Source organism: Vigna angularis, chromosome 7, assembly GCF_016808095.1.
Source record: "Vigna angularis cultivar LongXiaoDou No.4 chromosome 7, ASM1680809v1, whole genome shotgun sequence".
Taxonomy (NCBI): Eukaryota; Viridiplantae; Streptophyta; class Magnoliopsida; order Fabales; family Fabaceae; genus Vigna; species Vigna angularis.
Genome location: NC_068976.1, coordinates 13,731,064 through 13,785,970, shown reverse-complemented (window position 1 = coordinate 13,785,970; position 54,907 = coordinate 13,731,064). Strand labels below are relative to the sequence as shown.

The following is a 54,907-nucleotide window of genomic DNA, read 5'->3' as shown; positions in this document are numbered from 1 at the left end:
GGTTTTGTATGATACGTATGTTGAAATTACCTTGTGTGTTTGATTGTTGGAATGTATGTTTATGCATGAATTAAATTATATAAGCTTACCCTGTGTTTTCCTGTCTTGTCTGTTTTGTACGTTCGTCTTTTTCATTGCAATGATCATCCGTGTGGATGTGAGCAGAAGGAGACGAGCTGCTGGAAGAGGCGCTGGAGGAAGAAAACCTAGTTGAGGTTGAAGTTAAGACCGAACAGTAGGACGTTCGGTCAGTAGTTTAGTTTTATAGTAAGGTGGTCGTTCGATCACCTTCCCTTTTTATTTTTGTATGATTGTTCGGTAGTTCCTTTTGTAAACCGTTCGGTCAGAAGTGTACCTTTGTATAGTTTTACTTTCTCATTTTGCTTTGTAAGGCCGTTCGGCCATAAGCGTACGTACTCTTTAGTGTAAAACTGATCTAAATTATTATTAAATATTAATATTCTATTATATAATTTTAGAATGTATTTTTCGGATGTTACATCAATGATGATATTTTTACAAAACTCTTGATGAAAGAAAGATTGATACATTTACGAAAGGCTATTGATTAGAAATTTATTAAAGAATTATTAATTATGATATGTCATCCCATGCATCATTATATAACATAGAGGGTCTAAGTGTAGACCATGTGGGAATGTATCATAATGATTGTCTTATAAAGAAGGTGGAAATTTTGTGAGCATTGAGATGCAATTTATAAAAGAATGAGATTATTAAATAGAAGAAGGTCAACTACAAAAAAAGTTACATATCAAGGTCGAGATTTTGAAACAAATATGAACCTTTTTCTATTATTGACAAAATGGGGAAGAATTTTAAAACTTTTGAATTTACTTTGATTCTACTTGTAGAAAACACACATTTCTCAAGAATACGACTAGATGATCTAAAGATTTATGACATAATTAAAGAAAAATGTTGAAAATTATTAATTGTATGTCTTGTAAAATTAATCATTAATGAAAACGGCATTACTTAATTAAACAATTCATTTTGAGTACAATATGTCCAAAATGCAAATATTTTCAAAATAAACTAATTATATTTAAATTAATATTTTTAACTACTATATTCACACGCATATGAAAATAATATATCTTATTAAATAGAATGTATACATCGCAAGAAGTAATAAAGAAAACGTACTATTTTAACTTATATTTTGTTTCCAATTTTTTTGTTGACAACAAGTATAAAAGAAATCTTTCCATAGTAATATCTAATTTTCTTTAATTGGATATGGAGCTGTAAATGAATATATATATATATATATATATATATATATATATATATATATATATATATATATATATATATATATATATATATATATATATATATATATATATATATATATATATGTTTCGGTAGATATTTTGTGTGATCGAGACACTAACCTTTCTGACGTGATTTTGTCGCTTTTGGATAACTTTGCCGCTCGCTCTCCCGCAATATAGACTGCATGCTCGTCCTTCGATGGGTCGCTCGCGCTCCTTCGGTTCACACCGTTCGATCTCCTTCACCAGCAGAGGGGGGAGTTACCTGCAAAAGGCACTCCGACGTCCAAGTTAGGCGTGTGATTGAAGAGCTTTGACTCTTAATTGAATGTTTAGTGAATGATTATCACTATTTGAGTATTTGAGAATATAGAGTGTGAGTAAAGCGTAAGTGGAACGTACCTGGCCTTTGGTCTTGTCAGTGTATTTATAAGTGTTTCATAGATCAAATAAAAACAACCTTACCTGGAGATTCGGTTAGTTACTCATAAACGACTTTATCAATACCTTCAACCAAATATTTTAGATTTAGTTTATCAAATATCTCTAACCAGATATCCTTCTTTATTCTATTATCTGCTGCATTATTAGTTCAACAACTTAAATGTTGGCCCAATTGTGGCCCAACACTTTTTAACCTGGTTTGACCTAGTTGACGAGCGTTGTGGCCCAACATCATTTAACCTGGTTTGTTGACGAGCTCTGCTATAGTAGAGTTGACGAGCGCTGCTACAGTAGAGTTGACGAGCGCTGCTATAGTAGATAGACCGATCGGTCATAAGTAGATGGATCGAACAGTGGATAGATCGATCGGCCTTATTCCATGATCGCTCGGTCTACATTACATACGATACATTATGCCCCCCAAGCCTGAGTTAAGCGTTCTGCTTTAGCCGTGATTAACTATAGGACTTATGAGTTTGAGGGAGGTTGTTTTTAGTCGTTGCTCACTGCTGCCGAAATGGTGGACTTTATAACTTCTCTTTTGAACTTTTCAATAGGCCGAGCGGCCATATTAAATTTCGCAAGGAGCGTTTGTCTCCATTCGGCTTTAACCTAGGAGTTCTTGGAAAACTTCCTAGTGAGAGGGCTTTACATCTCAGCTTTGAGCTAGGAGTTCTTCCTAGTGAACGGGCTTTACTGATCAGCTTTGTTACTTTGACCTAGGAGTTCTTCCTAGGAAAAGGCTTAACCGTTCGGCCGAGAGGGATATACCTCTCGCTCGAAAGGGATTTACCTCTCGCCCGAAAGAGATTTACCTCTCGATCTTTGTCTTCAACGAGAGGGATTTACCTCTCAGCCGTGAGGGATTTAACTCTCAGTTTTTGTCTTCAACGAGAGGGATTTACCTCTCGGTCTTTGTCTTCAACGAGAGGGATTTACCTCTCGATCTTTGCCTTCAACGAGAGGGTTTTACCTCTCGGTCGAGAGGGATTTACCTCTCGGTTCTTGCACTCCTCTTGGACGAGTGGTCTGCATGGTTCTGTCACCTGTACTGTGAAGGCCGAATGGCCGAGCTGTTGCATGGTTGAACACTTGATGCCAATTTTGGCTAAGTGGTGAGTGCATTAATAAATCTTGAACAATATTATAATATTGAATTAAGATATTTAAATTAAATCATATAAATTAAATAATAAAATGAATCTATACCAAAATAATTATCTGTAGAGTCGTAGAAGCTTGTTGACATTGATGGTGAGACTACATCCTTGTCCGGTTCCTTGTGGTTATAAGGGATGCCCCACGGTGGGCGCCAAAATGTTTCGGTAGATTTTTACGGGACCGAGAGACTAACCTGTTCCGACGTGTCTTCCTCGCCTCCGAACGCTTGGATCGCCTGAGTCGCTCGCCTTTCTTCAGTTTGGACCGCTCGCTCCTTTATGACTGCTCGGTCTCCTGCTTGACAGAGGGGGGAGGTACCTGCAAAAGATACTCCAACGCTCAAGTTAGGCATGTGATTTGAAGAGTCTCGGCTCTTGGTTGAGTATTTAGTGAATGGTTATTACTATTTGAGTATTTGAGAATATAAAGTGTGAGTAAAGCGTAAGTGGAACGTACCTGGCCTTTGACCCTGTCAGTGTATTTATAAGTGTTTCATAGATCAAATAAAAACAACCTTACCTGGAGATCCAGTTAGTTACTCACAAATGGCTTTATCAATATCTTCAACCAAATATTTTAGATTTAGTTTATCAAATATCTCTAACCAGATATCCTTCATTATTCTATTATCTGCTGGATTATTAGTCCAACAACTTAAATGATGGTCCAATTGTGACACAACACCTTTTAACCTGGTTTGACCTGGTTGACGAGCGTTGTGACCCAACATCATTTAACCTGGTTTGTTGACGAACGCTGCTACAGTAGAGTTGACGAGCGCTGTTATAGTAGATAGACCGATCGATCATAAGTAAATAGATCGAACAGTGGATAGACCGATCAACCTTATTCCATGACCGCCTCGATCTACATTAGATACAATACAATATATAAATTTGTTTTGTCCCATCTCTCTTTGTACCATCTCTCTTTGTACCAAATACCTCTTCTCGCACTCATTTCCATTTTCATTTAAATCACTAAAATATTAGGTATCCTTATTTAAAAAAAGAAACCAGATAAATATAAAATGAGGACTAAACCATTACTAATGTAAATTGTATATTAAAATCAATTAATTAAATAGGTAGCGATTATTTAACCCACACTAGCAATATTTTTTAAGAAAATAAAATATATACAAGCAGTAAACCGATGCTAGTGTAATATAAATTCATCATGTAAATATGTCGCAAGGACCTAGCTTACACAAATTATAATATTTTTTTTAAAATAAAACTTTAATGAGACTTAACCCTTGCAAGTAACTATTTTAAAAAAAGACCCTATATCTTAACAACTATTTTTAACAATTTTTTGACAATATATTATATGTCACTATTTCATTGGTTCGTATATTTAAAACGGACCAATAACAAACTATCACATAAATTGTTGTAAAAAAATTATAAAAAAAATTGTTAAAATAATATTTTCCTTAAAAAGAAATAAAACATTGGGAAGGACTTAACCCATTCAAGTAACAATCTTTCTTAAAAAATAGAACTTTAGCAACGACTTAACCCACACTACTATTGATATTTTTTAAAAGGAAAATATCTTTTTAACATATTTTTTTGAAAACTTTTTTACAACAGTTAATGTGGTAGCTTGTGATTGGTCTGTTTTAAATATACGGACCAAAAAAATAGTAACACATAGTCTATTGTCAAAAAATTGTTAAAAGAATTTGTTAACATATTATGGTATTTTTAAGAAACAAAAGACACTGGTGAATGTAGCCTGGGTCAAGTCGATACTAGGTGAGATTTTAGGACGAAATTTCTTGCAACATCTTTTTAACATTTTTTATTAATTTTTTATATGAAAATATTTAACTTTCAATTTAATAAAATCTTCATTTAATAAGTAATATAAGAAAAATTATTTTATTATTCTATATTTTTGTTTTATTTTAAAAACTCTATTATTTTGATAAAATAATTTTGAGTATATATAAAATGTTAGACTAATTTAATATCTCAAAATATTTTTTAGATTCTTAAAATATTTTTCATCTTATCACACTCTTAGTTATATTTGATTTTATTTATGTTATTTCATTTAATTATATATCAAATTGTTTTTAAGACACACAATTTATTATTTTTAATACTTTAATTTGTTGTTTGTTTTTATCACCCAGAATACTATTTTTATATTTTTTATATAACTATTTTTATTTTCTAATTCATTATCTTAAGTTTAATTTTATCAGTGTAATTATATAAAGAAATTTTATTTACTATAATATAATGATTTAATATTATTATCATGAAATTTGTTTATTATTATCCAACATATATTAAAGATCAAAAAATTTATCTTAAATTTAAATTTCAATTATTATTAGTTTAATCTTTCTTCTATATTGTTCAAATTGTGTATTTTAATTTTATTAGTGTATAAAAATTTTCATTTAAGAGTTTAAAGAATAAAACTAAAAAGATATTTAAAATATTTAAAAATTTGAATATCTCTTTTCTTGTTATAATTTTATAAATATAGTTTTAAATTTTATCAACTTTAATAAATGCTTTGGTTTTCATAAAAAAATATTTGGTGCTCTAATTTAAAATGTATATAATTACAAACATTTTTTTAAAAAAAATATTCTTTAACATCAAAAGACCAATTTACAACTCACTTTTAGGGATAAAATAATTAATAAAAAGATAAACTTTTGTATTTCAAAAGAAAGAGAAATTTAAAGGTAGAATAGTGTGTCAAGTGAGTGTAAAAAATTTATGAGTGTTAAGTAGGTACAAGCACGAATACGTTTATGTATACCTATTATTTGGTAGGGATGGAAATGAGACAAAAATTTTATACTGGTTAGATTTGGATACGGAGATGATTTTTTTTTATATATATTTTATAAATAAAGTCTTTCTGAGTATTGCAAAACCTATTTAAACAAACACGGTTCATCACCTTTGCAAATGTATTCCAGATTTTTCTTCGTAAGACTTGGAAACACTGTATCGAAAGCTTGATATCGAAAGCTTGGAACTCAATAATATTCTAAATATTAGTTAAGTTTAAACAAATAAGCTTATTCATCGTATTTACTTCGACACTAATTGGTGCACCATATATGATATAAGAGAAACAATGTTATATAAATATATATATATATATATATATATATATATATATATATATATTCTATGCTATCTAAATTTATTAAAAAAATTACCGGAATAAACTAAAAAAAATTATTAGCGATAAACACAATAAGTTATTTATATAAAAATTAATAATATTATTTTAATATAAAATCTTAAAACTTAATATTTATGTGTATTTGTGTAAGACTTGAATTTATATTTGAATTATGGAGAAACCATATTCTTATTTAGTTAGTAATGAAGAAGTGATGTTTTTGGAGGCATGGTAGAGACGAAGATTGTGCAGATCTAAAGAGATAGGTACTCTCGTATATATGCAACATATTGTGCAACAAAACATTCAACGTTGGCACTAAGCCACGTCTGTGACACCTTTGTCATCTATGTTTACCTGTCCCACCTTTTCACAATTTATCAACAACAAAACACCTAGATTTTTCCCACATTTATGTAGATTTTTAGTTAATTCCTCTCAACTTCCTTCGGTTACAACTTGTTCTCCCAGATTTTGACACCTTTTAATGTTGTGGATTATTCACATAATAAAGACATGGAACACTTGCAAGTAGTTCAACAAACACTCTTGTAATTAACTAGATTATAGTATTCAACAGTTTGCTTTCCTGCTGAATCGACTCAAATATAAAGTTAAACTTTTGGTCTCCAAAACCTAAAGTAGGATAATCAAGCATGCACTAAAATGAAAAGAAAAGTAAAAATAAGTGAAACAAATAAAACAAACAAAATCCATTATATATCATAAATCATGTCATTATAAGTTTATCTTGAATATTATTAAGTTATTTATCATATCATTGGCAAATGATCTAGTCTCGCCAGTAATGTTGAAATTGTTTTGATTTATTAAAAGAAAAATTGTATTGATTGATACGGTATAGATATGAATAAAATACACTTAAAACTGGAATTAAATGTTTTCATAAAACAAAAATAAATAATAAATAAAAATATTATAAAAAATAAAGATAATCAAATATGTCACTTAGTTTAATTTCATAAAATTAATAATATTCATTTAAACATAACAAAAGAATGTGTAATTAAGAAGAAAAAGTGAACAATAAATAAAAATATTATGAAAGAATTAAAACAATCAGTGTGACTTAAAAATTATTTGATAAAACAAAATTAAGAACACCTATTTGACCTAAAAATAATTTGACAAAATAAAATTAAGAACACGTATTTAAACATGATAAAAAAAAGCGTGTAATAAAATTGTGATAAGAAGAGAAAAAGTACTTGAAGAACAATTCAGAAAATATATAACTAAAGAAATAAAAAAAATTTACAAAACTAAAGACTACAAAAACATTATATATATATATATATATATATATATATATATATATATATATATATATATATATATATTAAATTATCTAATAAATTATAAATATTAATTTAAATGGGGACGAAAATAGATATTTAGGCAGATATGAAAATAAAAACGTATGATATATAAATATCAATTCCCATACTCAATTGAAAATATAGGATATTATTTATACTCATACTTATACTTAATTAATATGAAGATTTTTTATAAAAAAAAATTGAAAATATAGGATATTATTTATATCGATACTTGTACTTAATAAATACGAAGATTTAACGAGTTTAAATAAACCTACAAAGGGTTTTATTTGTTATCCTTACCCTGATAGCTTAGCAAAACAGTTGGTTTTTTGTTTGCGTTTTTTAAAACGTCTATATTGTCTTTTCTTTTCGATTAACAACATAAAATATTTAAAAAACGAAATGAATTATTTATTACAGGATTTGTTTGTCATTTCTATTTTATTATATAATTTTAATGTAGTTATATTTATTCTTTTATGTCAAACAACACCCAGAAGTGTATACGATAGACTAGTCATGAAGAAGCAATGATTACATTCTTCTTACCAAAAACACTGAAAATGACCTTCAATCTTATGCCCTACTCATCTCTTCAAATGTCTTAATTGATTGCAATACTCTAACAGATATATTTTCAAGTATCATCACATCAAAAAATTATGTTTTGTATATATACATTAATGTAAATTTTACTATAATTCATAAAAGAAAAAACAAAATAAAACTTTATAATTATGTTTAAGCTTGCAATCGCAAATAACTATAGACAAAATTATTAATAATAACAATATATATATATATATATATATATATATATATATATATATATATATATATAAAAGAAACGAATATTAAATAACAATAAAAAATAGGAAAGGTATATATTGTATATTTGATAATTATTATAATTAGGGAGATATTTTACTTGATGTTTCGGTTGTAGGGGCTGAGTCGTCCAATGCCTCCACGTCCTCCTCTTCTCTCGGCCGTCCGGTTCTCGCTCCTTACTCCCCGATTTCCTCTTCTCCGATGCCAAAGTCAGTTTGAGAGCAATGACGTTTTTTGATAGAATAGTAATAAATGTGTAGTAAATGCAACCTATCTACCACTCACGCTGGATTTGTATTTATAGTTTTTGCTATGGGCTTGGGATTAGTGAAAAGTTAATCACGGCCCAAATTCAACCCAATAGCTTTTAGCAACTGCTTACCTTAATCTGAATCCTAACCTGGTTAATTAGCGATGTGGCCGGCCGGTCTCCCGAAGTTTGGTCTTACGACCGGCCGGCCCATACAGGCAATCTGGTTAATTGAAGATATGACCGACCGGCCTCATATGAGTTGTTGTTCATCCGGATGACAAGCAGCAAGGTTGGGTAATTGGATAATCATGGACATACGGACGTCCGACCTATCACGTCCGATCCCTCCTGATGGGCGAGCGGCAAGGTAACATGATTGGACCATTATGGTTATGCGGACGTCCGGTCTGTTTGATGCCCAGTCCCTACTGGTACACTTGATATATTTTGTTTTTCTTTTTTTAAGACTGAGAACGATACCGAATAAAGGATATAAAGCATATTGTAGAGTTTATATTTATAGAAAAAGGACTCTTTAAGTTTGAAATTATTTCTATCTCATTAAAAATAAAGGAGATCATATATATACCCCTGAATAGTATAGAAGTTTTGAAACAGTTGGTTTTTAAACTAAATTTATTAACTTCCAACCACATCACCATTTTATTATTTAAAACAGCAGAGTTATTCTTCGTTTTAATTTAATTTTTAACTAATATAAAATGCTTTTGTTTAAAAATTTGTAAGTGTTTTAATCAAATTAATAGTAAAGCCATGTATTGTTTTAAAATTACCAAATGAAAACCAAACACGTATAAGAGAATATATCTCCTTATAATTACACACAAAAAATTAAAGTGAAACAAATATCTTAAGATTATTTTTTTAATATACTATATATTGTAAAATAAACAATACCATATAAATGTTGAATTGAATAATAAATAATAAGAGATAAGTCTCTTATATCCATAAAACAGAAATGGTGATTAAGGATTAGATTTTGGTAGCTTGAAATAAACCCACATGAACACTTTGAATCTTGTTTTCCTTCATTCATAGATTAATATTGTCATTTTGCAGAATATATGATAAGAGTGCCACTTTGCATTATCACCTCTTATCTCTTACACTCAGACAAACCCTTCACCATCATCACTTACAGATATATCTAATCTCAGTGACTCTTATCTCTCATACGTAGCTTCCTTCTTCATCATATATATTATATATCTTATGTTTATGTCTCCACATTACCCTCTATGCTCTTCATTTTTTCCCCAAATTTATAACCATTATCAACATCTTCAATCCCTAATCACTCCATTAAACAACAACCATACCTTCCTATTCTTCTTAGCTACATATCTCATCATATAATAAAAAACCCTCTTTATCTTTTACTCCTTCATTAATCATATATACTTCTTTTAGGAACTATAACTTTATTTTAAAAATATATTAATTTGGTTATAGTAGGTTTTAAATTTAGGACAAAACTTGTCTACAATACTTGTACACATGGTATTTATTATGTTGTTTTCAAATTATTTTAAAAATATATTAATCTTAATTGATTATCAACATCAACAATATTCTATTATACTTGAATGTAGGTTTTCCTTAATTATTTTGAATAAAATTTCTTTTTCTTTTTTAAAATTCATTTCATCCGTAAACTAAATTACAAAGTAGTTTATCTCTACGTTTTATAATTTTATAAAAGTAATATAAATCACTCTTTTTTCAAATATGTTATACTATTGGTTAATATAGAACTCTGTTTGTCACATAATACTCCATATATTGTCAGGGAAGATGTATTATATTACTTAAGATTAAATATTTAATATAATTTAAAGATAAAACATGTTTTTTTTATAATAATTTAAAGACGAAAAATATATTTAATTTTTTTATTTCCAATACTAAAATTATTTTTTTTTTCAACTTTGACTTAGTTTTTGATATATTGAGGAAATTTATGATTGATGAGAAACATTGGTGATAAGTGAGAGATGTATTGCTTCTTTGGCTTTATACGGCTTCGTCTTTCTTCATTGGTTTGAAAGAGTAGAAAGGAGAATACAAAGAAGCGTGTTAAGACCGTATACCTTTAAGACTGAAAACAATAATAAAGATAAAATCAGAAATAAAAAAGTAATACAGAAAGGAAAATTTGTGATTAATGATGTGAGTTTGTGATTCCAAATTAAAAAAAAAAATTATTCTTATATTATGTATCTGTATTTTCAACCCCTTTATACAGGTTAATAAATTATCTTAAATCAAATTAATTATAATAAAATGAAATCATGATGGATATTATAGAAAGATAACGGCGCTCGAATATTTTAACTGAAAAAGTGTAAATAGAAAAAAAAAAGTTTATGTAAACAAAATAGTATTTTGCATGTGTGTTCGTGTATAAATGTTTATGGTATGGTGAATTATTAAAAGTATCATTTGAATACACCTTCTAAATGAATTGGAATTAAGTATATTGTATATTAAATTAAATGAGTTAGATTTCTAAGATGGTATATGTCGAACTAGTTTATAATTTGTATATTAAACAGAAGTATATATTAAGTATAAGAATGCATTATTGAAAAAAGATATTGTTGGAACAATCGGTACCGTTATAGAGTCGCGCAGCGGAATTAAAACTTGAAAGAGAGCGGAAAGCGTGTTCGGTCACCTTTTTAAAATAAATTGGTCCGTTTTTAGAAAATCAATTTTCTTTCAGAAAATTTATCGAACAGTTGATATGCGTAAAAAATAAAGAGTATAGGGAATAGAAAATCACACGAGTAATTTTTATACTGGTTCGATTCAACAGAATCTACATCCAGTCATTAATCACTATAAAAAGTGATTAACAATTCCACTAAAAAGATGTTTCACAGATTACAACAAATAGTTAATAAAACAGATAAATAAACCTTCCTTCGACGAACGAACCGGAAGAAGAACACTCTACCAACTCAAAGAGAACCGCTCCGACTATCGACAAACGAAACGCGAGCTTCTCCTATTCACGAGACCAGGCAGAGCACCTTGCTAACTCGAAGAGAGCTTGCTCCGACAATCGACACACGACACACGAGCCTCTCCTGTTCACGAGACCAAGCAAGGGAACTTGAACTATAGCTTCTGAGAACTTCCTTTGACAAACAGTATTCTGCAAGAGCTTCTGTTCAACAACGTTGCATTGATCTTCACATAAACCCAATATATAGCTAGCTGTTCTAAATATCTAAGGTTAAGTCTCAACTGCCACGAATAATCGATTATTGTAAGTGATAATCGATTATTCAAGTCCGTTACAGGTTTTCAAAAATGTGATAATCGATTATATGAGGTGATAATCGATTATTCCTGAATGACTTGTGATAATCGATTATTGCCATTCCATAATCGATTATGGCAGTTAAAAATGCAAGTTTTACAAAGTTTACAAGACTTTCCTACTATATTTAATTTCTACAAATTGCTTTTAAATAATTCTAATATCTTCTTCAACTAAAACTTCTTGCAGCATCATCAAAACAATTTTCTTCAAGTACCAATACTCCTTATTGGTAACAATCTCCCCCTTTTTGATGATGATCAAAAAATTCAATTTTAAAAGCAATTTTGGCTAACCTGCAAAACATACAAGCTAACAGACAACAACAAAGATTCTTCTCCCCCTTTTTGATCAGAAGCAAAAAGATTTGATGTTAAAGGCTCCCCCTAAATATGATCTCCCCCTCAATTAAACAAAGTATGCATAAATTTGTAACAGTCAGTTCAAACTAGGCTTTGTAATTCCAAAAGAGTTTAACATGAAAGCATTACAGCTAGCACAATTAGTTTAAAACTAACTTTGACAGCACAATTTACAACTTCCTAGACAACAACTGTCATACATGCATTCTCATATCACAATCTGCTCAATCCCATAAATTTAGCTATGCATATCAAAACAACATATACAAAAATTCAACCACAAGAGCTGATTCAGGTTTTATCTTTCGACAGTTTTAAACAAAATAATTTACATCAAAATTATGCAAATTTGATCAATTCATTTTCTGCATCCAGGCTCTCAATGTATATTATCATAGCTCATTCGTTATGCATTTGAACTTAAAAACAAATCTCCACATAACCAACTTTGAAATAGAAATGACAATTTAATTTTCACATGTCTTAATCATCAAAAATTGCTAATGAAAATCTGTCAGCCAACTCATTTAAATGACTTTTTCATAGTTTTTGATGTTTGACAGAGATTACACCAAAGGTAACTTCAAAGTACTCATAAAATTGAATACTAAGCCAGTTAAACACAAATTCAATAGATAATTATCAACAAAGCACTGAAATAACAATGCACATGGCTTTACATGACATGAATGAAATTCAACACATGAATATCTTAAATAGATGAATTTCACTTGATCAAAATGTGTAAACAGACAAGAACACACCACAGGATGAATGAAATAGTGATGAACATATCATTTGTCTAACCAGAAATGAATATAACAGTAATTAAATAATGGAAGATCAAGTAAAAAAAAACAAGATGCAACATCACAGTTTAAACAACACTTAGCTCAAATACTTGGTGCTTGAACGAAGGCTTTTGGATACCACTTGATGGAGTTACATCCTGGCTTGTAGAATCAATTCAAAGAGCAGAATACCATAGAGCTCTCTTATCATTTTGAAAACTTAACCTGCAAAGTAAAAACAGTATAGTTTTTGTACCCATAATCTCATTTGGGTCCTTTGAGGTTAGAGACATATTACTTTATAACAGGAATCCAAGCATATTTCCCATTTGGAACATCAAAATGTTTAATTCTACATTTGTTTGAAGTATGTCCCTTTTTCATGCAATAAAAACAACAAACATCATGCACCTTGTTTTTCACAAAAGTCCCTTTCTCAACCCAAACTCTACGAGTTCTCTTAACTTTAGACTTTTTATGATGATGCATGTTTATATTTCTAACATTGCTCTTTCTAAAAACATTTTGAACATGTGAGATAGGCTTGATTCCTTTAGAAAGTAAATTTTCCAGTATGTCAATGTCAAACATGTGACTTTTACAAGATAAACACTCAACAGATTTTTCATTTGGATTAGATTCAAACAATTTTGTTTCAAGATTACTAACTTTGTTTCTTAATATGACTTCCTCATCTAATGCATTTTCATATTTCCATTTCAATTCTTTAAATTCCTTTTTCATATTTTTATGAGCAGCATTCAATGTTTCAGATTCATCAAGTAATTCAAGAAACGCCTTTTGTAAATCAAATTCACTAGATTCATAGCTAGAATTACTTACTTGGCTTCCAGCATCATCAAAATTAGTCGTCAAACACAAGTTTACTTCTTCAACAGAATCACTTGAACTAGAGGTGGTTGATGCATTATCCTCCCAAGCAATGTGAACCTTCTTCTTCTTGTGAATTTTCTTTTCTTTTCTTTCTTTACTTCTTTTGTTGCTTGAACAATAAGCTTTCACATGGCCTCTTTCACCACATCCATAACATTTGAAGCTTGAAGAGGAACCTTGATAGTCCTTCTTTTCCTTCAAGATTTTACTTTAAGATGATTTATCGTTGGCCATCAAGCACAGATTTTCTTCCTCATTAGAATCGCTTGAGCTTGAGGAGTTTGATGTAGAGCATGAGTTCGAACAAGTCAACTTAGCCACATTCGATACTTCATCATGAGTGACTCTTAAAAATTTCCACATTTCCTGAGCACTTTTATAAACACATACTTTGAAAAAATCATCAATGGTTAGTGCAGATAAAGTTATATTTCGAGCCTTAATATCAAATTGGGCTCTTCTATTTTCCTCAACAGTCCAATCAAAATATGATTTTTCTACTTCCACACCATCAACTGTATTTTTAGGAATATATGGACCATTTTGTACGGCTTCCCAGATGCCTCTGTCAATTGACTCTAAAAATATTTGCATTCTTATTTTCCAAAACGCATAATTTTCCCCCGTAAACAAAGGAGGTCTATCAATAGAAGCACCCTCAGCATAAACTTGATTTTGATGACCGGCCATTTTCGAAAAATTTGAAAAAATATCAAAGCAAGCTCTGATACCAATTGTTGGAACAATCGGTACCGTTATAGAGTCGCGCAGCGGAATTAAAACTTGAAAGAGAGCGGAAAGCGTGTTCGGTCACCTTTTTAAAATAAATTGGTCCGTTTTTAGAAAATCAATTTTCTTTCAGAAAATTTATCGAACAGTTGATATGCGTAAAAAATAAAGAGTATAGGGAATAGAAAATCACACGAGTAATTTTTATACTGGTTCGATTCAACAGAATCTACGTCCAGTCGTTAATCACTATAAAAAGTGATTAACAATTCCACTAAAAAGATGTTTCACAGATTACAACAAATAGTTAATAAAGCAGATAAATAAACCTTCCTTCGACGAACGAACCGGAAGAAGAACACTCTGCCAACTCGAAGAGAACCGCTCCAACTATCGACAAACGAAACGCGAACTTCTCCTATTCACGAGACCAGGCAGAACACCTTGCTAACTCGAAGAGAGCTTGCTCCGACAATCAACACACGACACGCGAGCCTCTCCTGTTCACGAGACCAAGCAAGGGAACTTGAACTATAGCTTCTGAGAACTTCCTCTGACAAACAGTATTCTGCAAGAGCTTCTGTTCAACAACGTTGCATTGATCTTCACATAAACCCAATATATAGCTAGCTGTTCTAAATATCTAAGGTTAAGTCTCAACTGCCACGAATAATCGATTATTGTAAGTGATAATCGATTATTCAAGTCCGTTACAGGTTTTCAAAAATGTGATAATCGATTATATGAGGTGATAATCGATTATTCCTGAATGACTTGTGATAATCGATTATTGCCATTCCATAATCGATTATGGCAGTTAAAAATGCAAGTTTTACAAAGTTTACAAGACTTTCCTACTATATTTAATTTCTACAAATTGCTTTTAAATAATTCTAATATCTTCTTCAACTAAAACTTCTTGCAGCATCATCAAAACAATTTTCTTCAAGTACCAATACTCCTTATTGGTAACAGATACCCTTGTTTTATTAATAATCAAAATCATATAAATTAAGACAACAAGATTTCTAATATTTCTCATTGTTACATATTTTTTGTGCAATCATTTGTGTAACAAAATTACCTTAAATTATGGAGTTGGGGTTTACATGTAAAATAAAAATACTTAGAATAAATTAAGTATTAGTATTTGGTAATACATATTTAATAAAAAGATCTAACATACTTGTATTTATTATGTATTGATTAGAGGTGCAGTAGCCATTTTGAGAATGCAGGAAGCAAACTTCGAAATAGATTACGCTATTAAGATACAGAAGGTTCTTCCTGCACCCCCATTTTTTCCAATTCTTTCTTCAATCTCTCTTTAAGGCTTCTTCTTCCGTTGACTAGAGAAGTCGTCAGTGACCAAGAGTATTCCCGTATTGTTGATCTCTTATATGTAATTCTACCGTTTACCTATCCTTTATTTTCGTTCCAATTCATGATTTCCTGTTCTCCTATTGATTTTTATTTTTCCTTTCTGCTTCTTCTTCTTGTATTAGTGTTGAAAGTTGAATACAAATGGAGGAACAAGTTGATCATGGAGGTTGTAGTGTTTTGTGTGTTTTATGCATCAAGTGAGTTGGAGGATGGAGAGGACTAAGGTGTAGGTGTTGTGTGTGTGAACAAGATTTATGTGAAAATATTCTTACTTGAATTGTTATTCATGTTATTATAGTTGAATAAGGTGACGATTAAAAACAAATAAATTGATTCACTACATATTAAATTATTATATAAGTGACTAATATTTAGCTACTCTCTTCTAAAGACTCGATACAATAATTGATTATTTATTTAAAAAACATTAAATATCTACTAACATTTTCTTTCTTAAATTAGATGTTGAAAGACATTTAGTTTACTTTTGATACTTTAATTATCCCTAACTTGCTCTTGAGATGTAGAAACTACTCAAATTTCAATGGTTTGGTCATGATATATGCAACTTGAGACTGTGAGTTGCAGTGCTTCAGTTCAATGTACCCATCTTCAATAAGATCTCTTAAAAAAATGAAACTTTACATTTATATGTTTATTTCTTCCATAGAAAATTGGATTTTTTGATAATTTGATGGTTGAATTGTTGTCACATAACACTAACATATGATCTTGATTATTAAAACCAAGATTCTCCATAATTCTCTTTATCCAAATGCATTGACATGCACCAGAGGCAACAACTATGTATTCAACTTATGTTGAAAATAGTGCTACTACTTGTTGTTTTTTAGATGAACATGGTATTGCACCATTTCCTAAGAAAAACACAAAGCCTGAAGTACTTTTCTTATCATCAATATCCCCTATAGCAAGTTTTATTGTTCCTTTTAAATATCTTAATATTCATTTGGTTGCAAACCAGTGTGTAGCCATAAATCTGCTAATTAAACTGACTCCATACATTAAATTTGGTCGTGTTATGGTCAAGTACATGAGGCTCTCAACAACTTGTTTGAATCGTGTGACATCCACTTTGGCCCCTACATCATCTCTTGATAAAAATTAGATTTTTTTATTGCATTTCAATCCTTCATACCAACCCGAGACAAAACATTCTTAGCATATTTCCTTTGACACATAAAGATTCCATGTGAATTCTGCAAGATTTCTATTCTAAGGAAATACTTCATCTACCTTAAATCTGACACATCAAATTCTAACATCATAGAGGTTTTAAAATCATCACACATGCTTTCATCATTTCTAGTGTATATTAAGTCATCAACATACAACCTCACAATTAGAATTTTACCTCCCTTTAATTTTGAAAACAATATGTGTTCACAAAAACATCTCTCAAAGCCATTGTGTAGAAAATATGTCCCTATTTTGTTATGTCATGCTCTTAGTGCTTGTTTGAGCTCAAACAATATCTTTTTTAATTTTGTAAACCTTTTCTTCTTCACCTATCTTCACAAAACCAATTGGTTGTTGTACATATACTTCCTCCTTGAGTTCACCATGCAGAAATGCAATTTTCACATCAAGTTGATAAATACTCCAACCGTGTCGAGCAAATATGGAGAGCAAAGTGCGTATAATGTCCATCTTAGCAATTGGTGCAAACACCTCAATATAGTCCACTCCATAGTGTTGTGCATATCCTTTTGCGACTAGTATTGCTTTAAATTTATCAATTTCTCCATTTTCTTTGAGTTTGGTTTTGTATATCCATTTGACTCCAACTGGTTTCATTCTTATTGGAAAACCTGTTAGCTCCCAAGTTTTGTTCTTCTCTATGGCTTTTATCTCCTTCTTCATTTATCTCTCCATGTCTTACTCTTGACAGCTTCCTCATAAGTCACAGGATCATTTCCTGTCACCATCATCACATTGTCTTCATTATATGGTTCCCTCCTGTACCTCTTAAGCCTTTCATTTATAGTAGCATGAGATGGAAGATAAGGCTCATTAGTATTGCCTACACTCAGAAAGTTTTTGAAATTGCTTTACAGCTTGTTGTTCCAAATTTTCTGCAGCATTTTGCTCATCTTCTGTGGCATCATGCTCATGTGCTTCATTGTCACCCTGGATCAAATTCTCCTGGTCACTTATTCCTTCAATTTTCTCCTCCAACATTTTCCTTCTTCATAAACGACATCTTTGCTAACAATTATCTAACTTTTAATAGGATCAAATAATCTATATGCCTTTGACTTATCACTAACTTCAAGGAGAACACACCTTTTGCTCTTATCATCTAGTTTCACTCATAATTGATTTAGTGTATGGACATAGGTACTTCACTCCATGCTTCTTTAGGAGTTTTATCCTACATTGTTGTTGTGGGACTTCTGTTAAGAATATGAACGCATTACCAGGTTGCTTCTGGTTAAAAGATTTTTGGAATGCATCTTCCTATCAACATGGACAGGACCATATTCATAATGGTTATGTTTTTCCTCTCAACAACTCCATTATGTTGAGGAGTGTAAGTTGTCGTCAATTGGCTTTGTATGCCATGGGTCTTACAAAGCTCTTCAAATGAATTGGAATTAAATTCTCCACCTATGTATGTAGTTAGATAGATGATACTTACTCATGTCTCCTTTTCCACGAGTGATTTGAAGTTTTTAAATATGGAAAAAGTCATTGCCTTGTCATATAGAGAGTATACCCAAGTTTTACTTGAAAAGTCATCAATAAAGCTTAGGAAATACTTCTTATTATCATTTGATGGAGGTTGAGTTGGTTCACACAAATCAGCATGAACAAGTTGTAGTTTTTCTGATGCTCTCCAAAGATTCTTCTTTGACATGGCATTTTGATGTTGTTTTCTAGCCAAGCAGTGTGCACACAAGTCTTGTGGAACTAAAATAGTAGGCAACCCATTTACCATTTGTTTATAAGGAAGTGTTTTAAGCCATTATAGCTTAAATGTCCTAAGCGATTATGTCATAGTTGCAAATCCTTCTCCAATTCAGCTTGGAAGCATTACAGGTCTAGTGGTTGTTAGGATAGACCATGTTGTACTTGTTATTTTGAAGTGTAATGATTAAGCCCTTTTCCTAAAGTTGTCATATACTCAAGAGATTATTTTAGTTCAAAAGAAAAATACACTTAGGGTATCACATGTGTGACACCATTTATCACCATTCGAACTCCCTTTTCCCAGAACAACAATGCGAGTATCATTTCCTAATTTCACCTTGTGATTAAAATTCTCATCCAAATATGAGAATCAATCTTTGTTACCACTCATGTGGTTGTTGCACCCAGAGTCTAAAAATCACTTGTCTTTTTCTTCGTTGAGATCTATGGATGCCATTAACAAGAGTTCACCCTCTTATTCCTCCTTAACTTCAACATAATTTGCATTATTCTCCCACATGGGACACTCATATTGAAAGTTCCCAAGCTTGTGACATTTATAACATTCAACTTCAGCTTTGTTGAATTATTGTCTTCATCTACCTCTACATTAGAAGGATTATCTACCCCTTCCTCTTCCTCTCTCACTTTTCTCATATGTCATGGTTTGCAAAATCTATTATTCCTCTACAACCATCAATATCCTTTGTTAGTGAACTAGTATACTACTATGGAGTTCATCTATGGTCATGACTTCCATGTTGTTAGATTCTTCAATTGAGCATACTACACAATTGAACTTTGTTGTCATAGACCGAAATTTGCAATAATGACATTTTCTAGCATGTTTTCACCATAAGCCTTCATCATACTTTTGGCTATCTTCAAGGTTCAAGCAAAATAGGAATTCATTGATTCTCCCATCTTTATTTGTAGTAATTCAAAGTCTTTGTGCAATGCTTATAGTTGTGTACGTTTAACTCGAGTTGATCCTTGGAATTTCTGCTTTATTGAGTTCCAAATATTTTTTGATGTATCATCATTCAGAATTGTATCTAAAATTTCTCTATCGATAACTTGATAGAGATAATTCTTTATTTTCATATCCCTTAACTTTTGATCTTCCATTAATTTGATTTATACTTTCGATACATTAACCTTTGTGGAAATGTCATGAATGTCGTGCTCCACCAAGTGTCAAAACTTCCTAGATCGAAGAAAGTTTTCCATTAGTTTTGTCCAATAGTCATAATGCCTATAGAATATGAGAATTGTTAGTTGCGTTTACTTACTAGTATTTGTCATGATTGTAGGGTAATTTCTTTGTACTCTCACTTACACTCTATACATGTTTATCTCTTACACACGTTGGTGTATGTCTGTTCTTAGTAGAGTCACTCTCACTTAATTTTCTAATGAGTGTTTTTTGTTAGACCACCTCTAGAGTAATATGTTATTATAAACCATTTATTGAAAAACAATAAATATCTACTAACTGTATGTTCTCACATTAGAAAAAGTGTGTGAAGACAAAATTTGAATGATAAATGAATAAATAAATAGAACAAAAAGTAAAAAAAAATGCTCACTATATTTAATCCGAAATTCCCGAATTACCAAATTCAATTTGAATTACCACATCCCGAAAAACTAACCAAATTACAAAATCTGGTACGAACAATTTTGGGATGTAGCTAAAAGAATATGCAGTGAACAATTTTGGAAGTGTAATTACTATATTTCAAAATTTGGTGTACATTTTTAGATTCGAAAAAACTTACTAAATTTCAAAATCTAGTTACATTTTCCCATATCCAAAAACTGGATTTTAAATTTTAAAATTCAGTAATTACACTCTCTAAGGTATTAGCTGGATTTTATGATCTATTTCACACTACATCTTCAGGATTTGAGTGTTCTTCCGAATTAGAAAATTTAGTTTATTATATGAATATGGTAAGCCAAACCAAATTATGTAATCTAGTAAACCAAAAATGTTACCTAAATTAAGTAATCCGGTTCATTTGCAACCAAAACCCATTTGGTTATTCAACGACAAAGGTTACGGTGAAAGAAGGAGGGTTACTCTTTACACCACCCCACAATACTCCCTGCATCACCATATTTTTTTTAAATTCCAAAACTATCCTTTATATTTTAAAATATCCTACACTCTCACCTCTTTTCTTCAATAGATGTCAACATCCGTTGAAGAAAAAATTCTTCAACGGATGTGTCACATTTGAGTTTTTTTTTTTAGTTTTTTAATTTATTGTATTTTAAATTAATATATAAATATTATTTAATTTTTTTAAAATTATTACTTAATTATCTATAAATTTATTTTATTTTATTTAATAAAACAATTATTATTAATTTAATTTATGTATTATTATTTAAATAATAATTAAAATGTTTTTTATAAATAAATGCATTAAAACGGATGGATGTGGCGACATCCGTTTAAGTTTTTTTTTTAGTTTTTAGTTTTTAGTTTTTTTATTTTAAATTAATATATAAATATTATTTAATTATTTTAAAATTATTACTTAATTATTTATGAATTAATTTTATTTTATTTAATAAAATAATTATTAATTTAATTTATGTATTATTATTTAAATAATAATTAAAATATTTTTATAAATCTATTAAAATGGATGTGTTACATCGGATGTGGCGACATCTGTTGAAGTTTTTTTTTTCTTTTAGTTTTTAATTTTTTAATTTTTTATATTTTAAATTAATATATAAATATTATTTAATATTTTTAAAATTATTAATTAATTATTTATAAATTAATTTTATTTTATTTAATAAAATAATTATTAATTTAATTTATGTATTATTATTTAAATAATAAATAAAATATTTTTTAAAATCCTATTAAATGGATGTACCACATCTGTTGAAATTTTTTTTTTTTTTAAATAAAAACAATAAACTAAAATATAAAATATGTAAAACGGATGTTGACATCTGTTTTATAGTAAAAGCAAATTATGTATGAGGTGATGCAGATAACAGTTGGTGGTGGTGGAGGGAGTAACTCTCTAATAGAAGAAGCGTTTGAGTTTCGGGGGATGAAGGAAGTTCAGTTTGGGAGAGAGAGGAAGAAAAAGACAGTTTTATTTAATATAATAAGAGGAGGGTAAAATGGAAATCACATGAAAAATTTGAAGGTGCAGGAAGAAACCCCATTGTTAGAAAACTTAAGCCCAATAACTACTACAGATTAAAAATACGAAAATTGGGTCATGAACCTTGGATCTACATAAGCGTCAAATAAATTGGTGTTACCCTATTTTAAAAAGTAAACAAATAATAGTTTTAAATTAATATATATATATATATATATATACATTTTAATTTAATTAATTTTAATTTTAGGTATAATTATTTCATATATAAATTATAATATATATTTAAAAAATATTTAAAAATATAATTATTACTTTATAAATAGATTAAATCTTAATCTTATTTATATATCGATTTTACTTAAATCTATTTAAAGCACAAATCAAACTATGATGGTCCCAGTTAAATTAAATCATAATCTATTTTCACCTATTTTGTTAACTTTTTAAAATCCAATTTAACTGTTATAAACTCTTTATAATTAAACTATGCAAATTTCTGAATTAACAAGTCTATATTTAATCAATATGGCGTGAATGAATGCACCTTGCGTGATTAAAGCATGATTTATCATCATATATCAATTTCTTTCCTCTCCATTGGCACTGCTTTTAATGGAGAATACTCCAAACTCTACACAAGAAGAAGTTAAAGCCAGAAAGCTTCAAGAGATTTCAGATGAACTTGACAAGGAAGAAGAACCTGAGAAGTTTTGTTTGGAAGAAGAGAAGGTAGAAGAGATGATGCAAGAGTTGTACAAAGAGATAACATTCAATCATGAAGCCAAGAATGAGAGCTGTGGAGAGTTGATTTCGGATTCAAAATCATCTACCATGGCAGGGATGAAGGTGGTTAGTTCCAGTAGAAAGTTTGCAGAAACAAGAAACAGGTTGGCTACAGTGGCTATGACTGAGAAAGGAGATAGCATCAAAACATTATTTAGAATTAGAGAAGAGAAGAATGAGAGGAGAAAAAAGTTGTTTAATGATGAGGATCATTTAGATTGTGAATGGGTAGGAAGAATCCTTCAAAACTGGTGGTTTTGATTGAATCTTGGGTTTAAGTATACAAAGTAATTTTTCTTCCTTCTCATATTTTATGAATAATGATAATACATTTTAATTAAGAAGAGAAATATTATAAATAATTTTTTTTTATCACTGTTATTAGGTGAAATTTAGTGAGTGCAATTGAAAATGATTAATTGATTTGTTTAGTGTGTAATTGAGGTCCAAAAGTAACTCGGAAGTTGAAGTTGATCGTGCAAATAAGTGAATAAAGACACTAATTATTTTTTAGACAAAGAAATTAAGGAATTGATTTCTTTTGTCAAATACATCCAACATTGACAATGTACGGGTAATCAACTGATTTGTAGTGAATTATTAGATTTTGGAAAGAAAAAAATTTTGAATTTTAAGGATTATTTTTTTTATACATATTGTTAATCAATTAAAGTCTAATATGGATATGACTTTTAAAATATTTTTATGTAAATTACAAATTTATCCATGATTTTTTTTACATTTTGCTAAAAAAGTCTTCAGATATTAAATATTTAGAATTCTGGGCCAATCCTTAAATTGCATATGATTTATTTCTTAATTGTACTACCGATGAATATGTTTAATTTAATTACAATAAAAGAAATAGTACGCATACAAAACCGAGAATTAGAACAGAATAATGAATTTTCTAAACTCTAGAGATTAAATGGTATAAAAAAATAAGACGACTAAAATCACAAAAAAACAAATTGAAAGTACCATGATTGCATTTAAATTTTGTTAATGTTCTATAAGAGATTATGAAACAAAAATATATATGAAAAGAATATTAACAATTTTTAGACAAGAAAGTAAACATATATCTTTGATGAATTTTGTTATGGTACACTCACGCATTGTTGGTGAGTGACACAAGAATAACTTTTTACAAGAACTTTTACCTTGCATCGGAACACTACTATAATTATTGCCTGCTAATACACTTTGCCAGAAGCAAAAAGGACATCAAACGAGATTAAGAAATAAATTTTAATTAATTAGTTAATGTAACAATACTATTTGATAAAATGGCATTAAATAAAATCGTAAATACTGACGTTCCAAATGTGAACTTAAAGCAAACAACTTTCATATTAAATAAATAGTATTGACCATACCTTATTCTGATGGAGGCCTGACATCAGTATTAAATAAGTGCAGTTGCATGCTTTAAATTAAAATTGTGACATACATTTTGAGTGGGGTCACAATTAGAACAACACATGATGTAATGTTACAATTGTCAACACACCCTTTTTAGCAATCTATATATTTTTCTTGAGATATAATTAGTTATAGATAGGTATATGAGAACAATAAAAACAATAAAGCTATACAAGGATATTACCTGAAAGATAATTTACAAGATTGAAAAGTATCAGATCATGCCCAAATTGCGAGGGAAGACATCAAGCCAGCTCCAAGGAAAAGCAAGCAGTAACATGTAATCTGAAGCCTAAAGTTGCAATGCATCTTCTTGCTAAGAAAATCTGCGGCTATTAAGTCCACTAAAGCCATGTACATTAAAATCCCAGCTGAGAAAGAGTCCAAGATGCCTTCAGTGATGAGTGCTCCTGGACTGTAAGGGTTAAAAACTGAAGCAATACTAGCCCCAATGGCAACACCTAGGGGCGTTGTTAGTGCAAAAAAACATGACATAATTGTTGCTGACAAGGTCTTGAATTGGGCTTGGGCGATGCATCCACCAAGTGCAAATCCTTCGAAGAACTGATGGAACGATAATGCAACAATTAGGGGTCTCATGGTACAAGGGCTTTGCGAAACTCCTAGAGATAGCCCAATTATCATCGAATGAGATACAATCCCAAGCTCCAATACCTAGATACAAGCTGGACGTCAGAAATTTGAATAATTTGTTAATTCTTATTATTATTAATCAACATCAAACTTAAGCAATTTTCATGCACCCTTTATTCCAGAAGTTTTAGAAAAACCATAGTATTTTACTAGCAGACACTACTACTTCTTTACATCGTTACAAACTACAAAACTTTTAAGTCAGGGTCATTAAATAAAAATAAAAAGTAAACCACAAAATTTTGTTGGGGTATTTTTTTAACAATTGAAGTTAATGATAGTGGGTATTAAGATAAAGTGAACATCGAGTATCTCTCATAATAAATTAAAAAGAATTAATGAAAATATAATTTATACTCTACATCCTACCATATTAGATAAAATTGTTTAATTTTGTAATAGTTATCTGAAAAGCCATATATTGGTTATTATTATTGTCTAATTGACAGCTTAAAAATTAAACTTTAGAGAAAAAATATTTTTTCAATTCTTTTTGATGTAAGGTTGGAGGTGGTAGGGAAGAGAGAACAATGGCATATGCAATGGGTGATACGAGAAAGAAAAGGATCATATAAAGAGAAGTGTTAGATGATTTCATAAGTGTAAAGAGTAAGGTATAAAAAAAAATATTATACTAAAAATATGAGCAGACATTATAAAGGGAAGTGTAAAACGGTTTAGACATCATAGTAAAACGGAGTGAAAAGGTAGATGAATGAGTTTATTTCAAACCTTCAAACCAAATTAGTTCAGCTAAACAATAATTGATTCCATTGTCAGGTCCACTCATCCATCCATTTTTGTACTCAAAAAGTAAACAAAAACTGGTGGACGTACTTTAGGACTCGATACACTTATAGACCAAGCAACCCAAAATGATTCTTCTACGCAATGTCCAACGAATGATTTGTAACCATTGAATTACTGTGCTTCAATTTTATTTTATTTTTGACGAAAATGTACGGAATATATTCTTTAAAACATTTTTAAGATATATTTTATTAGTTAAAATTTATTAAACTTACAACTTTTCTTTAGTCTAACTTTACTAAATATTCTTCAATTTTATAACAATAATCTTAACCAATAATAAATATTTCCTGGAAAAGTGTGTTTCTAGAACCTTATTTATAATTAAAAATAATTTCATGTGGTTTCACGGTGAATTTTTGGGTGAGTTTGTTTGATTTTTTTTATAAAATACAATTTTTTTTAATAGCAAAATCACTATTATATATTTAATATGTTTGTTTCAATTAAGAAAAAAATAGAAACAAAATATATTAAAAACATTTATTACATCACTTGAAGATATATTCAGATACACTAAAAGGAAAATTTAATTACAAAAACGTCTTTTATAATTGTAACCATACATAATAATCACTTATTAATAATAATTTCTTCTTAAAAAAAAATATTTTTAAGCTTAAAAGTGCCTGCGTTAACTGAAAATAAAAATCTAATTTCCTACCAGTGTGAAAATAAATTCTTAATATACAAATTTTAATTTATCACAAAAAGTATTTTATTTTTTCACTCCTTTCAAGTTTCTTTTTTACCAAAAACAATCAATTTAAAATTAAAACTTTTAAATCTAATTAAATCACATTGATAACATACTTTTTAATGAGTAGTATTAGCATCAATATTCTATAGCAGAGATTCATGACAGTGGCACACTCCTCTACAAAACAAATTTAATTTAAAATGATAAAATCAGGTGTAAGAACTACTAAATAAGAAGTTGTACTTACAATTTTAGTGATTCTCAATATATTTTTTCTGATAATAAATAGGGAAAAAGAAGGTATATAATATCTAATACTTATCTTTTTCTTAATCGTATTCAATTATATATAGTATGATGTATAAAAATATTATTAATACTATAATACTTAGTTGAGAGTGTTATCTAATATTTGTTCCGCTTTAAATATCTTTAAATTCGTAAAATAAATTTATTCAAAATCACGTTTACCATCCCCTAATTTAATTTTGAAGTACCAAGCTATTTTTGTGCTATAATAGTAATGAAGGAAAGCAAGTAAATTTCCAAAAGAAAAACAATTTGAAACAACAGTACATCATATGATCGGACAAGTAACAAATATTCAGAAAAAAACAAAACTGAAACACGACCAGTTAGTATTTTTAATTTTCCTGAAATCACACAAATTTAAAAGGCAAAACGTTACCACCATATTTTATAACACACGGCTTTTAAAATATACCCTCTATTACTACTTAAAATTTAATAAAAAATACATTTCTTTTGTAAATTGTATTTCTTATTTAAGAAATTTCTCATTATATTTAAGTTTTAGTAAATTTTAACCAATATTACTTAAGCAAACAAACAAGGAATACTAAATTACCTGTGAGACCACGACGTGCCGAACCGTACTTTCCACATCATCACGGTGATGCGAGTGGGAGTGTGTTCGCTGCACCGCGTGACTTCCCTCTCCTCCAACATCCTTAACCTCCACTATTCCCGTTTCCAACAGCGCCTCCTCGTAACTCCCACACTCAACAACCTTCGCACACTCCACGCGCCCACGTCGCTCCTTCCGCTCATAGTACGCAGTCGCCATAAAGTCAACGAGGAGAGTGCAGAGCGCGGAAACCATGGCGAAGAAACCGGTGAAAGGAAACTTCGCCCACGCGCTCCAGTACGTTCTCAGACACGGGTCTCCTAGCGCCTCCCACGAATCCCTTAGCATGTGCACAAACCCCGTGGCCAGAATCACCCCCGCCGCGAACGCCCTCGCCGCCGCGAAGACATCTCCATCCGGCCGAAGCAACCGCCGCGACTTCCCCGCCAGCGGAATCGCGACCCCTCCAAATCCGGCCAACAAAATCGACGCCATCGCCACGAATTTCAACACCAACGCCGCTGACTCGTCGCGACATTGCTCCAACTCCGTGCTTTTGCAACTGGAACTCGTAACCGACTCGCCTAGAGACTGCAAAACCGATTCTGCTTCAAGAAAAACAACACAAACAAATAGCCGAATTACAACCGCTAATTAGACTCGTTTTTTCTTTCAAAATCATATACATCTCCGCATAAGACAATAAAGTTCAAACGGATCAAAATTACAAAATAAGAGTATTCATCACACCATCCAACAATAAAAACAATATTTAACACACGTATACAAACAAAGTTCAAATTCAATTCAAAACTAAATTTACATCACAAAAATATTATTTATACGAACTAGTTCACTTTCAATTCAAAATTGAGAACAGTAATTAAATTAGAATAATCTCATATTATATATATACACACATATATATGCACTGGTTGATATGTGATATGTTCCTGCTTAATTCAGTCGTTAGTATCAGCGCATGAATCCATTTAATTTGTGAAATGAAGTAGCGGTTGATTTAATTGAGGCATTAGCAAGTAAAATCAGAGACGGTTATAGTTTTAGGTTAATTTATTAAAGATTTTGGTGCATTAAGAGGAGGAAAGTGTAATTTGTGGTTTTAATTGCAGGAATTGAAGCAGAATGAGCTGTGGTGAAAATTAAGGCGTGAAGAAGATGAAAATAGGTTGGAAGATTGACGGAAGAGGAATACCTGAGATGACGTGGTGGAGGCGCGGGAGGGAGAAGAGATCCTGAAAAAGAAGAAGGGAAGGACGATGGATAAGAAAAAAAAAACTGTTAGAAGTCGAAAAGAGAGAATGAAGAAGAAACCTGAATCAGAAACATGGAGAAAGGATAGCTTCTGTGAAATTTAATCTGTTATGTGAGTTTTCTTTTGGGGAAATTAGAAATAAGAAGATGATGACTTTGTTGGAGCCAGCGGGCACGTGCGGTGCGTGCGAACTGTGGTGGGAATACTGAAATTAAATGAAGTGAGAGTGAACGTCGTCGGCGTTGGGAAGAAACAGACTTCTCAACTGACTATCGTGCTAGCATTTCAACGGAATAAAGACATTCCTTTTAAACTCGAAATACAATTAACAAATTATAATAGGTATAATTTTATTTATATTTTAGTTTATAACTACTTTTTTTTACTTTATTTTGCTGTTACGTTAGTTTTGAACTTTTGACAGGGAATTTGGTTTTATTGAATTATTTAGGTAAAATTTGAATCTTAAGGAGTTATAATTTATTAATTAAATTCCAACATTAATTAAATCAAGATGATCTTATGTCCAGCCTTTTCAACTGTTTTGGATAATTAATTAAGAATAAAATAAATGGACCACAGTTTTGTAAACATTTTATACCTTTATAGAAGGGTTTTGTAGGCATGCATAATTTGTAGGCCCACAGGCTATGTAGGCATATTAATATGTAGCTTTAGGTTATACTTATATTATGTACCTGCTTGTCAAACCAACCGATATTATCACGTACGTGATATACTGGGATTTAAAAAAAAGTAGAATATATTTATAAAATAAATTTATATTAATAAAATAATAATTAAAATTTAATATAAATATTTTATTTTATAAATTTAAATAATAATATGTTTATTGTGAAATATATTTAAGTTGTTTATATATTCTTTTAATAAAAAATATTTTATCATATAACTGTTTTAGATAATAAATGATAACTGAATTAATAAAATATTTAGGTAAATTTAAATAAAGGGAAAATTCATAATTTGACATATTATTAAATATTTTATTTCAACACATAAAGATAAATTTGTTTTGCAAATTTAATAATAAATTAAAAAAGTGTAATTGTAACAGTTAAATGACTCTAATTGTGAGACCAAAAATAAAGTATTAGATGTAATTTAAATAATATTTCATTATTTTAATTTTAAAATATCAAAATAATATAAATGAATTTTCTATTAAAGAGTTTTATTATCTAAAATACTTCGTCTTTCTAAAACTCTTTTCTTTTCAAGATTATTTTTGTTTTATCTTCAAAAATTATAATTTCCTAGATAAGATTTTCAATTTTAGCCCATCAATTTAAGCTAAGTTTCTATTATTCTTTTTAAAATTAGGTGTTTTGCATGTAAGAGTTTTCTCTAGTTTGAGTTTTCTCTGTTAATCTGAAGTTTGAGTCTTCTTTGTTAATATGATGTTTGAGTCTTCTCTAAGATTATATGTTGATCAATAATATTAAGGTATGTTTGGATCAAATTGATGTGATTTGTAGAAGCAAATAGAGATTTGGGAGCTGTAAAAGAGATTCTAGAGTTGTATATGTCGAAGGTCAAACAAGTAAGGGAAACTAGTATTATTAATTTTTAACTAATAGACAAGTCTAAAATAATATTTGTATGATGGTATGGTAGTTGATTTGGTGAAATTTAATTGAATTGTGAAATTGGGTATGTTGGGTTGCTTGTATATGTGATATGTTAAACTAAAACTCATGAATGTTTGTGTGTAGATGGTTTGCTGATGTGAGAATTGATTTCTGATGAATTTGAGAATGTCTGATTGGTTATTCTGAGTTATAAATTTGTTGTAGAACCTTGATGTGATAAGAAAATAGAAAAATGGTGTGTTTTTTGTCTAAAGTGGGGGTTTTGATAGGTCAAATTCTAGAGAAATGGTTTTTGAGGTAAGTTCAAAGTTTGGAGACTGTTTTTAAGTCATTTAGGAGTTGGTTGACTTCTAAGTTTGTAGAAAAATTTAGCTTGCATATAGTGAAAATTGTTATATGAGTTTTTGGATAGTTGGTTTGGTTTAATGAACTCAATTCATGTTCAAATGAGCAAAATTCTATTCAATATGAGTTATAAACGTGTGTTACTAATCAATTTTGGTGCTAAGAATACCAATTTGGTTATTTGAACAGGTATAGAAGGCATCCAAATCAAGTTTTAGAGTTGTTGTCATTCGATATAGGGCCTTGTAGGGTGTTGAGCGCTATAAAATGTGAGAGCTACTGAGTCTTAAGACATTGAGCACCAAGAAGTTAGAGAGCTCTCTAACTGTATACGATGAGCGGTGGAATTGGGCTCTGAGCGCCACTTTTCCACTATAGCCCTGGACCTCTTTTTCCTTTTAATTCGCTAGGCGAGAGACCCTCTTGCTGAACGCAAAAGCTAGGTCGTTGGGCGCCAGAACATAGCGCTAGGCACTAACATTCTTCTGGTTTGTCATTTCATTTTAAAAGCTTCCTAATATATGTATTGTTTGAATTGGTTTAAAGTACATATATTTTGATATCTACTAATGCTTCTGAAATGGTATAATTATGTTATGAGAATGAAAGATATGTGTTATGAGAAGAATCTCAAGGAGAGAATCTATATTTAGGTAAGTTGTGATGAATGCTTGATAGTGAGATTTTTAAAAGGAGGTATCCTGATATTCTACTAATCATTCAACTCATGTAGAGATGAATGAGGTGACAGAATAATGGCAGGAGGTTTTTACCCTAAACTTTTGAATCTTAGGAGTAGAAGATTAACCTCATGAGTAGTAGATCAAGTTACCCTTGTTTATAACTCGCAAAGTATAAATACTACCTTGGGTGCACACATTCATTGAAGTCTATGTCAAAGCATCATATCTGAATAATTGAGTCTATAGATAAATATTGTATAATTATATGTTTCTATAAAATGGTGTGTATGTTGATTTAAGATTTGATATGTTAAGTTATAAGATGTTAATTTCTTTGTATATTTGTTTACCTTGCTTTGTTTTTTTTGTGTGTGTTTTATTTAAATCTTTTATAATGATCACCATTTGATGTAAACAGAGAATATTATAGGAGACAACATAACTTTGATAGAGCCATAAGATACAATTGAGTGACATACGAAACAACATTATTTTTATATATATTATATATATATATATATAAATTATATTATATTGATATAATTATTATTTTGGATAACTACAATAATATTTTATATATTTTTTCTTATCTATATCCGTTCTGTTTTATCATATTATATAATATTTTATTTAGTAAATTTATTTTATTATTAATTGTTATATTTTAAGGTTTTTTTAGAAAAAAAGAAAAATCTTAAATTATAATTGAATGGAGTACACATATTTTATGAAATTAATTTAATCTCGTTGCATTAATTAGAACCGATTAAAACAACTTGTGTATTTCACTTTGAAACATTAACAAAAATGTATATAAAATAAAAGTGATGTATCTTTTTTACTTTTACTTAAGAAATAGCTATAGGTGACCATGTGTGAAAAAAGAGAAAAGATAAAGTTTAATTTTAGAAAGTGATTGAAGTTAGATTTTATTCATTCTTATTGTAAAACACAAATACATAGAGATGTCTTATTTAAATCCTAAATAGGAAAGAATGAAATATATTTTTAGTTTACATATTTTGTCATTAGTGTCTTGCTTCTAATGATGATAGTATGAAAATAACATTTTTATTCAAATCATTGATTTTTTGTTCCATTACAAAAATCATTTCTTTTATCAATGTTGTGAAACATAATCTCAACTATTCACCTTAACTTTATTAACAATGTGTGTTTATTGAACTATAATCGATAATCTGGTGAAATATCATGTATAAAAAATTTATGAGAAAAAATTTATTGATATAATTATTTAATAAGATGTAATTATTTAATAATTTACTGATTATTACATCTATTTTCTAGGAAACATATGAACTTTGAAATTTTATAGTTTGTGTTTTTGGGAAAATATAATGTAGAAAAATACAGGTATTTTAATGATAATAATAGAAATAATATTTGAACAAAATACAATTAAATAAAATAAAGTAATGAAACTGATTCAAGTTATTTGATAAAATTAATTGATTAATTGATGAATTTTTAATAATTCATATAATTAATAGTTGTAAATGTGTGAACTTATTTTGTTTTAAATAATTTAAATTCATAAACTCCAATTGAAATTAAAAACGCATGGACTAAAAATATTCATTTATATTAAAGAAATTCAAAATAATTAATAGAATTAATTGATTAATAGATAAAATATCTTAAAAAAACAATTGATATGATTATTGATTAATCAACTTAAAAAACTTTAAACGATTTCAGTTAGAAAAGTTTAACAAAAAAATTTCCTATGCATGCAAACCCAACATACTTGAAATATTTTAAAGATTCTTTTTTTCCATAATTCATAAAAAAATCACATACAAATGTAAAGTTTCACCTTACATAATTTTAATAAGCTAAATCTTATAACATTTATCATTTAAAGCAAAACATTTTTTTGCACTATAAAGGTGTTACTTAATGAATAATATAGTGAGTTTTATAAAATATTAAGCATTGCTAAACATCACCATTGTTAAAATAAAGAATTTTAATTTTTCTTTCTAATTTATTTAGTACCTCAAAATTATATAATAAAGTGGCTTCTAATTAGACTACTTAACATTGGTAATAACAACATATCACATATCCATACTTCTGAAATAATTAAAGAAAAAATACCACATATTGTAATAGTTAAAGAAAAAATACCACATATTTTATAAAAAGATAAAAACATAACACTTAACTTAAAAAAAAATCACAAATATATCATTTACCAACGAAAGTACTATGTCTAAAAATAGCAATCATATTACACTAAAAATTAACTTTGTAATCTTCTTCTACAATAAAAAAGTAACTATGTGATACTTTTTTTAAAATTCAAAAACATGAAAAACTCAGTTTAAAAAAATTCATAGTACATGCGTTTGTTTTCTAATATAAAAGATTTTTTTATTAATATAGACATGAACTTTAATACTAGACTCCATAAACTAATAGTTTGAATTAAAAAACCAAAATCTAAAAGCCAATGTAATAATTTTCAAAATGTTTGTTTGATGTTAAACTAAAAACATGTTTAGACAAATTTCTCTAAAAAAAATTAAAAGATAAAAAAATCTCTATAAATTAAACTTGATTTTCATAAAAATTAATATATAAAAGTTTTTTCATATAATCTTTATTACATTTTAACTTTTAATTGGTACATAAACTAAAATTAATTTACAATAAAAAAAAATCAATTCATACTTTTATAGAAATTCTTATAAATCAGTTTGTCCACTCAACTTGGCATTATTCAAATGCAACTCAAACAACGACTAATCGATTGCATAGCTATAAAATCCAATGTATTTAAGAAATATACTCTAAAAAATCAATAACAAAAAAATAAAAAACATTGCATACAGACTATAACTTACGAGGTCAATACAAACGTGAAAACTTATTTCATTGTAATATTATCTGTTACTACATTAAGCCCAGAAAGCCTATACTTCACATCCCAAAACGTCTCAAACACAAATCATATAAGCTTTTACATTCCTTAAAATATCAAGGAATGTTTTCTGTGCTAAGAGTTCATAGATAAAATTAGATTTTGATTTACAAAGATCACCATAAATCAATATCTCCTAAGCTCCATTACTCAATAACATTAACCATCCATTATTTTCAATCAACTCCTCTATAATCTTCTTTAATGCCGGAGCACTAACAACACAATCTTTATTAGCAAAGCAGGATGTACCTTCTTCAGCTGCCTTACAAAGCTGTGGATCTAAAGGAACTTTACCAAGAAAGGGTACCCCCATTTCATTGCACATTTTCACTGCTCCCCCGCCCCTGCTATCAAATACTTCAGTGCAAGCAATCAAATTCAGCATTTCTGGTGCTTTTTCTTTCATATATTCCCAAACCCACTGTGTAACATCTTTCTGCTCCCCGTTATCAGACATTCTCATAAACTTGAAATCTGTGATGGGCTGGCACAGACTACTCATATTCTCTACAACCCCAAGAACTTTCACGCCAACTTTCTTGCAAAAATTCACTTCTTTTCTCACATCAATTAGAGAGACTTGTTGAGGTGTTGTCACTATGATTGCTCCATCTACTCCAGTGGCATCAAGGCATTGAACAATGGAAATGTGCTCATCTGAGGTTCCTGGTGGAGCATCCACGATTAGGAAATCAAGTTCACCCCAGTACACATCTTTTAGAAACTGCTTGATAAGTCCATTTTTGCGTGGGCCTCTCCATATAACAGCTTCATCGGGGTTGGGAAGCATGAACCCAATTGACATGACCCCAAGGTTGGACTCCACATACACAGGAGACCAGCCAAGGTTGCTCTGGTGTATCTCTTGACCTTCTAGGCCAAGCATCTTCGGAATACTTGGACCACAAATATCAACATCAAGAAGACCCACTTGAAAATCCCTTGCTGCTAAAGCAAATGCCAGCTGGGCAGAGAACGTGCTCTTACCAACTCCTCCCTTTCCCGACAAGACCAATATCTTGTGTTTCACAGTAGCCATTCTTTCTGCAATGGCAACCAGATCTGCAAAAACAGTGGTAGAAGGACCATTTTTTTCAAAAATGAAGGCAATTCAATTCCAAAACATTTTTAGTTATAAAATGTTTTTAAATGCCCTATCCAAACACAACCCAAGAGTACTACAGAAAATACAAAACAGCAAGGGAGCACATGTTCTAGCCATTAAGAAAAAATGCTTTATCACTGTAAACCATCAAATGAAGGGAAAATAAGAGCGAGAAAAAAATGCGGTATATAAAACCTGTTCAGCACTTTTTTTCTGTCCAGTCCGCTCAAGTTAATATCTTGTGAGGACCCAATGATATCAAAACCTGTTAAGCACTTTTTTTCTTCTCTGTTTGTGTTGCATTGTAAATTTTATTATTTTGCTTTTTAACTGTGACAGGCCTAATTGTGTTTGCTAAATAGCTAGCTTAACCATTTTGGTAGGGGTCTCGCATTCCATATGAAGCTTATTATCATGTCAATTAGTGTCCTTAATTAAGAATAATTTATGCCTAAACTTAAATGATATTCAACACATAAGGTTGATCAGAATATATGTTTTAGACTTCTACAAGATTATATGAAGGAACTGACTACTTAGTGCTATGTTAGCTTTTACAGTATAAAAAGTTACAGCTACAACAAGACACAACACTAAGAACTACAAATCCAGAAATTGAAAAATTGAATATGAAAAGGTTGGCACTGAAGCTCAAAAAGCATTTTATGTTGATAGGTCACATTGAAATAACAAACACTAACGCAGGTTTTAAAACGGACAAGACTGAACAAAGAGAATGAGATATCAACAAATTTCAGGAAACAATATTCTAAAATCCCTATGCATCAGAATCAAATCAATATTACGGAATGGACTCTATTAATTTGAATAAGACAATCAGAAAAGAAGTTTATTTGAAGCTAAACTATACTTAATTACTCCTAACTACATCCATAATTCGCATTTAAAACCTACAAAGAGTATAACCACAATCAATAGTCCACAGAGTTAACAACCAGTTAGATTAAACAATAAGTAAACTAAGCAAAACAATGACACCTCGAATGTTTCCCCAGTCCTTGTTTAAAATTTCTTCACATAACAATGGCATCCAAAAAAATCCTACATCCCTGACAAGGGTATGACTGAAGGAAGAGATTCAATCCATAAAGCAGTGATAACAAAGCCTAGGGGAAAATCATCTACTAGCCATGTAAACTAAACAAGATGAGTGATAACAAAACCTAGGGGGAAATCATATACAAGCAATGTATATACTAAAGAACCTAGAACATGCTTCCATAAATAAATCATGTCGTTGTTTAGAAATTGATAGTCGCTGGAAAGAAGTATAAAAGAATAAGATAAAGAAGAGTACCAGGGTCAGGTCCTTTGGGAGCAGTGGCACAAATTTGCTGATTTGGGCACCCTTCACATGCATCAGATTTTCCAGCAGATTCAGACTGAGGGCCTGGACAATCTGTAAATGACACAATACAAAATACAAAATAATGATGTTCATATGTATATATAAAATTACAAAAGTGAAAATCAAGAAACAAAAAGGAAATGCATATACATACGCTCGTTGGCATTCTCAGGGATGTCTCCGTTCTCCATTGAAACTCTTCACGTTAGTTGAAGAAAAAGGTATAACTATTTAAAGGAAGGAAAGTATGTCACAATTAAGATAAGTTCATGGTGTATGTGTTTTGTTGCAAACAACAAACTTGCAGTGAGGCAAAGAATAAGGTTGTAAAATAAAAAGGCAGATCAAAGTCAAACAAAACAAGTTTGTCAAACCAGAGTTTTGAAATAGTGAAACTGCCTCTGAATTAATTTGGCATTCTAGTCAAGTCAGGGGACCTTTTCGACTGTAGAGGCAATTCAGATGAGTTAGGACTAAGATTAGTCATCCCCAAAGCAGCAGAAAGGATGGGCTCTAGGATGATGTGATATTTCAATGCCATGTGCCTGTGCTTTAGGGTTATTCATTTGAAAATTCCGAGGAATTTAAAATACCAGCAAGCTGAATTGTTAAGAGATGAATACCTCTATTTGTAAGAAAATTCATTCACATAAATTATTTAGATTTATTTCATTACAAAATTTAACAAAGTAGCAAAGCTTCTATATGGATAGAAAATTTCAAAATTCCAAGGAATTTAAAATGCAGAAAAAAAGATAACATCTAGAAATGCAAGGGGCGAACACTATCCCCCAAGGCAAACGCCTAACAATGTTGTCACCTAATTTCCATTGACCCCTTTGCTACTCTCTCCCATGTCCTGTAAACACGTCCTCCATGGACAATGATCACAGTACATCTCCTCTCGGTTGAGATATATACTAAACGCACACGTATTTCGCAATTATTAGGTTTATGTTTATCCCAATGAAAGAAAACCCTAAAAACTACTGTTAAAGTGCATAAGGTTGCACCAACTGACTCCTGAATTAAACACAGTTTTCCGGTACTATTAGGGAAGGGGTGTCAGTGAAAGAACATTTTCTACAATGAATCTAGTAGTCCAATCAGTTGAAGAAACATTCTCTGGAAAGCTAAAGCAGAAACAGAGTGAAAAGGTATACAGTGAAATTGATAGATAAAACGGCGCACAAAGCAAAAAAACAAACATTCTGAGAAGTCTAGATTGGAAAACCTGATATCGCGGCACGTCGGGGGCGACAAAGAGTACGGCGGTGGAATATATTTGATTGCAAGTCTTCGGAAGGGTTTGGGATCGCAAGTTCCCTTTCGTAACAACACCAATATTTCTTGTTAGATTGGTTTAAAATATATTTGATTTTTTGTTCAATTCAAACTCAACTTGGAATCAAACACCACACAAAAATTTAAAATCACACAATTGTGTTTTGAATTTTTATTTCTTATAAAATAACTGATATTTAGTTTTTGCTCTGCACAAAATAAATGGGTAAATATTTAAAAATCATAGTAAATTAATAACTTTCAAGTATATATATATATATATAAATTTATATCTATGATTAATAATATTTTAAAATATAAATAATTTCTACATTAAATATGATATAATACTTTTTGTAATTATTTATGTATACAAGTGAAATTGAAAATAGAATTAAATATATTAAAATTTATTGAAAGAGATCAAATGCTACCAAAAATCCTAAAAGTATTATCATCGAAAAAGAGCTCCTATAAACGCGGGATGGAAATTACAAATATTTTTCTTAAGATATTTATTGTAATTTATATGTATATATAATGTAATGTATATACTAAAAGTTAAAAAGTAAGTTTAATAAATATATACATTACGAAAAACAAAAGGGTGAAAGTAAGCAAGAAAATATAAAAACGAAAAACTTTAAAAATGTCCCAAAAAATGTTCAATTTAAAAATAAAACTATAGAATGACTTACTATCACAAAAGTAACTTTTTATGTTTTTATGTTTATTGTTTAAAAATAAAAAATTAAAATATTATACATCTACGATTCAACATGATAATTAAGAGTTTTAAATATTATTATAAAAATTTTCATAATATGCAATTTTGATTTAAAATAAAGAAATTGGTCTATATGTGAAAAATATAAAATAACAAATAGTAAAAATATTGTGAGTATAAAAGTTGAAATAAGAGTTAAAATAAAAGAAGCTGAACCCAAAAGATATAAAACAATGGGTAAGATAGTAAAATACAGTGTAAAAGAAATAAAGGGAATTAGGCTTAATATAAGGATGGAAATGGGAGTGTAAAATAGTAGACTGGGGTGCTTCTTCTTGCATCCCTCGTTTTTCTTCCTGCACCCCAAAATTCTAAAATTCCTCCATTCTGTTAAGCTAATGGGCTTATATAGGAGTAAGAACATTTACATTTTACAGCGTGATTCTAGGATTTTAAAAATATGTATAAAAGAATCGCCACGTGAGAGAGAAGAGAATATAAAAATGGTATGAAGTTCCGAACTTATGTAACTCCTTTTCAAAAGGGAACAATTTTAAATTTGCATTCAACAGGGTTAACTCTTGTCTACACATTGGATTATGAAGAAGAACTTCAGGAAAAACAAAATGGTGGTGATTCCAATACTTTATCTATATCTATTATTATAAGTGTTATTATTATCAATGTTGATTACCAAAACATTAGATCATGACCATGACTGTCAAGACGAACAAATTTATGGTAATCCATACAGCTTTACCCTATTGATTACATTATTTATGGTAATAACATATAAACAAAAGATAAAAGATAAAATATCCAGCCATTAGTTTCTTCTTATATTATTATTATAATTTAATTATTTAATATATAATTGTATATTTTTTAAATTATTTATTCAATCAATTTATGATTAAAATGACATTCACCTCTACAATTAAGATAATGTTCCTATGCCACCAACACGTGTTTGTTGACATTCGAATCTTCTTCCCCCTCAAAAATCAATTTCACATGCCTTGTTCATGCTGCATTCAATTCAATACACACAGAAAAAGAAAAAAGAAAGAGTTTTACTTTTTTGTAAAATGTAAGTTTTTTAAAATAACTATAATCATACACATTTTTCACTTGTAAATAACTTCCGTATCAATTTTAACCAAATAGAGGACAGTTTCTTCACGACAGATAGTCACAAGTTTGTTGCATTCATTTGTTTGACAAAACTTACATGCTTAATAGAATCAGAATATTGGAAAAGTTCTGCTATCTGGCATCATATTCTTAGAGAGTTTCACAGCGTAATTGGTATAAAGTGCCGCAAAACTCACTCTTTTCACCCAGCAGATCCATGGAAAGTATTTCCACTCAATGGATGACAGGTTTCAAGGGATGAGCTCTAAGTTTTGATAAATCCAGATTAGAATCCAGATCTTCGTCCAGTTCACCAACAACACTTCTGCAATGACCAAAGGGAAACCATCATACATAACTTACGGCATGTAAATAGTGCCACAACATGAAATCTATGTGATTAACAACTTGAAAAATGGAGTAAGGGTCATACATGTTGTCACCCCTGATGATGTATAAACCAAGAACAAGTTGTTGTACACCTTCCTGCAGTTAGAAACACGAACCATGATGACATCATGAAGACATACACAAGACTTAAAGTGTGACGTTCAAGAAATAATATTCAGCTGATACAACAATTTAAATGAAGAAAAGATTTAGGATCGGGAGATATTATAGCAAAATTAAAAAAAAAAATTGACTATTCCTGGTAGAGCAATCAATAGCTCAAAGCTAGGGATTGACTTTTCTAAAGTGAACAATCTCACTTTGGAGGAAGTAACCAGAACTTTACTGTCCCATGTTTTAACGGCTGAGAACAACACTTCAAATTGTAATGTTACTTTTGTTTCTTTTTTCTAATCTATAGACATATATATAGTTATGTATGTATGCATGTATATGAAGACTTTACCATTCCACCTGTTACGTAATTAGTAAAAAAACAATGGGGCTTCAGGAGACAAGCACGCAATAGACTTTGTGAACCCCCTAGAACAGAAGGCTTTACTTTGTTTTACTCATCATTTTTTTGCTAACAATCCCTCTTCCATTTCATCACTTCCGATACACACAAAATCACTTTTACTCAAGAATCCAGTTATGGAGAAAGATAGATGCAGCATATATAAAAAATAGAGAAGAGCACAACAAAACATAGAAGACAAAAAATGCAACAATCATTGTCGAGGCAGAGGCATAGATTGAGAGATAATTTTCAAAATAACATGATAGGGAGCCCAACATTGAGAAGAATTCAGGAATTCAAGAAATGCCAAGGAAGGTCCAAGCTTCATTGGGACAAAAGTCAACAGACTCAAGAGAAACATCTCCAAACCTGTGCATTTCAGAGACTAAATTGAAAGATACAGGAAGATCTAATTCCTAGAATATTAAATTTATTTTCTGAGTTTGTTATTTAAGATTTCTTAACAAGCTTCCAGTTTCATTCCATTATTACCAATTCTGCCATTCCCTTCATTGCGGCAGAAGGCTAATAGATGTATCGGAATTCTCTTCCTATTAAAACACTGAAATGAATGAATAAAAAGGCAGAGAAGTATTCCAGCATTTTATCTTTCTTTTAGAAGGTTCTTGTCCTCGAATTCAAGGGGGAAATTCCAATGCTCACAAACAACATAATAAAAGACAAATATCTATGAAACAGACAAAAATATCAGGGGAAACATTGATTACATGCAAAGAACGTAAATTTTCTTCAACCAAAAATGGAGAAAAATAACAAGTTGAATCATAGAAAGTAGTTAAATTTTTGGGAGTGAGAATTATAGAACCAAAGGAATTTTGCTTAAGTGTAAAAGTGAATATATATATTGCAATAATAAGGAACAGAGGAAAAATATTTGGTAAATCATAGATGCCAACAACAGACATTTTCAAAGAAGGTTATTAGAGACGGAAGAAGAAAGCATATCATATGATTCAGTTTTGTGAAAATGGGTAAAGGGAGCATAGAAGGACATTGAAGGAAATTACTCAAAGGAGTCTCCTGATGAATAGTATCCTTCAGAATTTGGTTTTTAACCAAACCCAATGGTGTAGTGTAATTCATGTAACAGACCTCTCCTAGTAAGATAAAAATACTGTGGTTGTTGTGAATGTTGGCATTACCAAACCAGTTTTGCAAGGTCTTTCTTAGTCGTGGAAAAATATCTCACTCTCAAGTATATCTAACATTTTGCATGGTGGACATGGATCTAGCCCTTTGCCTGATGCAGAATCTAATACCGCATAGCCTTGCTTGTCATCTAATAGAGAGAACAAGTGGGCAAGAGGGGTAAGTTTTATGTGTTTCATATTCAATAATTTAACAACATTTCAACGGAAAGGGTCAATCTTAGCCTTTTAAACATTGAATAGAAAAAATGGGCTTACTTTACCCTGAATAGTGAGCATGTCCACTTTTAAGGAACTAACTTTTGAAGCTTCGTATCAAAATTCACTAAAGTTATGGCTCATTAATCTTTGAAGGAATGTTTCTACAACTGCATAGTTTCACATACCTTTGTAGAATAAACTCGCTCATGGGACTCATCAAGAATTATGTTTGTGGCCTGGTCAAAGCCCTTCAGGACTCCCTGAACAAAAAGACATGTTTGTAGCCTGAGCAATGACACTTATTAAAAGACAACTGACAAAAAAACTGAATTTTGTTCATGTACAAAAGCATACCACTATATTCCGTCCATCATTTGTAATGACTGAAATTGTCTCTGTCAACAAACAAAAGATTCAGTAAAGGATAGCAACTACTATCATGTTTAGAGCATATCTCACAGATGACGGAAACAAAATTTGATGGAGAATTAGTTTACAATGTTTAATTAACTAAAATAATTGTCATTGATAAGCACAGTAAACATCATGGCAAAACATAATATTTATAGATGGCTTACGATCTACAAGGGACTCAAGTCCAGGCCCAGCTGACATGCTTTTTAGCTAGGTAACACTCTCACCCCTGTACAAGTTTCAACGTCAAAACATCAATTAAAGCAATGCAAATGTACATTCAGAACCAGCTACAATCAGGGTAGAGCAGAAATATGATGCCACACCTCCAAATCAAAAGTCTTAACTTCAACAGCAGGATTTACATGTTAACACCAAACTACTAGCGGTTATGACATCCAGGTTGCATACAAAAATAAGAACAATTATAAATAGTTCATGAAAGATTACTAACAATTTTACTATGCATAATTATGGAAAAAAAAATTAATCATACATTATATATTATGCAAGATATCCTACTGTGTTTATCAATCTCAGATCAAAATCAAGTTGACAATGATTTAGCACCCAGAGAAATGTCATTGGTCAATAAAACATATTAGCATGAATAAGTTCTCAATTCCAAGCATAAATTGTAGAAAAGCATTGATAAACAGCAGTGGAAATCTACCATCATAAGTGCAAAACAACCACATTTTTCCCTCCAGTTCTACATTTCAGTCATTCCACAGGGGTTGTGAATCACCTTAAAACAAGTTAAAAAAGTTTAGGCTTTCGTAATAGATGTCAAAGTCAACCAATAATGGCAGAAGAGTCAGAACCACAACCACAATGGCCAGCAAATGAAGGCCCTAAGAGGGCAGGTCAGGGATTCAACAGAATGGAGAAGATGATGGTTTATTTGAATGATTTCTATGCAAAAATAGAGGAAGAGTTGAGAAAGTGTCTAATTGGTTTAGTTTTCCCAGATTGGGATTGTGGAGGTAGAACAAATGAGAGAATTTCAGAGGCATCAAACATAATACAATAGAGTAAGAGGAGTAACTAAAAATGTTGTTTACTTCTAATATGTTGAATTTCTTTGATTCAAGATAGCATAGCACAGCAATATAACTCCAGCTTAAATCATATGAGCTAACAAAACCTAATGGAAACTGATAGTATATGAAAGGAAATAGATGATATTCTAAGAGAAGAAGTCCTTTACAGCAACAATATAACTCCACCTTAGAAAAAGAAATCAGTAAAACAGAAAATGGCAATGCAGAAAAGAAGACAGCAACTATTGTTGCAAGACGCAAACTCTGTCCCCAATGCAAATGTCTAGCCAATTCCTCATCACCCCCCAATGCAAATGTCTAGCCAATTTCTCACCGAATTTTTATTCTTCCCTTTGCTATTTCTCCCCTACCCCCCTACCCTATAAACTAGCCCTCCATGGACAATGATCACAGGATATCTCCTTTTTGTAGAGATACACATTAGCTGCTCCATATACCCACTTAATTTGTAATTATTGGATTAATGTTTATCTCAACGAAAAACCCTAAATAGTAAATGCTATGGTGCCTAAAGTGGCACCAACTGGCTCCTAAATCAAATACCATTTTCCATGACTATTAGAGATGAGGTCTCGATAAAAGAACATATTCTACACTGAACCTAATAACACCATCAGTTGAAGAAACATTCCCTGGAAAGCTAAAGAGAAACAGAGTGAAAAGTGAAAAGATATACAGTAAAATTGATACATACGCGCAAAACGCAAAAAACAAACACTCTGAGAAGAAGAAGTTAGATTGGAAAACCTGAAATCGCACGGCGTGGTGACCACAAAGAGAAGGCGGCAGACGGCGTCAGACGGTGGCAGGGTCTTAGGAAGGGTTTTGATTTTACAATTTCGACTTTCGCCTATGACAATAAGTATACATTTATATATATATAAAATGTCTACATTCACTTTATTCATCTATAATTATCTGTACATTTATTCTATACATATCTGTACATCTATTATTATTATTTGAATCAATAATTACATCTTATTTTAACTTATTAGTTTAATTATTACTTTTTAATTACAATTTTTTTATTAGAATTTATTGAAAACTGAAATTATTTGTTAGACTTTACTATTTTCATTTATGGAGTTTCTATATTAAATTATTTTTTCAAATACAGTTAAATCAAATTATTTTAACTAGAGAGGTTATATTTCAATTGGGACATTAAGTTCCTATCCATTCACATCTTCTCTCTTAAGTATTAATATAATAATTATTATTATTATTAGAATATTGTTTAATAATTATATTTTCTTTTAACACTTTTCTTTAAATATTAATGATATTATTATTTTTATTGTTATTATTGTAATCAACACATAAATTTTTTTAATTATTAATATTAATATTATTACTGTTTTAATCAATAATTATATGATATTCAAACTTTTTCTTTAATTATTAATTATTAATATTATTATTATTTAATCAATAATTTTATTTTATTTTAACATTATTCTAAATCAATAATTATATATTTTAATTTAACATTTTTGTTAAATTATTAATATTATTAGTATTACTATTTATAATATTATTATTTGAATCGATAATTTCCTTTATTAGGTTTGTTTCAATATTAAATTAATTCTTCAAATGGTAACGTCAAAATGTTATAATCACATAAAAGGTTATATTTCACCAAGAAAGTGAAGTTCAAAAGCTCAGGACCATTCACTTCAAAAATAAGTAAGCAAAATATTTTGTTAATACTTTATTTCTTTGGTGTACCCTAATTCTGTAGTCATATCATTTATCATATATGTTATTCTCAAATCTTTTTAACAACTATTTTTCTTTCCTTTTTTTACTTTTCAGTAGTAGTAGTTTTTAGTTATGTTTCATATGATACTTTGCGCCATTTGGTTTAGCTTTTACATCTCTTTATTTTAGTTTCCATCATTCTCATTAATATCGTAAATAGTATGTTTAGGTTTTAAATAAATAATTCACCAAAATTGAAAACATATTATGTTCTCTATTTAAATAACCTCTTCAAAATTAATTTTTAAATCATTAGGTTTTTAGCTTTTGCATCTTTTTATACTATCATTCTCCTTTTAATATCATAAATTATATTTTTGGAAATGGTTGAATATTTTTTTTAATATACATGTTGTAGTATTTTTTTAACTAAGGTAAATAGTTACCTCATCATCAAAATATGTTTTCAAGGTTTTACACAGTTCACATAATGTGGTTAAGTGATTGAATGTGTCTTCTTGATCTAATCCAGCAAATTGATTTGTTGTGATAAGAGAAAGTAAAGCAGGTTTCATCTCCACTTTTTTTTACGGTTTTACTATGTTTGAGAAGTGTTGTGACCCTCTTTGTTCAGCAACCATTTGATTTGAAGAGTCTATTTCCATATCAAGATTTGTCTCTAGATCAAAATGAGCGTTCACGACTTCAGTTTGCGGCTTGAGCAGTAGCGTAAAGATTTTTCCATGTTTTGCTCTTGTTGTTGTGCCTTCTAAATGTTTGTTCTACCTTTAAATCAAACAACAGAGACTGTTTTCTCTTTTTTGCATGCACAACAACTAAAAATAGTAGTGAACAACTTTACATCACCAAATTTATGCAAAAATAATGAAAATCAATAAAACAATAACCATAAAACAAAAAATAACAGAAAAAATAAAATAGGTTAGTTCTTTTTACAACAATATACATATTTATATGATGATTAATCTAATCTTAAAAAAAGATTTCTTGACTTAAATTCCCGACAACGATGTCAAAAACTTGTTCGATTGACTATTGCAAGGCCAGGAATATATCAGCAAGTATACTGGGTTAATGTAGTAAATAAGTGTCATATCTACAGAGATTTGGTTTAAATAACAATGTTATGATTAGTTTGATTTGATATGAGACTATTTTTATGTAAAAACTGTGAGAGTGAAAAGTGAGGGTGTTGTCACACTAATCTATAAATCATTTTAAGCAATCAAATGAGTGATTATAGTATTAAAACCGTGTTGGAGTTTGATTTCACAAATCCCTCTTCTCTTGCATTAGATCTTCCTTCAAGTTTGTAGTTTCACGTGATCAAGTCCTAGAGTCCTCTTTATGGTACTCCAAGCCCATCTCGGTGCCAAAAGACTAATAGTTTGCCTATTGTCCTGTATGAAACTTGTCAGTCACCAAATACAAGAGAGTTTGAATCTACTATATCATGCTCCAACATATGGAGATTTAGCTCCTTGTGAAGATAGAAAAAATTACAAGTAAGGAGGAAAACATCTCCTAATCCTCTAAGGATGTATATTTGAAGTTCAAGGATTATGAGTCTCTCTCTAAAATTATCCTAAGAGGGCTAAAACTGAAGTTTATTTCTATTTTTTGGATCTCTTTATTTTTTCTTACTTATCTCCAAGGTACTTGTATTTATAAACTTTCGTAACACGACTCAAGTGGTGACTTATAGCTCTCGCATTGAGGTTTCTTCCTTTGGTGGGTTCCCCTATTGCTTGAGCTGCTTGAGGTTGCTTAATAATGAAGCACTCTTCCATGGCTCAAGTTTAGTTAATGGGTTAAGGAAGCCTTCCTTGGTGGATTTTCTTCTATGGCTTAAGCCCTTAAGTGACGCTCCAAATGTGGCTTGTCAGATTCTTCCAAAATGATTGCAAATCTTCTTCTTTTCATCAAAATGCATGTTTAACTCCTTGAATTGGTGTGTTTCTACAAAACAAGTAAAATTGGATAGTTATCACAATTTTTATACATAATAAATAACTGTTAATTAAGCATTGAAATTCACTAACGTCAAGCACTCATTAATGTTCCTCCACTCTTCCAAGTCCAAATGAACCTTCAAGGCCCAAAACAAGCCCAAATGAGGCGTCAATCAAGTTTCAAAGCCTAAAAGTGGTGCTAATCTCCTCTACCTTGTGTTAAGCTACTTAATCAACATTATACAATGTTATTGGCCTAGATACAAAACCTAAAAGAAAGCTATATGTACATATTTACAAGGTTTTTAAGAGAAAGGAATAGACTAGTAATCCTCCATTGAAGAAGAGTTCTTTGAGGTTCAACTTCCTCTTTCATCCTCTTTGTCATTACTCTAGTGAGAAGTCCAATGTGGCTTCTAGATGTCCTCCATCAAAATATCATACATTTTTTAAAGGTATACGTTGAAAGACATGAGTAAAATAGATTATTTGTTGATCACCTTGCAACATTGTATAAGTCAAAAGTGACTTGTTAAGATAATATTTAATTGAGTCAGAAGTGACTTGAAAAAATAATACTTAAACGAGGATAGTTAAAAATGGTTGAAATTCAAAAGAATACTAGTAGAAAATATTTGTTTATATTTTATAGTGTGAGATTGTCTAGTAGAACTTAACTGGTTAGTCAATTACTGGTAAGAAAAAAATCATTTAACAAAAGGAGTTGACATTCAACCTAGTTTAATCGAATATAGTCCACTTATTGATACAATATAACCACTCTTTTTTTAACGTGGTTATTATTAATTAGATTTTTACATGTTTAAGTTTATATGTCTTATATATGTTACACTTTTTAAATGTATATGTATTTTCCAATTCACAATGTGAAATGATTTGCAATTAAAAATCTAAGTTATTTGATACATAATTTGTATAGTAATTATTGTACCATGCTTGGAATTATTTAGCCTGTAACTTCTTTTTCCTTCAAAATTACACTGGTTTTTGCTTTTTAGACGATTTCAAATTAATTGATTTTTGTATTAGTTTTAGTTTTAATTAGCATATGTTTGTATTAGTTGTAAATATAATTTAATCTCAAATATATTACTATTGCATCAGGAAGTCTATTATATGAATGTATATTTATTCTAGGAGTAATGTTATGGTTTTGTTTATATGTATACGAAAAACCTTTAACTGGAATAGTAAATTTAATTGAGATTAATTTTTCTTACCTCATAATTTTGGACATGTAAAAAGGTTAAGATTTAAAAAGTAAAGTTTTAATATTTAACTCAACTTCCAAAACTATCTTTGTAATATGATTTGTACACTCTCATATTTCATAATTTGGTCACATTTCTAAATAATGTGAGATATCTACAAGAATAAAGAGAGGAAATTGTTGCATAAGAGAATCTTCAACTATAAATTAGAAGATTTTTTCACATGGAGGAACAACTTGTTACATGAAGGCTTGTTTATTACAATAATGGATGAGAAGAGAGTGGAGTCATCAAACTTTGAATGTTTGTGTTGGAAGTTTCATGACTAAAGATAAGGCCAAATTATAATATATAAAGTGAGGTACTAATCTCACTATACAAACCAGTTTTATGGGTTGAGTTAGGTTTAAAAGTCCATTTCTAATATGGTATCAAAGTCGTGGTTGAAACCTATTCTAGCGAGATATATGTGTGCATTCTATTCTTCTATTACACCCGTTATCGGGTTGTTATCAGACCATCCCATTTCTATTATCACGCCCAAGATGTCTATACCTCGACGTGAAGGGGGTGTGTTGGAAATCCCACGATTAGAAATAAGGCCAAATTATAATATATAAAGTGAAGTGCAAACCTCACCATACAAATCGATTTTGTGGAGTTAAGTTAAACTTAAAAACCCACTTCTAATAGTTTGAAGTCAAGATGAAAGAATAGAAGAGTCATCAGATATGGAGAAAGCTGAAGCCAATAAGTCAATCATGCTTGAATTAGTTGTGCATGTGAAAGGGATACAAGAAAAGCTACCGTCAACCTTGCATCAATCCATAAATGCCTACTTTTAGTTAAAAACAAGAAGATAAGGTTGTGCATATATAAGGAGCATGATAAGAGGTTAAGGTTGTATCTATATTTATTTATTGTGGTTCAATTATCCCATGAGCTTCAAATACTTTTCTCTTGTGCAAAAGTGGTGTCTGTGATAGTAAACAGTACTTTCTGTATTCTTTTAATTTTTTTTTTCTATTTGTTGTTTTGCATTAAAGATTGGGATAAATCTTATTTATTTGGCTTACAAACTATAGGTCTTTTTAATAATTTGTTGTTGCAACCAATATTTTAATTTGGAATGTATTTGGGTTATACGTGAGTCAATTGAAGAATATATCTTTGGATTAGTGTGGTGACATCCAAAAATATCACTTTACAATCATAACTTCTTAATTAAAAAAAATGATGATGGTATTTTCCCTCTACTCAGACAGAATTCATTGTCAATTTTTTTCTGTTAAAAAATATGTTGTCAAGTGTTATTCGATTGACAAGATACAATTTTCCTTTAAGTAAAAGAAAAGACATGAATAAATAACAGTTAAAGAAATGTTTTGTACACCTCCAAATCTTGACCAAGAAAGAGAAGATTTCATATTTTATTTTAAATTTCAAAATTTAAATCTTCCCTCCACAATTTTTGTTTTTTAATAATTTGGTTAAAACACGTAAGGATATTAGCATTTAGGTTTCACTTAATAAATATGTACTGATAATTTAGTCTTTGAAATATATATATATATATATATATATATATATATATATATATATATAAAGTCTGTCATGTGATTAATCTAATAAACTGGTAAGAGATAGAAGCATTAAAAAGGTAGTAAGTATACTTGTATTCTAATGTTGTGACAACTAAGTGGTGGGAAGGAGAAAACAATATACAGACGCTAACTTAAGACATAAATTCATGAGTACGTAAATGAATTAAAAAATGAGAATTAATAGAAACGCACTACTGTGCCAACCCATTAATTAATACCAACATAGCTACATTATTCAACCGTTTCACACCTGTTAAGTCCACTATACAAGGAATTGCATGTGCAAAAATTAATACAATTGTCTATATTAATAAATCACACTTCCACTTTTATTGATTTTTGGCTTAATACCTCTTTTTGTCCCTCAAAAGAGGGAGAATATTCAGAATTGTCCTATCTTTTTTAAAATGTTCAAAACGGTCCCAAATTTTTAAAAAACTGGTCAACTTAATCCTTTTTGGTTACGGCGTCAAATTTTTAACAGTGCAGTTGTCACCCTGGACAAAAGTTATTGACGTGTACAGTTTTTCTGACTGCGTGACAACCCTAATTTCCAAACCCTAGCTTCCTTGTGTCGCCAACACCATTGGCAACCGTAGGCCGCCGTCAGCTACCCTGCCATCTTGCCGCAACCTTGCCTCACGTTTCAGGCTCCCTAAAGCCGTGATTTAGAAATCATGGTTGCGCGATCAGGATTACAATTTGGATATGGAATCTCTGTCTGGATTTCTTTTCTTGCAGGTGCTCGCGGTTTGCGAAGGTGGAGAAACCATGGTGTGCAGGTTGCGATATGGAGGTGCGGCGTGATGGTTCTACCGTGCGAAGAAGATGATGAACATTGGCCATGGTGGGTTTCTATCACAGTGGGAGATGGCGCGATTTAGGTCTGGTGGAGGCGCTGATGGCTAGCTCAAGGTTGGGCGAAACTCACGAGGAGATGAACTGAAGAGCTGTGGCGGTGATTTAGGTTTCGAAAGATTTTTGGAATTGGGGATTTCTCCGTTTGGGTTTCTACATGTGTGTGCGAGAGAGTGCTCTTGCAATGGTCATGGTGGATGGCGGTCCTTGCAGCTCTACGGTGACCTGAAAAGTGTCTCATGGTGGAGATGGAAGTCGAGGAAGATGCTGAAGATGATGATGGAGGACTCGCGACTTTGGCGTTCGCGTTCTGTATTGGTGACGGTGGTGGCTACCGGCAGCGACGCTGGTGTTGGGTGATGGCGAGGTTGCAGCAAGACGGCAGGGTGGCTGACGACGGCCTACGATTGCCCATGGTGCTGGCGGCACAAGGAAGCTAGGGTTTGGGAATTAGGGTTGCCACGCAGTCAGATAAACTGGACACGTCATTAACTTTTGTCCAGGGTGGCAGCTGTATGTTAGAAATTTAACGCCGTAATAAAAAAAGATTAAGTTGACCAAATTTTTTAAAAGTTGGGACCGTTTTGAACATTTTAAAAAAGGTAAGACGATTATGACCATTCCCCCTCTTTCGAGGGACCAAAAGAGGTATTAAGTCTTGATTTTTTTCTTCTAATTATACTAATCTTATCCGTGTTTTTAAAAATCCATGTTAACTTTCAATGTATTTTAAAAATGAATAAGTTATTAACCGTTTTTTTAAAAACATTATATTTGCATTGTTGTTGATCTAATATCTTTATGATTTTATTTTTAAAAAAAAATTATTAAATAATAAAAAAATATATTTAAATTATTTTAGACCTCATTCTTAAATCAATAGGACTATTAAATATGATTTAAAAAATCTATTTTTTTATAATTTGGTTTTTCTTTTTACTTTTATAAATGAGATAATGGAAAAACAAGAATTTGGAATGGAGAAGAAAAATATTGAGTTTGGTGTTAGGAGAGGTTTTGTTGATTTGGATTTGAAAAGCAGAAGACAGTATACTAAAAGTGTAACATGCATTTATCTACATTTGGTAAGTTCAGATCCTTATGCTCAAAATAGAAATTTCCAAACATCAAAGTTATATTTACATATGCATCTATTAACATTTAACCTATACTTGTATATAGAGTTTAATGGTAGATATCCAAGTATCAATATAACCGTTTCATATCTAATGGAAATGTTAATGATAAATATTATATAAAAGTTTATTCTTTTTTTAAGATAAGTGAAATTCATGAATGAAAATTTATTTTTATAACATTTTTTTATGAATAAACATGTTTTTAATTTTTATATAAAATTAAAATTTAGTATCTTTTAAATTTGAAATAGATTAAACGATAATATTTTTTTTATGTATTAAAAAACTTTTTATACTAATGTATAAGATATAGTTCAAACAAACACTATTTTATATATCAATATTTAACTCAATTAAATTAAAAAATATATATATAATTTAAAACAAAAACTAATGTCAATTTCATATATAATTTTCTTTTAAAAAGATAAGTGAAATTAATGAATTGAGTGGTTGGGGTGATAACCCATACCTCTAGATTCATAAAATGGGTTGAAATTAAATTGAGAAAAAAAAAATGTGTTGGTTTTGTGGGAGTGAAGGTCGAAATGAATATCCCAAAATTCAACGAAGAAGTGTCCCACGTTTCACAAATCTACCCTCTAATTTTGTCCTTTTGCTGCAGACCCATCATATGCCACCACGCTTTCCTCGATCTTCGAGTTCTCTCAACCAATCCTTTTATTTCACATGCTTTTTCTTTATACACCATTTAATACAAACAAAATAAATAAATAAAATTAACTTTTATCCTTACCAATATTCTCATATTATGTAAATTTAATTTCTTTCTATTTATTTATATATATATATATATATATATATATATATATATATATATATATATATATATATTTATTTATAGATAATTAATTGATGATTGAATAAAGCATATAAATTTAAGTGACCCTCACAACCGTACATATAATTTACCCTGTCGAGAACCTCAATAACATTAGCTAAATATCTAAACACTAAACAAGTACACACACTCTACATAACCAAATCAAACCCAACCAACCCACCAACAACCTCTTCTCTCTTCTTCAACCTCTGAACCTTCAAACCAGAATCATGCTTGAGGAAGCAGTCTCATCCTCCCCGACATTCTTGGCCACCCTTTACAGCTGGTTCACACCCACCGTCTTCTTCCTCCTCCTCCAACTAGTCATCGGAACCATCTTCATCATCTCCAACCTTGCCAGCTCCAAACACCACCACCACCACCAAGACCCTCATGCCCAACATCATCAAGCTAATGACTTTCCACAACCCCACCTCCCTAGATCCCCTTCCATCTTGCAGAGACTCAAATCCATCAACTTCTACTCCTCCCAAGACCCTCCATTCCCACATTTCCATGAATCTCAAACCCAAAACCATACCCATGAAAACGAAAGCTTCCAACTTGCTAGATCTCCTTCACTCCTTCAAAGACTCAAATCCATCAACTTCTACACTTACCTCCCCACCGAACCCTTCACTTCAAAACTCACTCTCCAAGCTCCACAAGCCGCCACACTTTCCCACGCGCCGGACAAATCCCACTTGCCGCCACCCCAGGTGGTCGAAACCGACGAGGAAAAAGAAGAAGACGATGACTTTCCTGTCGTGAGCGGCGGTCATGACTACAGTCTCGGAGACCGCGAAGAGGGTTCTTCGTTGGATGAGATTTACAGCAAATTGCAGCAGCAGGGGCAAGATGGTCATTTCACGAGGACGCACTCTGACACCAAGCCTTCTTCCGGAGAGGTTCCAGTGAAACTGCCTCGGAAGATGAAAAAGTCGGCAAGCAGCAAATCCGCGTTCGCGCACTTTAAGGAGGAGGACATTGTGGAGAATCGCCGCCCGGCCACGGTGAGGGAAGCGAAGGTGAACGGCGCTGTAGTAGACGACGAGGTGGACGCTAAGGCTGACGACTTCATCAACAAGTTCAAGCAGCAGCTGAAGCTGCAGAGGCTGGATTCCATCATGAGGTACAAGGAAATGATTGGCAGAGGGTCTGCCAAATAATTAACAATTATTAATTGTTACATTTTATTTAGTGTAATATTATTTTGTTAATTTTTAATTAGTTGTAAAATTAGTAAGTTTTCTTTCTCTTTTGAATCGGTTATGTTCCTTCTGGATGTTGAGAGTACTGCATTATGTTGATGAATGAATATGTGTTCTTATTGTTTCTATTTATCTTTGCGTATAAAGTAGTAATTTGTAATATGTTGTCATTGTTCCACTAGATTCGGGTTTGGTTGGGGTTTGAGTCCATCTTTGACTTTGCTGAATAATAGTTTATGGAAAATCCAGCTGAGACTAATAACATGATCATGTGGGAACCTAGAGAATCGATTTTGCCTCCGACAAACTTGGTTTTAGGACAAACACATGGTAGATGTTTGGATATTGATTACTTTTTAGACTTTTGGTTGATACAAGGAGCAAGAGCTACCATTATGTCAGGTTCCAAAAGCATATGTTCAATTTAGTGCAAAATTTAAATCAAATTGCATCTCTATCAAGTAAAATATATCTTGATATTATCAAGAGTTATTAATCTTACAAAAATTAGTGTATGTGGAAAACAAAGTTTGAATATACTTATATAATTTAAATTTGTCTTATTTCTATATTTTAGTTTCTACCAGATTTTTAATATATATAAAATAAGTTTTAGTTGTGATTATATATTAATAGATAGGTTAATAGGGAATAATACAATAAATGTAATAAATAATAAATTTTATTAACATAGATATTTTGATTTTATATTAAAAAGTAATTTTAAGTTTAATTTAATTTATAAAATTAGTTTATAATATGAAAT

General features: G+C 30.4%; 4 protein-coding genes across 6 annotated transcripts; 1 reads left to right on the top strand and 3 right to left on the bottom strand.

Annotated features, from left to right (window-relative positions):
• Positions 1–24,302: 24,302 nt before the first annotated feature.
• LOC108337199 (zinc transporter 4, chloroplastic) lies at positions 24,303–28,877 on the bottom strand. 3 transcript variants are annotated; one of them, XM_017573671.2, is made up of 4 exons: positions 28,665–28,877; positions 28,546–28,585; positions 27,330–27,937; positions 24,303–24,972 (listed from the first exon to the last, which is right to left on the bottom strand). In XM_017573671.2, exons 1-4 carry the CDS (start codon positions 28,677–28,679, stop codon positions 24,517–24,519), a joined length of 1,119 nt encoding a protein of 372 aa, XP_017429160.1. In that variant the 5' UTR covers positions 28,680–28,877; the 3' UTR covers positions 24,303–24,516. The 3 variants fall into 3 exon arrangements, with proteins under 3 accessions (XP_017429160.1, XP_017429161.1, XP_052736753.1); XM_017573672.2 differs by having other exon boundaries at positions 27,330–27,934; XM_052880793.1 differs by having other exon boundaries at positions 27,330–27,920.
• Positions 28,878–34,112: 5,235 nt separating this feature from the next.
• LOC108338657 (cytosolic Fe-S cluster assembly factor NBP35) lies at positions 34,113–39,630 on the bottom strand. Its single transcript, XM_017575677.2, has 5 exons — positions 39,611–39,630; positions 37,905–37,996; positions 36,825–36,897; positions 36,620–36,721; positions 34,113–35,258 (listed from the first exon to the last, which is right to left on the bottom strand). Exons 3-5 carry the CDS (start codon positions 36,859–36,861, stop codon positions 34,330–34,332), a joined length of 1,068 nt encoding a protein of 355 aa, XP_017431166.1. The 5' UTR covers positions 36,862–36,897; positions 37,905–37,996; positions 39,611–39,630; the 3' UTR covers positions 34,113–34,329.
• Positions 39,631–39,804: 174 nt separating this feature from the next.
• On the bottom strand, positions 39,805–44,454 carry LOC108336407 (sm-like protein LSM8). The gene is made up of 6 exons (XM_017572849.2): positions 44,321–44,454; positions 42,674–42,738; positions 42,450–42,490; positions 42,281–42,355; positions 40,249–40,301; positions 39,805–40,140 (listed from the first exon to the last, which is right to left on the bottom strand). Exons 2-6 carry the CDS (start codon positions 42,708–42,710, stop codon positions 40,050–40,052), a joined length of 297 nt encoding a protein of 98 aa, XP_017428338.1. The 5' UTR covers positions 42,711–42,738; positions 44,321–44,454; the 3' UTR covers positions 39,805–40,049.
• An 8,567-nt stretch (positions 44,455–53,021) lies between these two features.
• On the top strand, positions 53,022–54,273 carry LOC108337411 (pathogen-associated molecular patterns-induced protein A70). The gene has a single exon (XM_017573933.2). It carries the CDS (start codon positions 53,161–53,163, stop codon positions 54,097–54,099), a length of 939 nt encoding a protein of 312 aa, XP_017429422.1. The 5' UTR covers positions 53,022–53,160; the 3' UTR covers positions 54,100–54,273.
• The last annotated feature ends 634 nt before the right edge of the window (positions 54,274–54,907 follow it).

Coding starts and splice junctions, on each gene's coding strand:
- LOC108337411 (XM_017573933.2), top strand. CDS start 53,161: ATGCTTGAGGAAGCAGTCTCATCCTCCCCGACATTCTTGGCCACCCTT.
- LOC108338657 (XM_017575677.2), bottom strand. CDS start 36,861: ATGGAGAACGGAGACATCCCTGAGAATGCCAACGAGC. Junction 36,722..36,824: donor CCCTGAGAATGCCAACGAGC/GTATGTATATGC, acceptor TGTCATTTACAG/ATTGTCCAGGCCCTCAGTCT. Junction 35,259..36,619: donor TCCCAAAGGACCTGACCCTG/GTACTCTTCTTT, acceptor CTGTTTTTGCAG/ATCTGGTTGCCATTGCAGAA.
- LOC108337199 (XM_017573671.2), bottom strand. Junction 27,938..28,545: donor CCTCCACCACGTCATCTCAG/GTATTCCTCTTC, acceptor TTTTTCTTGAAG/CAGAATCGGTTTTGCAGTCT. Junction 24,973..27,329: donor GGCACGTCGTGGTCTCACAG/GTAATTTAGTAT, acceptor GCTTGTATCTAG/GTATTGGAGCTTGGGATTGT.
- LOC108336407 (XM_017572849.2), bottom strand. CDS start 42,710: ATGTCAGCTGGGCCTGGACTTGAGTCCCTTGTAGATC. Junction 42,491..42,673: donor ACTTGAGTCCCTTGTAGATC/GTAAGCCATCTA, acceptor GTTTGTTGACAG/AGACAATTTCAGTCATTACA. Junction 40,141..40,248: donor ATCATCAGGGGTGACAACAT/GTATGACCCTTA, acceptor TGGTCATTGCAG/AAGTGTTGTTGGTGAACTGG.